At 43.0% G+C, this 71,822-nt stretch overlaps 1 protein-coding gene across 3 annotated transcripts; it reads left to right on the forward strand.

Moving 5' to 3' along the window:
• The first annotated feature begins 17,763 nt into the window (after positions 1–17,763).
• On the forward strand, positions 17,764–39,758 carry SPTSSA (serine palmitoyltransferase small subunit A). 3 transcript variants are annotated; one of them, XR_003515969.1, is made up of 3 exons: positions 18,149–18,299; positions 35,479–35,551; positions 38,609–39,758. XR_003515969.1 is itself a non-coding variant. In XM_027572174.1 (2 exons), the coding sequence occupies exons 1-2, from the start codon at positions 17,877–17,879 to the stop codon at positions 38,710–38,712; spliced, it is 207 nt and encodes a 68-aa protein (XP_027427975.1). In that variant the 5' UTR covers positions 17,764–17,876; the 3' UTR covers positions 38,713–39,758. The 3 variants fall into 3 exon arrangements, 1 of the variants encoding a protein (XP_027427975.1); XM_027572174.1 differs by lacking the exons at positions 18,149–18,299; positions 35,479–35,551 and adding an exon at positions 17,764–17,979; XR_003515970.1 differs by lacking the exon at positions 35,479–35,551.
• Positions 39,759–71,822: the final 32,064 nt, after the last annotated feature.

Here is a 71,822-nt window from a genome sequence, read left to right on the forward strand (position 1 = left end):
CCTGCGCAGGAGGAAGGAAAAAGCTGACAGAGAAGGCGAAAATCTTCCAGTTTGTTGGTTTGGGGCATAGCCAATTAAGCACTTAGAATGATATCAGTAAATCAGACACTTACTTTTTTTTCTTCCAAACAGCTCCTTGCTAGTCATCAGATTTTCATAACTTCTGATCTCTATCTTTATCCCAGGCTGGAACAGAAAGAAGAAGGTGATAATTTCTGGCTTAATTAGTCATGACTATTAGGTGTTTAAGTATGACACATTTTTAATATTTTTTGAGTCAGGGGATGGTATCACACAACCTTTGTATTAAAAAAAAATGACTTTTCCCTTGCAAGATCCAGTGTAAGTAAAATATGCCACTATTTTTATTTTTACTTTTTTAAAAAAGATTTATTTATTTATTTATTTGTCAGAGAGAGAGAGCACATGAGTAGGGGGAGTTGGCAGGCAGAGGGAGAAGCAGGCTCCCCACTGAGCAAGGACCCTGATGCGGGGCTCGATCCCAGGACCCTGGGATCACGACCTGAGCTGAAGGCAGACGCTTAGCTGACTGAGCCACCCAGGCGTCCCAATATGCCACTATTTTTAAAAATTAATTTTATTCTTTAAAAAAATTTTTTTAAAATATTTTATTTTATTTATTTGACAGAGAGAGAGACAGTGAGAGAGGGAACACAAGCAGGGGGAGTGGGAGAGGGAGAAGCAGGCTTCCCGCAGAGCGGGGAGCCCCATGCAGGGCTCAATCCCAGGACCCTGGGATCATGACCTGAGCCGAAGGCAGACGCTTAACGACTGAGCCACCCAGGCGCCCCTAATTTTATTCTTAATTGCAGTGGCTTTGTGAAACTGTGTGCTTATTTTCCTGATGCTGTTGTTGGTAAAATATTTTAAGGGCTCTTCATTCTTTTGTTTATTCCTTCAACAAACATTTGTTGAGAATGTGTTTTGTCCCAGGCATTGCAGGGGACATAAAGATGAAAAAGCCTACGGGGGAGCGCCTGGGTGGCTCAGTGGGTTAAGCATCTGCCTTTGGCTCAGGTCATGATATCAGGGTCTTGGGATCAAGCCCCGCATCCAGGAAGCCTACCTCTCCCTCTTTGCCTGCCCCTTTCCCCCAACCTGTGCCCTCTTGCTCTCTCAAATAGGTAAATAAAATCTTAAAAAAAAAAAAAAGATGAAAAGGTCTAGGGCTGATCCTTCAGGAGCTCACCGAATGGTGGGGCGACCATGACAGTGCAGCGACAGTGACAATGTAGATAGGTGCTCCAGGGGAGGGGTGAGCTAGGTGCTGTGTCATTGTGGTGGGTGTGAGGGGGGAGGGCTGCTTGGGGTCTGAAGGAGATAGAGAGGCAACATGAAGGAGGAGGCTGTGGAGCTGACCCTTGAAAGGTGAACTGGAGTTCAGCAGGATGCAAGGGAGTGGGGACTCACATGCTTCCTGGCAGAAGGAGTAACAGTGCTTTTATGTAGGCACAAGGGAATGAGAGGGTGTGTTCCACAAAGAGCTGTAATCCTTCAGTATGTGGGGGAGAGACAGGGCAGAGCAGAACCTTGCCCGTCACACTGAGATAATGAAGAATCATGGAAAGATTCTTAGAAAGCTTACTCCTGCAGTAGTGAGGAGGAAGGACTGGGTTCGGGGACAAGATAGGGAGATGAGGTATGGAGGCTACTGCTGCTCACCTGCACGAAGTTGGGTGACACTGTGGGAGGTGCCTGAGGGAATATGCTATGCACTGCCTCCCCAGATTCCTAGGGGGAGGTGAAATACTTTTGTGACTCTGACAGGCGTGTTAGAACTCTCCAGTATGTGAACTGTTTATGTGCATGGTAAAATGTAGCCTGCGGTTCCATGTGTCCTGCAAGAACGTAACAATTAAATATTATTTATTTGTTTTTAAGATTTTATTTATTTATTTGACAGAGAGAGAGGGAAAGACAGCGAGAGAGGGAACACAAGCAGAGGGAGTGGGAGAGGGAGAAGCAGGCTTCCCGCTGAGCAGGGAGCCTGATGTAGGGCTCCATCCCAGGACCCTGGGACCATGACCTGAGCCGAAGGCAGACGCTTAATGACTGAGCCACCCAGGCACCCCTAAACATTATTTTTTAAGATTTATTTATTTGAGAGAGAGAGGGACAGAAAGTACAAGTGGGAGGAACAGAGGGAGAAGGAGAGAGAATCTCAAGCAGACCCATGCTGAGCTCGATGCGGAGCTCGATCTCACAACCCTGAGATTACCACCTGAGCCAAAATCAAGTCAGTCACTTAAACATCTGCACCACCCAGCACCCCTACACATTAAAAAAAATTAAAAAAATTTTTTTGAAAAGTAATCTCTAAACCCAGCATGGGGCTTGAACTCACAACCCTGAGATCAAGAGTCTCATACTCTGGGCGCCTGGGTGGCTCAGTTGGTTAAGTGCCTTTGGCTCAGGTCATGATCCCAGCGTCCTGGGATCGAGTCCCACATCGGGTTTCTTGCTCAGCAGAGAGTCTGCTTCTCCCTCTGCCCTTCCCCCTGCTCGTGCTCACACGTGTTCTCTCTCTCTCTCTCGCAAAAATAAATAAAATCTTAAAAAAAAAAAAAAGAGTCTCATGCTCCACTGACTGACCCAGCCAGGTGCCCCAACATTTTTCAATATAGAAAATGATGACCTGACTTCCCCCACCTTCTACCCAACCAGAAAACATGTTAGTCATGTTGCACCTTTGGTTTATCCAGGAGAGAATCAATGGCTAGCCTAAGTTAGGGACTCGAAGGAAAGGAATGAGGTAGCCAGGACAACGGAATCTTTCAGTGGTCAGGAAAAAGATTACAGATTTCGGCTTGGTCAGTAATTTAAGGTGAAGGTAGAAGCAGAGGGAATACCTAGGAAAATTCCTGTATTTCTTGCTTTGTCACTAACTTTTAAAAATTGCCTTCTGAGGGGTGCCTGCGTGGCACAGTAGACTAAGTGTCATGATCTCGGGGTCTTTGGAGCCCTGCGTCATTGGCTCTGCGCTCAGTGGAGAGTCTGCTTGAGATTCTCTCTCTCCCTCTCTCCCCACCCCTTCCTCTCATGTGCACACGCGCTCTCTCTCTAAAACAAATCTTTAAAAGAATTGCCTTCTGAGACCTTTCATGGGCCAAGATCAGTGTCCTTCCTTTTTTACTCAGTCTATAGAGCATAAAGATGACACATTTAGTCTACCTTTTTACTCATTCCATAGTGCATGAACCAGTTTGGTAACCCACATGAATCATTAGGTTATCTTTTAATTGACTTTGGGATATTTAGAACAAACGGTCTACTTTCAAAGGATAAGGTTTACCCCCCCGTAAGGATTTGCAAGAGAACATGCCCAAGCTCTGCCTTATTCTTTAAAATGTTTTCTTTTATCTGGAACTGGGAAAACATATCATAACTGGAAAGATTTAGTGAAAACTCAGTCTTGAACTGAGCTAGTATGTTTGGTATTTCGAAGAGGCTTGGGCCTTTATGTTTTCAATGCCTCTGGCTCAGGCAGGTTCTTCTATCTGGACTGTCCCCACATGTTCCCTCCAGCCCCCCATTTTCCAACTTCAGGCTGGGGAATCATAACGCACCCTTTGAGGCCCAGGTCAAGTATTGCCCCTTCTGCTTTACTGACACTCTCACATGGCAGGCAGGAAAAATCACTGCCTCTTCTGGACTGTTTTCTCCAGTACACTGTGTGCTCTTTTAACAGAGGCTCCACAGGCCCATCTTTGAGTTGCCGTAATTCACGTATCTGGAAACAGCATAAGTTTAATTCGTTTGGTTGAGGTGTCCAGGAATCAGAAATGTAGTAACCAGTGTTCTATCTGCCTGGGAAGGTTGGAACCCAGAGCCGACCACAAAGAGGCTACGTGAGGGTGTCCCACCAGGGGGCAGGACCCCCTGGCCCCGGGCAGCAGCAATAGGTAGGCATCAGGGAGGACCGACATGAAAGCAGGATGGGGCTGGGGTTCAGGGCCAGGATCATTGGGAGGCCTAGAGGGACAAGGTAGACAGGGACGAGGACAGGCACTTGGCAGGGCGTTGGGGGTGTGGGAGAAGGAAACGCAACACTGGGATGGTTTCAGAGGGGGCTTAGGGACCAGAGCTAAGGCATGACCCAAAACCAAGAAGAAAATCAAGCGACCAGCCAAATTGTTAGTTAGCATAGACTGCAGCTGTCACCTCATTCTTGAAGAGCAGGGAATCATTACATTTGAGAAGGGAAACTTAAGCTGGGTCTGGAAGAACATGAGTTGGACGTTTAGAGGTGAGTGGGAAAGAAATTCCAGGCGTAAAGGTGGGAGCAAGCAGGTAGTGTTTATACATGGAGAGGCCATTTGTGAATATGGGACCACCAGCAGGTGTGGGCACTACAGGAACCAGGAGGGTGCAGTCCAGCTATGGAGATTCAGGAAAACATGACAAAGGAGTTTGTGCCAAATGCAGAAGGAAATAAGAGGACCCCTATGATTTCTGAGTAGAAAGAGGAGTGATAAGGACAGCCATGTGTTGGGGGGATGGTGTGCGTGGTTGACTGAAGCCTGGGAATTCTGGAGTGCTGGAATGGCCTGGAGACTTTGATAATCAAGTCTGAGCTGAAGGTGAGGTAGGACAGGCTGCCGTTAGGTTTTCAACTCAAATCTCAGTTGGTGTGTGTGTGCTGGGGATACTTGAAACCACCATCTACGCAGGTTTCATCTTCCCAGAACAGAGGATTTATTTGGGAGATTTTGGGGGAAAATACTTGTATACTTTTATATTGAAGCAAATGCAGGGGTGCCTGGGTGGCTCAGTCAAGTGTCTACCTGCTGCCTTGGCTCAGGTCGTGATCTCGGGGTCCTGGGATTGAGCCCCATATCAGGTTCCCTGCTCAGCGGGGAGTCTGCTTCTCCCTCTGCCTCTGCCCCTCTCCCTTGTACTTTCTCTCAAATAAGTAAATAAAATCTAAAAGAAAAGAAAAGAAACAAATGCAGATATACGGTTTTGAGGAGAATGCAAATTTAGAATGGGGTTTCAAATAAATGTTGTGCCAATGTGTTCTGGCTGGCCCCTCTCCCGCCTCAGGGATGAACTTGCCTCCCCCCACCTCCGCGGCACCTCAGTGGTACCGGGTGGAGAGGGCCGGTGAGATAGTCTCCGTGGGGTGCTGGGAGAGTTAAGGAAACTCACAGACTTGTGATGGGGATGCCCCAAGGTCCATGGCTCCCCCCGACTGGGGCAAGCGGGGCCAGGAATCACTCTCTCTTTCGTGTCAACTTTTCTCCCGCTGTCATTGGGTCAGCAGCACTCCACTGAAAGTAAAAAAAGGACACTCTCCACTTTGCACCTCACCCATGAGTGTCGTTTTCATACCATCCCTGGATATTAATTTATGCCACATTAAAAGCTTTAGCTACTTTATGTGTTGGAGGAATGGGAGTTTTTAGGTATCCAAAATTCCTGTTACTCAAGACTTACACTTGTGGACCTAGAAATAGATGTGGAAAGGATTGTTCATGTAAACAGGCATAGTCAAGGAGTCATACAGTTACTAACTCTAAGTTTGTCCTGGATCACTTGGAGACAGAACAAAATGGCTAGAGTGAAGTAATTAAAATGAGAATAATTTGAAGGATAACAGATTGTAGGACATACACTTATTTTACCCAGGTTTTTCTTTTTTTTTAATTTAAATTCAGTTAATCAACATATAGTGTATTATTAGTTTCAGAGGTAGAGAGGTCAGTGATTCAACAGTCTTGTATCATACCCAGTGCTCATTACATCACACGCCCTCCTTAATGCTCATCACCCAGTTACCCCAACCCTCCTCCCCGCCCCCGCAACCCTCAGTTTGTTTCCTATGATTAAGAGTCTCTATGGTTTGTCTCCCTCTCTGATTTCATCTTGTTTTATTTTTCCCTCCCTACCCCTATGATCCTCTGTTTTGTTTCTTAAATTCCAGATATGAGTGAGATCATATGATACTTGTCTTTCTCTGATTGACTTATTTCACTCAGCATAACACCCTACAGTTCCATCCACGTCATTGCAAATGGCAAGATCTCATTCCTTTTGATGGCTGCATAATATTCCATCGTATATATATATACCACATCTTCTTTATCCATTCATCTGTCGTTGGACATCTGGGCTCTTTCCACAGTTTGGCTATTGTTTACCCATATTTTTCTAAAAACTTCAAGCTTTCTGTCCTCTCCCTCTACTATATAAATGATCACCATTGTGTTATGTGCTTGTCAGAAAAGCTAAAGAATATAGGAACATGTAAAGTAAAAAGTGGCCTCTTTTCCTTCTTCCTGCAGTCTTCCTCTTCTCAGGGTTAGCTGCTGTAACTGTTGTGTGTTTTTTAAAGACATACTATGGGATTACCGGGCTCCCAGGTAATTTTCCAGCTTCTAGAAGACTACAAGGGAACATGGTAGACAAGATTGTAGACCTTCTAGATTTTTCTCTTTACAAACATGCATCCATTCAGCAGATAATCGAGCACCTCCTTTGTTTGAGACATTGGTTCAGGCATTGGGGTACCTCCGTGTACAAGCAGGCAGGTATCCTGTTCTACAAGTCTTTTGTCTTTAGTTGTATCTCTTAGACATCATTCTATTTTAGTCTGAAATGGATCCTACTCATTCCTTTCAAAAGCTAGTCCATTGGATGACTGTATCATAATTTGTCTAATCCCCTATATGAACACATTTATACTTGTGGCCTAGGTTTTCACTGTTACAAACGTAAAACCGGGGACGTGTTCAGGTTCTTAGTAGCTATTGCAAGCAATCCTGCCTCCTAGGTAGAGGTGGTCTGGTAAGCTGTGACTGTAGGGGGAGTGCCAGCCCCTGGGCCTGGCTTTTTAAGAAGGGCCGCCAGATTTCCTGAATAATAGTGACTTGGGAAGAGCCACAGGGTTGGCTAGAGGCCCAAGTGAAGAGGCAGATCTTTGGAGGATTTTTCAGTGAAATGCCACTGGGAGATGTGACACCTCACCTGTGTTCTTACCCAGCCCAGAGCAGCTGCAGAAATCCCTGTGGTCTCTTTGTGCCTGGATTCCTGGTGGGAGCTGCTGAAGGGGCAGGTAATGTGTGCTAGTTGGCACCTGGGAAACTTGAGTCAGTCTTCATGGCAGCCATATCCTGGGTCCTGTAAACAATGCTCGTGGACATTTGCTCCTGCTTGTGGCTTTATTTCCTTAGGGCAAATTCCCACAAGTGAAATTTCTAGTTCTCACATAGATGGCCAAAATCACCCTCTTTTGGAGGTTGTAACAATTTACACCCTCATTGAGAGGGATTTAAGTCTTCTCCCATCCCCAGTCCCCACCTATGATAACACTGGCTATCAGTGTTTATAGGTTGTATTTCTTTTGTGGAACACTTTTTCATTTCTTTTCTCCCTTTAAAAATATGGTTTATCTTTTTTCTTTTTTTTTAAGGATGTAAAGTGGATTTTACTGAAGATTCTGTAGAGAGAAGGATTTATATCACTAGTTTATCTTTTTTATTGTTGACTTGTAAGAATTCTTTGTGTATTATTAGGCAAATTGGTTCTTTGTCATATATACGGCAAATATTATGAAGGAAAAATTATAATTGGTAACTAAACCAGATTATTTTAATGACTATCCTTCAGTTTCTTTTCCTTTTCTATAACTTTCTCCTGTTTCTTCTGTAGTGTAATCGTGTTTAATGTATTTCTCATTGTATTTGAAATAGAGCATTAGAAGATATTAAGTCATACTTAATATGCCAAGTTTGAAACAATGAAATTCCTCCAAAATTAAAAAATAATCAAGAATCATATATTCTAAAAGAAGCTGGCTTAGTTAAATGCCATTTACGTATTGCTACATGACATTTCTTCTTTAGAAGATAAGCAAAAATACAGGCCACCCTTTGTCAGGCTCTGTCTGGAATTAATGTTTTAAATTATATAAAGTCTTCGGGAACACATCCCCTGCATAAAATCCAACAGCCCTGTATCCTAAATCACATTTTATTTCTTTAAAAAAGGAATAGCTTATGAATCTCTTAAGCTTCTTTTATTTTTGAATTTTGGGAGAAAGATTTATTTTTCCTTCCTCCGCTTATCCAAAGACTTTGAGACGACTCTGACATGTCTTCAGAATGTGTTGATACTGGTTGAATTTCAGTATTAATAGTCAACTAGCATAAGGATTTATTTTGGTAGCACATCAGAGACACCGAAAATTCCTAGAACTTCTTAGGGCAATGTCAGATAATCCAGCTTTTATTGTACAAATAATTTATAAAATTATAATGAAATGACATAATAATTCAAGGCAGCTGCTCCTAAATCCCTGGCCTGTGTAATATATCCTCCAAATGGGACTGAAGTTCAGCAGTAGGAAGCTCAGCATTCTAGCATAAATGACAGAAAACACCAATTAGCTTTTATGAGCAGATGTGCATTTTTAGCAAATAGTTGGAAACCACCTCCACCTTAAGTTTTGGACAAGCTCTTCCAGGACCTTAAGTTAATTATGTCTGGATTAAATAGCACAGTCCAAAGCCTATTTGATATAATTTCCAGAGTCATAAAGGGGAAGTTATTTTACTTTATCAAATGATTATTTTGTAGAATCCTGTCTTATAGGTGAACTACTAATCAGTTCAAATATCTTCCTGAGTAGTCAAATCCCCTGCATATGAATTTTAGACTTTAAAAGTACAGCATCGTAGGGGCACCTGGGTGGCTCAGTCGGTTAAGCGTCTGCCTTTGGCTCAGGTCATGATCTAAGGGTCCTGGTGATGAGGGAGCAGAAGGCAAGCTGAGGACAAAGCAGAAGCTGATACCCCACAACCCTCCCCCTCCATGGGATATTTGTGACATTCCTCAGGCACTCCTGGCTCCCCTAAAGGGAAAACAAGTAGTTAGTTAACTTGTAGAGATCACAATCCTGCAAGACCTGAGTCTCCCTCACTTTACAAATGTCTTAGTGATTTACAAGGAAGAAGCTTTCTTATAACTCAGTTTCCCGAAGCCCTAACATCACCCTCCCCTCCATAAAATTGAGGGAGGCTGAGGCAGAAGGAAATGCAAATAAAATTGAATTTCTTTTAAACCTATAGCCCATTGATAAGGATGTGTTATAGGAGGAATGTAACATTCCTCCAGGAAGCTCCCAGCTATCTTACTGCTAATGCCTTACTAGAAGGAACCTTTTTTTTTTGAAGATTTTATTTATTTATTTGACAGAGAGAGACAGCGAGAGAGGGAACACAAACAGGGGGAGTGGGAGATGGAGAAGCAGCCTTCCTGTTAGCAGGGAGCCTGATGTGGGGCTTGATCCCAGGACCCTGGGATCATGACCTGAGCCGAAGGCAGATGCTTATCAACTGAGCCAGCTGGGTACCCCACTTTATTTTTTAAAAAAATATTTATTTGAGAGAGAGAAAAGCTGGGGGAGTGCAGGAGGGAGAAGCAGGCTCCCCATTGAGCAGGGAGCCCGGTGCGGGACTCAATCCCAGGACTCTGAGATCATGAGCTGAGCCGAAGGCAGACGCTTAACGACTGAGCCACTCAGGTGCCCCAGGAAAAACAACCTTAACTGGACAAATAGCAAAGCCTCCGGTATCCTGTGTCTTCTTTAATACATGAAAGTTCTTTCTTTTTTTTTTTTTTTTAAAGATTTTATTTATCTATTTGAGACAGAGAGAATGAGAGAGAGGGAAAGCACATGAGAGGGGGGAGGGTCCGAGGGAGAAGCAGACTCCCCGCCGAGCAGGGAGCCCGATGCGGGACTCGATCCCGGGACTCCAGGATCATGACCTGAGCTGAAGGCAGTCGCTTAGCCAACTGAGCCACCCAGGCGCCCGACATGAAAGTTCTTTCAAAACCTCCCTTTTTCCTTACCTCCCCCAACCCCATAGTATAGAATCAGCCACCCCTCACAACCCCGGGGCAGCAGCTTTTCCTGCCCACGGGTCCCGTCCCCCTGCTTTAATAAACCACCATTTTGCACCAAAGACATCTCAAGAATTCTTTCTTGATCATCGGCTCCAGATTCCACCCCACCGAACCTCACCTATATTCCAAAACCACATCACTGGGATCAAGCCCCGTGTTGGGCTCCCTGCTCAGCGGGGAGTTGGCTTTGCCCTCTCCCTCTGCCCGTCTCCCCCCTGCTCTCTCCCTCTCTCCCCCTCTCTGTCTCAAACAAATAAATAATATCTTTTTAAAAAAAGTACAGCATCCTAAAACTGTTGATCACCTATCAAAATGATTCACTGAACAGCAAAATTGTAAGGTAAATTATTTTATATTCTATATTTGCTCCATCAGAGGTTATTTTAAAGGCTACAAGAATGCCACAATAGGAATGGCCTGCTATTTATTTGTTTGTTTATTTATTTATTTTTAAATTTCAAGATGCTTTTTACTTTTTTAAATTTTTATTTATTTTTTATTATTAACATATAATGTATTATTTGTTTCAAGGGTGTAGGTCTGTGATTAATCAGCCTTACACAACACATAGCGCTCACCACAACACATACCCTCCCCAATGTCCATCACCCAGTTACCCCATCCCTCCACCCCCCACCCCTCCAGTAACCCTCAGTTTGTTTCCTAGGATTAAGAGTCCCTTATGGTTTGTCTCCCTCTCTGGTTTCGTTTTGTTTCATTTTTTTCCTCTCTTCCTTTATGATCTTCTGCCTTGTTTCTTTTTTTTTCTTAAAGGTTTTATTTATTTATTTGAGAGAGCGAGAATGAGAGAGAGAGAGAGCACATGAGAGGGGGAGGGTCAGAGGGAGAAGCAGACTCCCTGCTCAGCAGGGAGCCCGATGTGGGACTCGATCCCGGGACTCCAGAATCATGACCTGAGCCGAAGGCAGTCGCTTAACCAACTGAGCCACCCAGGCGCCCTATGATCTTCTGCCTTGTTTCTTAAATTCCACATATCAGTGAGATCATATGATAATTGTGTTTCTCTGATTGACTTATTTCGCTTAGCATAATACCTTCTAGTTCCATCCATATTGTTGCAAATGGCTAGATTTCATTTTTTGATGGGTGAGTAGTATTCCCAGTAGATCTCCCAGGAAATCACCTAGATCATTGGTATCTGGACTACATGTCAGCCAATAACAGGGTTCCTGATCTACCAGTGCCACCTCATTTGCTCCTTGGCATTTCCCAGAAGTTTCCAGTAGTCAGTCAACTGGTGCCAAACACAGTGGGAGTATTACAAATCAGGCCTTGGTGCCTAGCACTTAGTAACCATTCAGTAAGGATTTGTTAAATACACGTCTGGATATAGTGGTTAGATCAACTTTCCTGTAGCTCCTTTATGTTCAATCAAATCACTTGCCATAATTAGCCATATTTTAATCAATTGATAAGGCTTATTTACCTTGGGAAACTGAATAAAAGAAACCTCATTTAAAATGGAGTTGGGAGGCCAGAAGGGGAGCCCTCGGGTCCTACCACTGAGAGCAGCCCTTTGTAGACCCATCAGGAAGAGATGTACCTTGTGTTCTCAACAGGAGGAAGCCTACTTTACTACCCTAGCAAGGGAAAGAAAGGTTGTCTCCTTGTCCAGCAATGGCCCCCACAACGCAAGACTGTCACAGCTGGGCCAATGAAAAGCCACTACACTTCCAACTCGAAGTTTACGTTAGTGGACTTTTTGTTTATAACAGCCCTTCCCAACTCCCCCCTTCCCTATATAAAAGAGCATTACTGTCCTTTGTTCTCCGAACTTGCCTGTGGCCTTTGCTATATCTTGCTTGTCCTGAATTGTAATTCCTGTTATTCCCAAATAAACCCATTTTGCTGATAAAATTTGCTTCTAAGGTTGGCAACTTTTACACATAACATTGCTGAAGGAAACTCCAAAATTCATTCTACCCCATTTGGAAGCACATCCATTTGCTGAACTCTCTTATTCCACAGAAACCATCCATTTGAATAAATTATGTATGGCGGAAATGTTGATAGTCATTCTATCATAAATAAATGTTTACTTTCTTTGTGCCTTTCTGTATTTTCTATAATAAAAAATGCACAAAGGTTTTACCGGGCATTTACTGTGTTTTGAGACACTTGAGCGACATGTTTGGAGGGTTTTCCTTCGTTTACGTACTCAAATTGACTAGCCTTAGTTGGACCCTTTCCTCCCATACCAGCCCACCATACCAGTACTTTCTCTAACCTGGGGACCAGCTCTCACCCCTGCTGTCTCCAGAGCCCATCTGCTTTTCACCTTCTTTTCTTTCTCCTTTACCCACACATGTTTCCCTCATTGTTCCTGGAGTAGCTCAGCCTGCAGAGGCTCTGCCCGGCCCCTGCAGGAGAGACTTGGGCCAAGAACCCCGAGGTTACTGTGGCTGCTGGTCCTGGAATATCATGAAAACCTAGTGGGCAGGACGGATCCCATGTTTCACTACCATTATGTGTCTTCCTGTCTCTTTGGCTGGGCCATGAACTCCTTAAATGCTGGCTCTGTGTGACCTGCCCTGCCACTCCCGTGGCCCCTGGCAAAGGGAGGTACTCACTACGGTTAGGCTTAATTATTAACATTCTTTCTGAAGGATATGTGGACAGGTTTCTTATTAGACAATAAACTCTGAGGGCAGAGGCTGTGTCATGTTCGTCATTCTGTGACCCCGCACATTGTGGGCATATAGCAGTGGGAGGTGAGTGAATGGGTTGGTAAATGACTGGCTCATTAAAAATTTTTTTTATCTTTTTAAAGCTTTTTATTTATTTATTTGTCAGAGAGAGATGCAGAGAGAAAGGGAACACAAGCAGGGGGAGTGGGAGAGGGAGAAGCAGGCTTCCCACCGAGCAGGGAGGCTCGATCCCGGGACCCTGGGACCATGACCCAAGCCGAAGGCAGACACTTAACGACTGAGCCACCCAGGCACCCCATGACTGGCTCATTTTAACTGAAGGGATGATTTAAGTGAAAACGTTCAGGAGGTAAAAAACATGGGATAGTTTCTTGAAAACCTGTCATTCTTGGGATGCCTGGGTGGCTCAGTCGGTTAAGCGTCTGCCTTCAGCTCAGGTCATGATCCCAGGGTCCTGGGACTGAGTCCCGCATCGGGGTCCTTGCTCGGCGAGGAGCCTGCTTCTCCCTCTGCTGCTTTTCCTGCTTGTGCTCTCTCTTGCTATGTCAAATAAATAAATAAATCTTAAAAAAAAAACTGTCATTCTTTTCTCATAAATTAAAAAGGATTTTCAGGATGAAAGTTTTCTTGGAAATCAAGTACGTGGTTAGCAAGCAGGAATTGCCAGTGGTAGCTGGTAAGCCAAGTTGGGATGACAGTAGTCGGTTTGTTATCTTGTTAGAGTGAAGTTGTGTGTGGATGTCTAAAATGGCAGATCTGACCAAAGAAGGCAAACCTGAGATACTTGGGAGAATGACTCCATATTACTTAGGGACAGAAATCAGGGGTGGGGAGAAGAGAGGGGAATTAAAACTGGTACAAGGTTTCTGCCCTGGAGATTGAGATACTTTTTGCCATTAACAGAGATTAAGAAAGTGAGGTAAGAAAGAAGGTGCAGATTAGTTTGGACTTGAATTGGTCTCTGAACTCCAGCGTCTATAATTATTAAATAGGGGTTGTGCTTGCTCTTTCTGAGGAAATGAGATGATGTGAAAGCACTTTGAAATTTGAAAAGGGAAGGACTAGACAATTATGTTAATGATAACCTTTATTATTATTTTAATTATATTTAGATATATTCTGCCAGCAGTTAGAATAAAGACTTGAAGTGACATTTGGGATCTAAGTGGGATGAGACAACTGGGGAAGCAGGCATCAGTGGAGAGAGCTAGAGGGGTCAGCAAGTCTTTAGGGATGGGAGAGAAAACAGGGTTTATCAACGAGTACTCTGTGAGAACTCCCCCAGAGAAGGTTGGATAAGGCAGGGTGGTAGAAACCAAGACTGTGGAGGAGTTTCTGAAGCTGGAAACGTTCAGCAGTGTCAAATGCTACACAGAGAGAGGCTGAGTAAGAAGAGGAATGATTAATTTGCATTGGATTTGGTAAACTTGAGTAACCCGTCTTAGTGGAGGGCAGGGGGTGGAGGTAGAGCCCAGACTCTATACTTTGGAGGGGTGGGTGAGAATAGGTGTTGACATACTGGAAGAGAGGAAGTGATGGCCCAGGGTATCACCACAACTTAAGAGCAAAGGGAAGATAGCTTGATAGAGTTTTTTATACTATTATTCCGAAAAGGATTTGAGGGGAAAAATAGGGGAAGAATGATTGCCTGAGAATGTAATGGAGGGTGCAGGGAAGAAGGGGGTGTGGGGAGAGAGGAGACTCTTGAGGAGCTGTGACAAAGAGTGACATTCAAAGTCTAAGTGGACAGAGTAGCTTTACAGATTAGGTATGACTCTGTTACACTTGATTTTAGCCAAAAGGCCGAGAAGCGATTGAAGCCAAAAGGAACTCTGACCCAATTCTCACAGCCTCTATTAGGATTATTCCCTCCCCACCAACCGTCTTGCTTCTTTGTTTCTCTCTTGTACTCAGCCAGCAAGACTCCACCTTGGAGCAAGTCTCCTAATTCATCCTCTCCAGTTCTTTATCGGGGTCCTTGTGGATCGCTGGGGAAAATTATACGATTTTTTTTTGCTTGCCAATCCCTAAGAAGCTTTAGAGAGCTTCTCCCACTCCCCTTTTTCTTTTTCAAACCCTCCACCTCAGTATCTTGCTCACTCTCAACAGAGGACCTTACTTTAGAAAAGGCCTTTCTTTTTCTCTAAGAAAACTGAGGCTGCAAAGTAGGGAGTTCCTTAACGTACTCTTTTGTGTTTATGTCCCTCTGACTTTCAGCTTTCCCTCCTTCCCCTCTCAGGAAAAGAGCCATTGGCTCCAGTTTCTTAAAGCTTTAGATCTGATCCCCCAGCTCACCATCTTCACCTGTATCTTTAAGCCCATAAACTTGCTCACACCTCTCCCATCTGAAAATCAAACCAAACAAAAACCCTGGCTACCATCCTATCTTTTTCTCTTCACAGGCAAGCTTCCTGCAAAGATAAATCTGATTAGCTCACTTCTCTTCTGACTTCCCCCGCTCGCTCTCTAATCCGGTTTTTGCCCTTATCGTTCCACAATGAATGAGTCATCAGTTGAGCCCCAAGTGGACAAAACAAATTGGTCCTTCCCTTCCCCCTTTCTCTTGCCCTCCCTGAGCCACTTGATCTCCTGGCTGTCCCTTCTTTTCTTGGCTTCTCCTATAGGTCCCTCCTCTTTGCTACCAAATCTCAGCTCCTCTTGAGTGCCATTTATTGGCTCTCTTTGGACTCTCATCCCCTAAAAGCCTGAGTGGCTGGGTTTATTCTGTACTCTGTTCTTCTCATGCTGTGTGCTTTCCCTGGGTGCACTTATCTGCAATCACAGCTGCAATTACTAGGGACTTGTTGAAAACTCACAAGATTCTAGCTCCTGTTTGGGCTTCTCTTCTGAGTTCTAGGGGCATATGCCTAACTGCCCACTGGACACCTCCACTTAAATGTCCCTCAGGTCCCTCAGACTCAGCGTCATCCTAACAGAATTCATGTCTTTTCAGCCAAGCTTCTTCCCCTGGATTCTTTGTGAATACTGTCAGCATCCGGGATCCTAGTCTCTTTTCCCCATTTCTAGTCAGTTGTCAGTAATAGTAAGATGAAGGAATTTTTGTGCCCTAGATTCCCAGGGAAGTTGAGGGATGCAGAGTGGCTTGGTAGGGCTGTACTCCCAAAGAGATGCCGTGGATTGAGGAGCTACATACCCTGGGGAGAACCATGTGGTAGGAATGGCAATTAGGGAGCTGGCCCAGTGAGGGAAGGGTAGCTATGGATGATGCTTCCAATCCTGGGTAAACTTAATTGAGCATCACTAAGTGCTGAGGTATTTGGAGTTCTTGAAGAAAAAGGACCAAAGCTTGCATATACCCAAACAGATCTGAAAAGAAATACTTCAGAGAGGAATGGGGACAGAGAGAAGCCCAGCACAGTAAGATTCGGAAATGGGAAGGCCCAATGTACGTAGATCTCTCAAGGGTAAGGAGACCCGGAGTGAGTATGGGTTACAGTTGCTCCATTTACAGGTTCTGCCTCTGTAATGTCTCCAACCCGATCCTCTTTTTCTTAGTATCTTCTAGGCTTCTGCCCACCCCCAGGTCTTGTTTAATCTTATTAAGCCATTGGCTCTTTTAACTTTTGTATATCCAGGCAAAAATTCCTTTGCTTCTTACACAAGGTCCTTCAGGATATGGTCCCTGTTTACTATCCAGCTCCATCTCCTGCTACTGACTGCAAATTCTTTTTGCCTCAACCACATGAAAGTTCTTCCAGCTCTTTAAAAGCATCACACCTTCCTATAGTGGTTCCATGTGCCTGTGTTTGGAATATCCGTCTCACCCTCTCCTCTCCAAACTCATTCATTCTGCCATTTCTACTTTTCCTTCAATACTAAGCTCAAGTACCATTTCCCAGAAGCCTTTTACACCCTCAATCTGATTTTCTCTGGGCTTTCATGGCAGCCTACACATAACATAAAAATACCCTTTACTACATCTCACTGTCATCAGTTAACTTGCTTCTCATCCTTAGTAGACTGGGTACTTTATGAAGGCAGATCTCAGTCTAGCCGGCTATCCCCAATATTTAGCTCATAAACAGCAGCTGATACTTCTAAATGAATAAATAAAAAGTTATCAACCATGAAAGTTTTGAAGTGTAAGCTGTAGGATATTTAAAAGAAACTTTTTAACATTTAAACAGCAGGCCATTTAACTGTCATTTCACATGTTGTTTATCTTGTTCCTGAAGGTGAGTGCAGTAGTGCTGGCCCATTTGTCTGTGGGAAGATCTGGACATTTAAAAGTGCTTCTCCAGGAGGTATCATCGGCCTAGAGACGGATCTCAAGCAGGCTGTCATCTACAGAACCCACCAGATCCGCGGCCTTTTCCTGGCCTTCAGCTACAGGGTGCCTATGGCCACTGAAAGAGGTATGCGGATAGACATACTTAAGGTAATCTCTCCTTGTCTTTAGGTTAAGGAGTGCATGGGGTGGGTATGTCGGTCGATGTGGGTGTGTTCATGTGGGTGTGTGTGTGCGTGTGTGTGTGTGTGTGTGTGTGTGCGCGCGCCCCTGTGGATGGGGCAGGGAGGAAGGAGGCAATGTGTGCCTCACTTCTTCAGAGACGACTTCCCTGACCTCCCTGACTAGCTGACGTTCGCCTCGCCACCCTCAGAGCACCTTATTCTCCGTCTCTGCACCGATCACAGCTTGACTTGCATTCGTGTGGTTAGTGCCCGTCTCCCCCGCTAGATCATACACTGCGCTAGGTAAGGAACCTCCTACGTTCCTGTTCACCCCTGCAATCCCCCTGCCCAGCAGGATGCCAGATACTCCACAAATATGTCTTCGACGAGCGTTTCTGGGCCCGACTGCAGGTACCTACCACCCCGGGGCGGCCTCGGCCGGCTCCCGCGCCGCGACCCCACCGGGGATTAAATCCCCGCCCACCAACGGCCTGGCGAGGCGAGGTGGGGCGGCCGAGGCGAGGCGGGGCGGGCAAGGCGCGGCGGGCAGGGCGCGGCGGGGCGCTCTCGCGCGGACGGTTCTCCCGCTCCCGTGGGCGCGGCCCCGAGAGGGGGAAACCGGGGAGCGGGCGGGTGCGACGCGTGGCCGCGGATGGGCCAATGAGCGCCGGCCGGGCGGGGCTCGCAGCCGGCTGCCCGGGAGCGCGCGGGGCTGGGCGTGCCCACGGGTGACGCGCCGGGCTGGACTCGCCAATAGGCGCACGGTGGCGGGCGGGCGGGCCTCGCGGCCGGGGGCTGGAGGACGCTACCCGGAGGCCGGCCGGACAGACTGACGCTCGGCCTCAACGACGGAGGCGCGCGGCGGGGATGGCGCTGGCGCGGGCCTGGAAACAAATGTCCTGGTTCTACTACCAGTATCTGCTGGTCACGGCGCTCTACATGCTGGAGCCCTGGGAGCGGACTGTGTTCAGTATCCTGCCCAGGCCGCGGGGCCCGGGGTGGGGGAGCGGGAGCCCGGGCCGCATCTTCCCGGGCCCAGGCGCCAGGGGGTGGAGGGGTGGAGGCTGGGGGGCGGAGGGCGGCCCTACAGGGACGGCGCGCGCGCGCGCTGACTCTCCTCTTCGCTGCGGGCACGCGGGGCGGAGGTCTCGGGCCGAGGGCGGCGCTCCCGCGGTTGGGGAGAATGGGGGTCTAGAACTCTTGAGATCCGAGGGGGCCTGTGAGTCGCTGGAGCGGAGGTGGAAGCGGCTTTAGTATTGGAGGAAATCCCCTAGGGCGATGTCTAACCAGGTTTGTCCTCACTTGCACTTCGGCCGCGCCTGCCTTTGGTTCAGTCCCCTGGTCTTTGGGAGGCAGGGACCGTGTTAAGTGGAGCAGATCGTTCCCGGCTGGGACGCCTTTGACCTTTAACTGTCCCTGAGTTAGCTGACTTTGGTCCTAATGAGAATGCTAACCAGTTTACCAGACTTTTAATCATATGAACTTGTGTTTGTGACACCCCAGTATAGTTTTTGAAAACAGTTTGTTGTACCTTTTTGGTTTTCGGGATGGGGAGTTTAAAGACTGTGTTTTATTCATTAAGTTGCTGTTTTCACAGTCCATAGAAGTCGAGCCCAGAAAGGAATTTGTGGTTCATTATAGACAGGGTTTGAAACTGTGTTTTCATAGATAGCTGATAGATACTTGTTAATGATACTGAAGGTTCACTATGAGCCAAGCAACTGTGCTAGCGTTTTGCCTGTACCTGAACTCATCTAACTTCATAACAACCTCACTTAATATGCAAGGTTGTGAAAATAGGCTTTCTGAAGTCTGTGATGTTTGTGTCATTTGTCTGTGTTGACATCCCTTGATATTATTCTTGCAGAATACATACTAATAATGAGCTGTAACTTTCTTCTTCTTCTTCTTTTTTTTTTTTTTTAATTTGGGGGCCAGTATGGAACATTTCACATAACATGGAACATTTCACATAACATGCTTACTTCATACAGGCTCCCCCCTTTTCTTTAAATTGAAGTGTAGTTAACACAATGTTGCTTTAGCTTTTTTTTTTTTAAGATTTTATTTATTTATTGACAGAGAGAGAGACAGCGAGAGAGGGAACACAAGGGGGGAGGGAGTGAGAGAGAGAAGCAGGCTTCCCACGGAGCAGGGAGCCCAATGCGGGGCGGGGGCGGGGGGGGGGGTCTCGATGCCCGGGGGCTCGATGCGGGCCTCGATCTGAGGACCCTGAGCCTGAGCCGAAGGCAGACACTTAACGACTGAGCCACCCAGACTCCCCAACGTCACTTTAGTTTTAGGTATACAACAGTGATTTGACAACAGGGAATGTTACACGGCCTCCTTTTCAATGTGGTTTAGTTTGGAGTAGCTTCAGAACAGCTTTGCAAATGCATTGTTGCATTCAGGTGGAGTGACTGAGATGATTTCATTCCAAGCATTAATAAGTGTTTATTTGTATTGAACTAGCATAAGATTGTACTCAAAGCTGTTTTTTGTTTCAACATTTTGGAGGAATCTTAAGCTGCTTACAAGGAAATTTATTTATTTTTATTGTTTGTTTCCAAAGCTTTCCAGAACTTAAGAACCATAATTCGTATTTTGGATTTAAAGTCTGAATGTAAAGTATGTTCTGAATTCCTGCACCATTTATTTGTAGTTGCAGTTCTATAGGTTAGAGCTCATGAAGTTATCTTTCTAAAATATACTAAAATACAGAAGCACATAGTGCTCAGTTAAAATCATCTTTTTTTAAAGGGGGGAGGGGCAGAGGGAGAGGGAGAATTTTTTCTTTTTTAAAGATTTTACTTATTTATTTGAGAGAGAGAGTGAGCACACAAAGGGAGAGTGAGAGGGACAAACAGACTCCCCTTTGAGCAGAGAGCTTGATGTGGTACTTGATCCCAGGACCCTGAGATCACGACCTGAGCTGAAGGCGGACACTTTAAGCGTTAGAGCCACCCAGGCGCCTGAGAGAGAGAGTCTTTTTTTTTTTTTTTAAGATTTTATTTATTTATTTGACAGAGAGAGACACGGCGAGAGAGGGAACACAAGCAGGGGGAATGGGAGAGGGAGAAACAGGCTTCCCGCCGAGCAGGGAGCCCGACGTGGGGCTCGATCCCAGGACCCTGGGATCATGACCTGAGCCAAAGGCAGACGCTTAATGACTGAGCCACCCAGGCACCCCTGAGAGAGAGAGTCTTAAGGGGGCTCTGCGCTGGTCATGGAGCCCAAGTCAGGGCTCAGTCTCAGAAACGTGAGATCATGACCTGAACTGAAATCAGAAGTTGGATGCTTAACTGACTGAGCAACCCAGGTGCCCCATCTTTATTTATTTATTTATTTTTAAAGATTTTTTAAAAAAAAGATTTATTTATTTATTTGAGAGAGAGAGAGCACGCACACAGGTAGGGTGAGCGGCAGGCAGAGAGAGAAGCAGACTCCCCGCTGAGCAGGGAGCCTGATGTGGGGCTCGATCCCAGGACCCCGGGATCATGACCTGAGCTGAAGGCAGATGCACAACCGACTGAGCCACCCAGGCGTCCCAAAGATTTTATTTGTCAGAGAGAGAGAGAGAGCTTGAGCATAAGCAGGGGGAATGGCAGATGGAGGGAGAAGCAGGCTCCCTGATGTGGGACTCTATCCTAGAACCCTGGGATTGTGACCCAAGCTGAAGGCAGATGCTTAACCAACTGAGCCACTCAGGTGTCCCCTTTTTTCTTTTTAAAAACATTTGTGTATTTATTTACTTAAGTAATCTCTACACCCAACGTGGGGCTCAAACAACCCTGAAATCAAGAGCTACCTCCTCTTCCAACTGAGTCAGCCAGGTGTCCCTAAGTTAAAATCATCTTAAAAGTGAATTTAAACAATGTTGCACTAAATTGACACTCTTTATGTCAGAAGTTGAATGTAGAGCCCACTGACGGTCTATTAAATCTTCTACACTGAAAAGCTTTTGTTTGCATGTGGATACATGCTACAGTGTCGATGGTATTAAGGTTTTTCTGTATTACATAGTAATAGTAACAGTGTCCTATAAGTAACCTAGATGATGGCTTTTTTGGGGGGAAGGAGGAATAAATTATGTACTGAAATGTAGTGCTTCTATAGATTTTTCCTTTTGAAGCTTTTTTTTTTTTAAGATTTTGTTTATTTTTTTGACAGAGAGCACCAGTAGGCAGAGAGGCAGGCAGAGGGAGAAGGAGACTCCCTGCTCAGCAGGGAGCCCGATATGGGGCTCGATCCCAGGACCCCGGGATCACGACCTGAGCCGAAGGCAGACACCCAACTGACTGAGCCATCCAGGCACCCCTCCTTTTGAAGCTTTTGACTTGTCATTGGTTTATGTGACCAGTGATTTCAGTTTTTTTTTAAAACATTTTATTTATTTAATTGACAGAGAGCGCGTGAGGGGCAACACAAGTAGGGGGAGTGGGAGAGGGAGAAGCAGGCTTCCGGCCGAGCAGGGAGCCTGATGCGGGGCTCGATCCCAGGGCCCAGGGATCATGACCTGAGCTGAAGGCAGTGGCTTAACCATCTGAGCCACCCGGGTACCCCGTGATTTCAGTTTTTAAAAAACTAGTGAGAACAGCAGCCAACTAGCATTGGGTCCTGTAGAATCCTATGGTTTTAAACCTAAGATTAAAAAAAAAAAAAAAATTTCAAAGATCACATGACTGAATTAACCCAAGGTAGGAACGTAATCCTTTTGACATAAGCCAATCTTAAATTACTATCAGCTGTTATATTATTCTAACTCAACTTCTAGAGTTAAAGTCAGGCATTTAATTATTGTATAGTTTGAAACATCTATTTGAGATGAATCTGTATTCTAGCTTGGAGGAAGGAACTGAATGAGAAAGCTGGATTCCCCCCCACTCATTAGGAGCTTTAATTACTGAGAAGTAGTTTGAATTTCATAAATTTAATAATTAGTAAGCTTCACATAGAACAATTTTGTGGCTAGTTACATGGTTTTAGGAAAGAGACATACTTTCTTAAAAATAACATTGAATATGGTTATCACTGCTAGCAACCTTAAATTTCATGTAAGAAAAATTTGTCTGGCTATCTGAGAAATGGTCTCTGAGTTAGAAGGTGCTAAGAGAAAGACTCTAGAAGAAGGTAATCACTGCTATAACTCCTTTAACAAATTGAAGCCCCTGTTTTAGCGAACACTGATAGCTCGCTATTAACTACTTCTGCACATTTTCTAGGGGCATCCTTGAACATCCTAATTTGCTTCTCTTGTTTCTCCAGATCAAATAGCTAGAAGTTAATTATCAGTTGTAAATTGAAAGGTCAATCCCAGTTGAATATGAGGGTTTTTGAAATTATATAAGTAAGGAAATTGTGAGTCACAAAAAATAATTTTCAGTATGTTTTTAAGGAGATGCATCTGTGTCAAGTCAGGCACACTGTAAATGGTTCTTGAAACAGCAAGATTTAAAAATCCGTTTTGTAAATCCTTCCATGCTAGGGCCCGTATCCTAATTTTTTCTCTTATCATCTGCTTTCTGTTACCACATTTGAAATGATATGTTAGCTTTTTTTTTTTAAGATTTATTTATTTATTTGACACAGAGAGAGATAGAGCAGGAACACAAGCAGGCTTCCCACCGAGCAGGGAGCCCAATGCAGGGCTCCATCCCAGGACCCTGGAATCATGACCTGAGCTGAAGGCAGTCGCTTAATGACTGAGCCACCCAGGCGCCCTGATACATTAGCTTTTGCTTTGCAGCCAGTATTTGAACTTTTTCCATGTGCAGACATGGTTTCTATAGTGCAGGAAAAGGGGATGTAACACCTGATTAAAACAGAAGATAACAATAAAGTGAAATCAAATACGTGCAGAGTAGTATTACAATGAGTACTGCGTCGGACCTGTGCAGACTGAAATCCATTGAGCTCTTGCTCCAGAGTAGAAGTTGTAACACGTTTCTAAAGCCCCCTTTCCCTACTGGCAGCCATCAGTGGGAAAGGAGAAGACCAGGTTTTGTAACCAAGACAGGTTTTGTAACCAGTGAGACACTCCCTGTAGTGCCTCACTGAATAACATTGTAACCATGCTATTGAGGAGAGGTGTGGAAAAATGAAAAATACCTTGTTAAGATTATTTGAAGCAGGGGCACCTGGGTGGCTCAGTTCGTTAAGTGTCTGCCTTTGGCTCAGGTCATGGTCCTAGGGTCCTGGGATCGAGCCATGCATCGGGCTCCCTGCTCCGCGGGAAGCCTGCTTCTCCCTCTCCCACTTCCCCTGCTTGTGTTCCCTCTCTCGCTGTGTCTCTCTGTCAAATAGATAAATAAAATCTTAAAAAAAAAAGATTATTTGAAGCATAAGAGTTATTTAGCCTTCTTTAAAAATTAAATTTATTCTGCAGTCACTGAGCTATATTTGCTATCTTTCTGTGGCTTCTTATGTTTCCATGGCATTTTATACTTCTATTTATTTTAAGCAAAATGTGGGCAGTTTTTTGGTTTTTGTTAGGAATTAGATTCTCCCTGAAAGACAATCTATGTTTATTTGTTTCTTCAAGGAAATAAAAAAAATTATTTTTTTGAGAGAGAGAGAGAGCATGTGTGTGCACACACACACCAGTGGGGGGTGGGGGTAGGGCAGAGGCTGAGGGAGAGGGAGAGAGAAAATCTCAAGCTCAGTGTGGAGCCCCATGCAGGGCTTGATCCCAGGACCCCGGGATCATGACCTGAGGTGAAGTCAGATGCTTAACCAACTGAGCCACCCAGGTGTCCCAGGAAAGAATTTTTTTAAGACCACAGATAGTGCTTGAGAAACATTTGTTTGTGTATTGATTGGTCATTTCAAAGGAACTGCAGAAGTAATGGGGAATGGTAAAAGAGACCTGATCTTAAACCACTTTTAGGGTAGCTTTGGAACTTGGCCGTTTCTGATGAACAGAATTCAGTTCTTAGAGGGAATTCAGATTTTAAGTAGTAGAAAATGCTCGGGCGCCTGGGTGGCTCAGTTGGTTAAGTGACTGCCTTTGGCTCAGGTCATGATCCCGGAGTCCTGGGATCAAGTCCCACATCGGGCTCCCTGCTCAGCAAGGGAGCCTGCTTCTCCCTCTGACCCTCCCCCCTCTCATGTACTCTCTCTCTCTCTCATTCTCTCTCTCTCAATTAAATAAATCTTTAAAAAAAAGTAGAAAATGCTATAGATTGAAAGAACTTCTTTGATTTATTTTAACAGATGTTAACAAAATTGGCATTTTTATGTCTACTCATTTGTAAAATATGTATGCTTGCTGAATTCTGCATTTCACAGATATTAGGTACTTCCTAATTGCCAGATACTATTCTAGGTAGTAGGGGTATGACTGAACAAAACAGATAAAAATATTTATTCGAATGCCTCTAGATAGATAGGTAAAAATTATAGACTATTAGATTGTTATAGCTGTTACGGAGAAAAATAAAACAGAAGAGGATAGGAAGTAAGGAAGAACGAGTGTTTTTCAATTTTAGCTAGAGTGGTCAGGAAGGGCATTTAGAAAGATTTCAGCAGGGAGAGAATTCCGGAGGAATGAGCATTGTAGGCCGAAGGGACAGTAAGTATGAATGCCCGAAAGCATGTCTGACCAGCATGTCTGTCCTGTTCCACAGAGAGCCCACAGGCCAGTGCGGCTGGGGCAGAGTGAAGGAGGGTATCTGTAGTAGGAGAGAAGGTCAGATCCTGTAGGAGCTCCTAGGCATTGGATTCAGAGTTCAGGAGATAGGGGAGGTACTCATACCTTTTGAGTAGAGTCACTCAAATCCAGTAAGAATTTTCTCATTGATATTTTAATATTTAATAAACTAGGAAAATAAGCCACAAAAACATACATTTCTCCATGAGACTTGAAGTTCTTTTCATTTTGAATGGGAAAAAAAAATTACAACCTGGAAGTGTTTTGTTTTGTTTTTTTTTTCATTTTTAACGTGCTGAGCTCTAGAACAAGTTTTCAAGAAGATGGACTTCAAGGAAATTAGAGCCAGGTTTTAGGGAAAACTGGGATTTATACATGTTCTCAGATGGATCCACCCTGGGGTTATTGCAGTAGAGTGAGCTGGAAGTGTTCTTCTTCAGGAAGAACGCGGGGACTGGGAGTGCTCAGAGAACTTTAGGGAGGTATGTGAGTGTTTTGGTGTTTTTGTTTTGTTTTTGTTCCCCCCAGTGGGAGGAAGGTGTGGACTGGGGTGCAGAGGTGTGCTGGGATGATGAGGATGCCAGGCTGACTGCCTGGAACAGGGATTCTTCAAGGCAGATTGGGTGTGAAATAAAGTTGAAAAAGCTGGTTAGGGCCATTTATTAATTCACCAGATACTTCTGTGTGCATACCTGGTACCAGATGCTGGCTTCGGTGCTTGCAATACATCTGAGCAAATGAGACAAAGATCCTTGTCCTTGTGGAACTTTTATAATTGAATTACATAGTATGCTAGGCGGTAAGCATTATGGAAAACAGAAAAGTAGGTCAGTGCATATTTCTTATCCCACTAACCTACTTTTCTGTTTTCCATAATGCTGTTTTTAAAGAGGATATTGGGAGAGGCTCGTTGAGAAGGGATATTTGAGTAAAACATAAAGGAAGTGATGGAGTTAGCCGGGTAGAAATCTGAGGGAAGAGCACAGCCGGCAGAGGGAACAGCCAGTGCAAAGTTCCTGAGTCCAGAGCCTGCCTGGCATGTGTGAAGGCCACCACTGAGGCAAGTATGACTGGAGCGGTAGGTGATGAGGTCAGAGTCAGTGAGATCCTGGAAGATTTTTTTTTTTTTTTAAGATTTTATTTGAGGGAGAGAGGGCATGCGCGAGCGCATGGGGGCGAGGGGCTGAGGGAGAGGGAAGAAGACTCTTCGCTGAGCTGTGAGTCCGATTTGGGGCTTGATCCCAGGACCCTGAGATAATGACCTGAGCTGAAGGCAGACACTTAATGACTGAGCCACCCAGGCGCCCCTTGGCCTTTAATCTTAGTTGAAAAGGATACCCTTAGAAGGTTTTTGAGAGAGGAGTGATCTGATTTGGTTTTAAGTTTGAAAAGGTTTACTTTGGCTGCAGATTTGGGATAGTTTAAGGGTGGTGAGCGGAGGCAAGGGTAGAAGCAAAGGTAGTTATTTTGGTTTGAGGTAGGCTTTGCATGATAATTGAAAACAAGAGCATTACAAAATTCATGGTGTATGCTATTTCAGTAGCAGCTAAATTAATTTATTTTCTTAGATTTTTGCTGTATCCTCAAGTGCTTACAGCTAGAATTGAGAATTTTTCTTTGCATCTCAATATACTAAAATATTTAAGAGTGAGTTCTTAAGTAAAAATAGATTATACATCCTCATGGTTCAAAACTCAAAAGGCACCAGAAAGGTAGCTGGTCAGAGTCTTCTTTCCACCCCAGCCATGCCAGGACAACCAGTGTCACCAGTTTCCTGCGCCTCTCTCCTGAAATATCTGTGAACACCTGGAAAATGCTCTTAATCCATGGTTAGTAGTGCCTGGTTTGGCGAAACCAGAGTTTTTATAAGGCAATAGAGAGGTGTTTGAGGAATATATTTTGCTATGCCACTTCTGGAGGTATTAATAATTAAGTTAGTATCTCTTTCTGTGTATTTCCTATGTAACATATTTTTGTAAATAAACACAACAAACAAAACAAAATTGACTAATAACCCTACATTTTGGCCCTGGGGGTGTGGGGGAGTCGGGAGAGGGCGGTGGGGACCTTTAGATCACTTTCTCTATCTTTGGCAGAGCTTCCTCTGAGCTATTCAGTAGAAGGATTACCATAAAAACCCCAATTCACCAGTCTTCTACTAGAACTTTCTTCTTAATGAGTGCCTCTTGAAGAAAATGTACATACAGAATTCTTTGACACTTTAGAGTTCTAGTAAAAATCAGCATGTGGTTTGATGATTAGGCAAAATTCTTAACATCAGAGAAAGTTACTTCTAGGAAAATATTCTTAGCAAATCAGCTTAACAAATAATGATTTCAGAATAATGTTGAAATAACCTGAACATTGCCTTCAAACTTAAAAAAAAATAATTTCTTCTCAATAATCTTCAGTCTTCTATATTTTATGCCATTTCCTTTTGAACTTCCTTTTGTAGAAATGATGCAGTCTCTGTTACAAGGAAGGGCTGAAGGTGAAGGTGGGGGGGGAAGCAGAGGTAGGAATAATTGTAACTGAGAAATTAAAACTTGCAAGCCCCCACCCCAGAGGTATTCAGACTTTGTTTGTATAGCCCCTACAAGAACAAAAAGCATGTTATATTGGCTATCATCTTGTTCATTTAAGCTAACATCAGAAATATTTCATAGTAAATTTAGACAGTTAAAAGGATTTCATTCCTTGCTTATGTGTATTTTATTATTGCATATTTTTGTTAGAACCTTAAAACTTTTTTCTTGTACAATTCATAGAAGATGTTCATCACATAACCTAATTGGCAAAGCCAGTCCTCATCGTGAAGCCAACTAGGCAAAGCCAACCTTAATTTCTGTCAGAAAAAGCTCAGTGCCATTTTTCTGCTCAAAAACATTGTTACATAAACACTTTTACTCCAGTCTCCCCCCACACTTTTTTTTTTTTAAATTTATGGCTTGATTTGACAATCATTGGTTAGTTCTCATTCATATTGACTGTGGATTTTGTAAGTGGATTTTGTAAGTGGTAACAGGTACGTAGATAACCAGTGTATTAAGCTTGTTGGTGAATCTTCACCCTCATTGTTTCCTGGACAGCCACACGTGGGTATGCTATGGGACCTTTCTCACTCCTTTGACTCAGACAGCTTTGTTGAGCCTGATCTCAATCTGCACATCTGGAGTTCCCGTCTTGTTCATGGCTAATTTCCAGATTTTTTTTTTTTGAGTGCCTGAACGGCATGCTTCCTGAAGCCCACTCCATGAGTGCACTTGTAACTGTTGACAGTGTATTCTCTGGTCACTACCTCACTGATGGCAAAAGGCCCTTCTTGCCATCCTTCTTTGTAGGAGTCATTCGGTCAGACCCAGGCTGGAAAGGTGTCTCACTTCTGAATTTAAGTTATTAGATGAGTAGATAGGTGAGGCTTGTAGCTGTGCCAGGAGTTTATTACCTGAATGCAATAAAGTACAACTCAAGTTAGTTATTACTCCTTTGTTTGCTGTCCCAGAAGTTATTTTATACCCTGGGGAAATGCATATTTGTAAGATTCAGGAAGTAAAGTGGGAGAAATGAAATTGTACAGGGTATGGGAAGGGAAACTAACAGATCACCATAATTGTCAGATCAGTTTTAGGAGAGGGTACATTGGTAGCTGAAGGTCTGTAAACCCTTCCCCTGACCCCATCCGAACCTTCTGGAAAGTCTTCTTTGTCTATCTGAGGCTCATGGGCTTAAGTTCAAAGACAGCTGCTCTAGCCTGTTTTACCCTGTCTTGATGTTTGGTGGGCTAAGTGAAAATGTTAGAATGTCCCTTACCGATACTCCTTAGGATATTGTAATTTCTTCTTTAGTAGCTTTCAGGAAAGGTGGAAGATGAAGAAAACTGCTACACAAGAACTGAGTGGTCTGTAAAAGGATGGGCAGGGGAAGTCGCACAAGGTTGGCAGTGGGGACGGAACACACAGAGATATTCTGCAGTGTTTCAGCATGTGGTACCAGTGATTTGTCAGTAGAGGTGACTGTGGCTCATTATATATATATATATATATATATATATATTTAATTAATTAATTTATTTTTAAGTAAGCTCTGTGCCCAGTGTGGTGCTTGAATTTGTGACTCTGATAAAGTCACATGCTCTACGGGAGGAGCCAGCCAGGCGCCCCTTCCACTACTTCACATTCTTAAAGACTTTGTGACCCACTCCACCCCCTAGGCTTTGAGTGTTGTAACATCTATGGTCCTTAGGAGCAAAGATAAGATAGATTCTTTTGCTTAAAAAAAAAAAACAACTCCAGTGTTCAAATTTAATAATTAAAACTATATGTTCTAGAAGATCTACTTAATATATTGAGTATATATTCTTTTCATAAATCAAAATGCTTAAACAATAGTTAAGAAATGACAGATATTATTTATGATCAATAGCTATGAAAAGTAGAATTACTGCTAAAACAAGACTTCTGGCCATCATGTGTTCCTGAAAAATCCCCAAATAATAGGATTTATGGGAAAAGAGCACTAGAGCAGACCACTCCAAATCAGTGCAACTTAGTCATCAAGCACTAACCAAAACAGTAATTGGCATCTTGGGGGCTAACTTGGATAGCCCAGGCAGGCTGGAGGCTGCCTCAGGGGACATTAAAAAATGCCTGGACAGAATTGACTGGAAATGCTTCAGTACGGCAGATGGTGTGGGCTGCCACTGAGGAGGTGCAGGAGGGCTGTGCTGGCCGGGAGGTGTGCCTTTCTGGAGAGGGAGTCTGGGTGCAGACGCTGACTTAATTTTCTTAAGATAGAGCTCAAAGGATTCCTGTCTGTGCAGCAACTGAGCTAAAAGATGTTTCTTGAAGAAGGTTATAATTCTCCCACTAATCCGGCTTCCCTCATTTATGAAAAATCCCATAGGAAACAATGCAGCTCTTATGCTATACTAGTCAGGTGTGAGCTAGCTGATGTTGCAGAAATGTATTACAGCAGAACAGATTATATTTCAGAACAGACTGGGATTCTCTCCCCCCCCCCCCTTGACCCTGGGACTTCAAATCTGCATGAAATTAATAGACACTTTAATTATAAAGGTGCACAGTGAAACCTAGCCTTGGTGTCTCTGGGCTCAGAGCTGCAAACCGTTTCTAGGACTGGTTCAGAGTTGAACATGATCATTGCTGGTTTCAGCAGCATGCTTTTTTGTTTGTTTAGTTTTTAAAGAGTTTGTCATCACGTTGTAGTTTCTAAAATGAATTTCTATACTTTGGTATAATCAACACACTACAGAAAGGTTGGAGAATGTGTTTTGCTTGCTAAACACTAACTTCTGATGCTGAGGTGATGTCCTTTAATATGACCCACAAATGCCAAATTAGTTAATAAATACAGACTGTAACAGTATCCATATCTTCTACTTGCTTTCATTTTAAGGCAATTAGAAAAGTATCAAGAGATAGTTGATACGTTTGGTAACAATGTACTTTCTTAATACTTCTCTTGGTGATGATTTTTTTTTTTTTACTAAGTTTTTAATTTTGATTTGAGTATAGTTAACATACAGTGTTACATTAGTTTCTGGCCTACAATATAGTGATTCAATAATTCTACACAGTACTCAGTGCTCATCATGATAAATGTACTCATTTTAAGATTCTGTTTATTTATTGAGAGAGAGTGAGAGAGAGCGTGTGTGAGTGGGGGTGGGGGGGAGAGAGAGAGAATCCCAAGCAGATTCTGCTCTGAGTATGGAGCCCGACGTGGGGCTTGATCCCATGACCCTGAGACCACGACCTGAGCTGAAACCAAGAGTTGGCCAACTGACTGAGCCGCCCAGGTGCCCCAATAAATGTACTCATTAATCCCCATCACCTATTTCACCCATCCCCCACCCACCTCCTCTCTGGTAACCATCAGTTTGCTTTCTGTAGTTAAGAGTCTATTTCTTGGTTTGTCTCTCTCTCCCCTTGGTTTGTTACTCTCCTTTGCTCGTTTGGTTTCTTAAATTCCACCAATGAGTGAAATCATACAGTATTTGTCTTTCTCTGATTGGCTTATTTCACTTAGCATTATACTCTCTAGCTCTACCCATGTTGCAAATGGCAAGATTTCATTTTTTTTATGGCTGAATAATATTCCATTATATGTGTGTGTGTGTGTGTATACATACATACATATATACATACATGTACACACACACACACATGCACATACCCCACATCTTCTTTATCTGTTCATCTGTCAATGGACACTTGGGCTGCTTCCAGAATTTGGCGATTGTAAATAATGCTGCAGTAAATGTAGGGGTGCATATATCCCTGTGAATTAGTGTTTTTATATTTTTTGGGTAAATTCCCAGTAGTGCAATTACTGTATCATAGGGTACTTTCATTTTTAACTTTTTGAGGAATCTCCATACTGTTTTCCACAGTGGCTGTACCAGTTTGCATTCCCACCAACAGTGCATAAGTATTCCTGTTTCTCCACATCCTCGCCAATACTTGTTGTTTCTCGTGTTTTTGATTTTAGCCATTTTGACAGGTGTGAAGTGATATCTCATTGTAGTTTTGATTTGTGTTTCCCCGATCATGAATGATTTTGAGCATCTTTTCATGTGTCTGTTGGCCATCTGTATGTCTTCGGAGAAATGTCTGTTCATGTCTTCTGCCCGTTTTTTAATTGGATTATTTGTTTTTTGGGTGTTGGATTGTCTAAGATGATCCCCAGTTTTTTGAGGTCAAGGGAAAAAAAAATCACAGTAGTAAGGAAGATTTCCTTTTTAGAGCTTTATTCAGTAGTTGACAGTTGTTTTCACTTAGGGTTTTGATTGCTTTTCACAAAACAACCTATAATAATACTTTATCAAATGATTTTCCTTTTTTTTATTGATGGTTCCTTAAATTAGATTTATCAGAACTTTTGAGTATTTCTAAGTTTATGATAAAGGTAACATTCAGAATTGACTTTACAAAAGAAATTTGACTAATAGAAGATTGGATTATTTTAAGTGATGTTTTAGCTTTGTTTTTTGAGTGAATAGTGCAATCAGAGACTTAAAGCTTGAAATTATTTATTTATTTATTTATTTATTTATTTTTAAAAATTTATTTGACAGAGATACAGCAAGAAAGGGAACACAAGCAGGGGGAGCGGGAGAGGGAGAAGCAGGCTTCCTGCTGAGCAGAGAGCCCGAAGCGGGGCTCGATCCCAGGATCCTGGGATCATGACCTGAGCTGAAGGCAGACGCTCAACCGTCTGAGCCACCCAGGTGTCCCAGCATTGAAAGTATTTAGATTAGTGAAGAGGTGTAAGTCGTACCTGCTGGAACAAAGGTCCCTGGCCTTTTTCCAATGAGAAACTACTTTTGATTTCTCCAAAGTCTTGCGAATAGGTTACTAAGGTAGGCGGTGATAGTGCAGTTACTGGTTGGGACAGAAAGTGTTAGTTACTGTGGTCTTGCTTCTGATGTACTGTACTTATCTTTAAAGCATTTCCTCTCTTTGTTGTCTGGACTTTTTTTTTTTTTTTAAGTTTCTGGGAAAAGGGTTGGGGATGGCCCTTGTATGGGCAAAAAAAAATCTTTTTATTTTTTCCTATCTAGCTGGAAACTTATCAGCTCATGATTAGTTGGGGATCCCTGTTAAAGAAACAGCAAACCGACAGATATATGGTTTCACATTTGCTTTTAAATTCATTTGCTTTTAAATCCAGGGAACCCATAAAATATTTATGTTATATCCAGGTTATAAATAACATCTGATTGTTCATTCAGTCCTTGAACAAACATTTATCTTCAGTGCCTGCACATATCCTGGCACATTATCTGCTCAGTTCTTGAATGATTTATGAAGTACCCGCTCTATCTAGCAACACACCACAGCTGGAAGCAAAGGAGCAGCTGAGCCAAGGCACTCTCACTCTTCAGCACTTAAAATTCAGTGGTAGAGGGGCTCCTGGATGGCTCAGTCGGTTAAGCATCTGCCTTTGGCTCAGGTCATGATCCCAGGGTCCTGGGATTGAGCCCCGCATCGGGCTCCCTGATCGGCTGGGAAGCCTGCTTCTCCCTCTCTCACTCCCCCTGCTCATGTTGTGTCTCTCTCTGTCAAAAAAATGAATAAAATCTTTAAAAAAAAATTCAGTGGTAGAGATAGTTATAAACACACAAAACAATGTTTTTTTTTTTTTTTTAGTTTTTGAGGTTTTTTGTTTGTTTGTTCTAGATTTCACTAACTTTATTCTATACTTCTCAAATCATGTAGCCCCCTCTAGAATGTCATCCTGGTTAATTTGTGTGCAGCTTCTGATATGTATATTATTACAGACAACCGTAAGAGTTTGGTAGATAGAAAGATTATTATTTTGTGTATTACCTTCCAACGTATGTGTGTTATAAAACATTGATTGTTTACATTTTTTTCTCTGTGTGTGTGAAACAGGAGATTACATTAAGGGTGACTGCGAGGTGGTGCCTAAGTGCCCTCTCCATGCAGGTGGGATCCGAAAATGTTAATGCAGGAAGTGGCCTCATTTTGTGGAGAAGAAACTTGGTTCCAGAGGGGTTGTGATGTCCCAGAATTGTACTATAAATTAATAACAAATTAATAGTAGGGTGACCTTGAGCAATTCCCAGGCAGTTGTCTAAGTCGTGATGTGAAATGCCTGAGCCCTCAAACAATAGTTTTAATAAGGATTATATTGCCTTTTGTTGCTGAATGGATTTGATTCATAATTCTCACGTCAGCCCTGAAGGGTAGGTGATGTGTGTCCTTATTTTATAGACAAGGAGACTGGTGATCTGAGAGTTTTCACACAATCAGGGATTGGCAGAGTCACAACTCAAACCAGGGCTGTGGTGTTTCCAGTACCCATTTCTTGTACTTCCCAGTGTGTGAAACTTTGAGAGGTGTGTTCAAGAATGCAGTGGATTGAGAAATCCACTCAAGTACCAGAGAAAATTATAGGTAGTATATACTCTAAATGGTATATGTTTAGCTCTGGTTGTGAGAACACTTCTAAGGAGATAAACCTTGCAAATGTCACAATAAAACCAGTGCCTAAGAGTGTCAATAAAACTATTTTAAGTGGTGCCAAGCATAAACTCAGGGAATATTCAACTGAATTACATGGGAGCTATTTCAACTACATTGCTTAAATTGCATTTGTAGAAAGCTACTTATAAAAGGTGCTTTCTTTTTGCATTTTTTGGAAAGGTGATTATTAAGGCTAGTAGAAGTTCCTCATGGTCCCAGTGTCTACTTACTCACCTACTGTATAGTTAAGTTGGTTTCAGAGCTTTAAGATAATTTTTGGAAGTAATTTTGCCATTTAATTGTACAGAAAACTTACTGTTAGAGGCTTACTTAATTATTGTGATTCTGGAAATAATTTGGAGAAATGGGATCAGAATATAGAAACATTTTTTTGGAGAGACAGGTAAAGTTAAATTTAGTAAGTGGCTATGAGTAAAAGGTTAGGTTAAGTTTTTTTATTAAATATTTTTTTTGAGCAGCTTATAAATTGGCATTTTTGCATCTAGGTTCAAGTGACTTTCAATAATTTTCTCTTTATCTTGGCCAGAATCAGGAATTCTTTATTCTGTTTCTGAGAGCTGAGACTTTCTGTTTGTTTCTTAGTAACAAATTAGACCCAATGATGTCCAAGTCATATTTTGTAAAGGGGGAGAATCCTTCACACAAAACAGTTTTTAGTCTAGTACTGTATGTGGTTTAATTTTCCTTTACAGTTCTTATTAAAAAAAAAAGTTACTGAATATTCAGGCATACAAACACTCCATAAAGAATAATATAGCGAATGTGCATATACTACCAACTAGGTGAAGAAAAGCATTACTAATACATTTGAAGCTTCATTTATGCCCCTTCTCAGTTAGTTCTCCTTTCTTCCTCTCCCCATTTCACCTCACCAACTAACCATCCTGAATTTAGCATATATTATTATCATTTATTTCCTACTGCTTTTATTCCACATATATATGCATCACAGCATAATGCCATATAAAGTCATGAACTCTAGTACCTTATGATTTTTTTATAAAGATTTTATTTATTGGGCGCCTGGGTGGCTCAGTTGGTTAAGTGACTGCCTTCGGCTCAGGTCATGATCCTGGAGTCCCGGGATCGAGTCCCGCATCGGGCTCCCTGCTCAGCAGGGAGTCTGCTTCTCCCTCTGACCCTTTTCCCTCTCGTGCTCTCTCTCATTCTCTCTCTCTCTCAAATAAATAAATAAAAAAAATCTTTAAAAAAAAAGATTTTATTTATTTATCAGAGAGAGAGAGAGCGAGCGCGAGCATGCGCAGGGGGAGGGGCAAAGGGAGAGGGAGAAGCAGCCTCCCTGCTGAGCAGGGAGACTGATTCAGGGCTCCATCCTAAGGACCCCAAGGTCATGACCTGAATGGAAGGCAGAATTATAGTGTTTACTTATTTATTTAGTAGAGAGAGGGGGAGGGGCAGAGGGGGAGGGAGAAAGAGAATCTCCAGCAGGCTCCCTGCTGAGCACAGAGCAGACTCTGGCTCGATCCCATGACCCAGACATCATGACCTGAGCCAAAATCAAGAGTCAGATGCTCAACTGACTGAACCACCCAGACGCCCCAGTGTGTACATTTATAAGACTTAAATAAAAGTGTAAAAAACCTTAAAAACATTCTGAAAATACAATATTGCCTAGAAATGGATTTTGTTTTTCTTTCTGTAGTCACTATAAAGTTTTTCATCACCGTAATGTGAAATGTGTAGAAAGTGCCACAACGAATCTAGAGTCAAATGTTTCTTGAGGAATTTCATCATTCATTAAATATTTATTAAGCATGTGTTATTTTAGATGTTGGAGATACAAAAAAGAGAAGACATTGTTCCTATGCTCAAGAAGTTGATAATCTGGATGAGATTATGAGGTACAAAAAAAAAAAATAGGTAATGTCAAGTAATAAGGGCCAAATTATATGAATAAAGAGCTTTGTGAGCAGTAGGGCCAGGAGGCTGGGTAGGAATGGGAAAAATATGAAAGCTAGGGAAGGCCTCATATGAGAGAGGATAGCTAACCAAGCTCTAAGAATGGGTTTTATTGAAAGGAATAGGATTCTTCACATATAGGAAGGTATTATGCATAGTGGTTAAGAACACAGATTTTTGGTTTGAGTGATTTGGTTTGGAATTGGCTTTATTGCTTACTCTGATTTCCAGATTCAGGATTACTTGAACTTGCTGAAGGATTTAACACAGCGCTGGGCACGCACTGCACATTCTCAGAATGAAAGCTACGGTTACTACTCTTATTCTTACTCATATTATTATTAAACCGTAAGCAAAAGCAGAGCAGTATGGAAACGTAAAGCATTGTCTCCTGAGACTCACGTAATATGGCTCTGAGTAGGTTGTGTTTGTCAGGGGAGTTATTTGCAGTGTTGAAAGTTAACAGTGGGAAAGTAGTGTAGTAGGTGATACACGTGGTCTCTTCCTCAGCCCCCTCTACTAGCGGATGTATCTCTCCCCTGCTCTCTGTTGTCTGCTCATCTCATCGCAGCTGCCCTCTTCTTCAGAGTACTGGCCTTGCCCAAGGCAGCTGTCTTCCCCAGGGGGGCTTTTCTCACTCAGTTCAGCCAGTGATTGACAGATAAAGGGATACAGAAAGCCAGACCTCTCGCCTCAAAGCAAAATCAACATGTGGTATAATTCAGGCTGCAGAGCATCCTGTGGGAGCTGAGCCCCTGAACCTACTTACCTTTTTCTCCCTGCTCTGTTCTGCTCTACTTATTCCTCTTCTGCTAAAACTCCCTTGTACAAGAATCCCTGTCCCGATCTCTCAATTTCTGCCTACTTTTATGGTCTCCAACCTAAGGTACTTTGGACTAGATTGGGAAAATTCTTGGATGTTTGGCTTAGAATTCCAGGCGCTGTCCTATTGCATTGGGAAGCCTAATGTATTTTAAAAGGATCACTTTAGTAAAAAAGAGTGGCATGGAAAGTGGCGAGAGGCCTAAGATGGGAAGCTTGGACATAATTAAGGAATGATAACTACCTCACTCATTTATCATTGATTAGGGTAGGGGAACATGAGATAGGAAAGTCATTTGCCAGGGTTGGGAAGAACTGAGAAGTCTTAGATAATTTGAATCTATGGAGGAGGAATCAAAGACGTTTCTAGATTGAGTGACAAGGCAAATAGTGGATCAGTAGTTACATCAACTATTTCAGATAGTTGAAAAAATAAGACTCCTAGAAAGAGGTAGTTTTGGAGAAAGTTAATGAGTTCAGTTTTGACTCTTGAATTTAAAGGACCTCAGGAATGTCATAGGTGAAAATGTTGAGGAAGTTGTAGGAAATACTAGTCTGCAGTACAGAAGGTGGGTTCAGGTCAACGACGTTAAGGTCATTGTTTAGGCTACAAGAGTTTGTAGGGCCCAAGACAAAACATTGGGGATTCCATTTTGTCATTTAGAATGCTTTCGGCTACAAGCATAACAAAATTTAAAACTGGTTTACGAGTAAAGGTGGTTTATTGGCTTCTGTATCTGAAAACCCAGTGGTGAGGTGGGTTTCAGGTGTTTGGGTGAGGTTTCTGGCTCCGTTTTTCTGTGATGACTTTTGTTCTACCACCTTCATGTGTCAGTTTTGTTCTAAGTTTTGTTTTTTTCAATGAAGGCAAAGTGACTCTGGTGATTCCAGGATTTCATCAGCAAGCTGCATATTCAGAAGGAGAGGGAGAGAATCTGTGTTCCTTAATTCCTGGTAGAAGTACTAAACTTGGAGCTGGTTGATCGGTTTTGGGGGGGGGGGGGCATTGTTAAAAAGAGAAGGGTTTTCTGATTGGTTACAATCAGTCAGGGCTGGAGACGGGATAGGTTAGGCCCATCTAAAGAGTGTGACTGTCATACTGGGTGGAGGGGTGGAGTGAGTGTTTGGGACAAAAGCACAAAATTCACTCTAATTATCTTACATATGAGGGACAGATAGGGAAAAAGAGCCAGTGACACAGGAAAATGGTGAGAGAGATGGGAGGAGAGTCCTAGAGAAAAGTACCTTCTCAGCTCAGAGCGGGAAGGGTTTTGAAGAGGAAGGACTAAAACTGTCAATTCACATAGCCATTGGATTTGATAGGTGGCCATTGGTGACCCGAGAACAGTGTCTCTAGCCCGCAGGGGTAGAATTTAGATGGTTGTGTGATGGGCAGTGATATGGAAGCAGTAAGTGTGTGTGTGTGTGTGTGTGTGTGTGTGTGTGTTTAAAGAAATTAAGGGGTAAATAGAAGGTGGTAATTTTAGAAAGACCTGGATTAAGGGAGGCTAAAAAGTAAATGTAAAAAATGATTATGGGAGACTTTCATCCATGTTTGGGGGTTTAAGTCAGATGGCTTCAGTTTGTGCTCTGGCTGTAGAGACAACTTCCTGTAGGTCCCCGGACTTAGTGTTTGGTCAGGCTCTGATGAGTAATGGTCATGATAAAACATTTCACAGGAAAGCTGATAGGGTCAAGCGAGATAATATATAAAAGAGGTTTGTCAACTGAACTGTTATACAAATATTAGTTGGTAGTAAGCACATTGTTTATTTAAACCCTGTCTTCTTGTGAAAGAATGTCACGCATTGCGGAACTACCAGTATGTAGAGTCGAAAGGTCTGGAAGATAGGAGCGGGGACAGGGGAGAGAGAGAGAGAGAGAGGATGTGAAGGAATGGATTAATAAAATGTGGTCCCAGTCCAGAAGCGGTTATTCCTTTGAACGTGGCTACATGACGGCAAAGCCAGAAAGCCCTTAAGAGTTTACATAATTTTTTGTGGCTACAGAACTTAGAATGGTGTCAGGCATAGTTAATGTTAGTGGACATGATATTAGTTTTTGACACATGAGAAAGCATTAAGTGAACGGGTACTTCAACATGAAACAGTTGAAAAAATCGGGGGATTTACTTTTGAATCAAGAGAAAGTAAATTGTTTGCTTAACTACAACTCAGATTCCATGCTGGTTTCCGTTGTGGGGATGGCCCTGTACACAGGCTATGTCTTCATGCCTCAGCACATCATGGCGATACTGCACTACTTCGAGATTGTGCAGTGACCAAGATGTGACCAGAACTGAGCGGCTCCTTGGGGAAGAACCACCCTCTGCAGTTGGAATGAAACCTCATCAGCTGTCATAAGAAACTCTACTAGATGTCAACATAAACCAACCCTATGAATATAAAGACTAAAATTCATGAGTAGAACAGGAACATAATCCTGACTCATGTGTTGTGTTCTTTATTTTTAATTTTAAAAGAGGCTCTTGTATAGTAGTTTTTGTCTATTTTAACATTGTAGTCATTTGTACTTTGATATCAGTATTTTCTTAACCTTTGTGACTGTTTCAATATTACCCTGTGAAAGCTTTTCTTAATGTAACTTTGAGTACATTTTAATTGCCTTCTATTTCTAAAACCCAAAGTCATTAGTTGGGCTAGTTCTTGCTATTGTATGGCACATACATCTGCCTGGATCTATTTCTACTCTTGACCAAAGTTTTGTAAGAAACAATACAGGATTTGGGGCAGGGGGGCTGGGGAGGGAGGATATTTTATTGAGAACTATTTACAAAAGACTTACCTGTAAGTTTGAACTCAGGAGTACAGTTTTAGCTCTCTAGGCTCTACTCTTAACAGCTTTTGCTTTAAAACTATTTAAGTATTTCTTAACAATGAAAAAGAAAGATCTTGCTAAAGTTCAAATAAGGAACATTTCACCTTTTAAATATTTAATTCTTATGTGGACTCATTTCCAGAAAACTTTGGTGATGGTTCTTATGACAAAAGGTGGTTAAATAGCATTATTATGTAATGCTTGTATACCATAGAGTTTTTAGAAGAAAGTAAATCAGTTTCCTCTGAGGCTTATTAAGTAACAATGTACTTCCTTAAATTTAATTTTCATGATTGTAATGGGTGCTGCACATGCATTTGCACATTGCAATAAGATGAGATGAATTGTTAAAAACTATAGCAAAAAGAAATGTAAACTTGGTTAAAATCCTTTCACTCTTTGTATTTTTTTTTAAAGATTTTTATTCCTTAAATGTAAAATGACTACCTAATTTTTTGATGTAAACTCATTAAATTCAAAGAAAAATCAGCTGATGTAGTGGTATTTTGTTTTCCTCGATTGCTAAATATTGATCTAGTATTTAAGTTTCTGAATTGATTGCTATGGACAAGTAAGCAGTAAGTATATTTTAACATGTCTCTCAACATAAAAGTATTGCTAATTTAAAAAACTAGACCTATTTTAACGTGCCTCCTGTAATAAGTCTTGCTATTTTAAAAAAATGTAAGTATTTTTGGCTCTAACTTTTAAGGACTAGCCTTTTGAAGTGTTTTCTAGTCTAGAGGTGTGAAGTAATATATAAAAGTTTGGTATTTTCAAAGAGTCAATTTATATCATCACTATTAAATAGGGATGGTGAGGATAATTTGTGATTATTTAGTTTTAGTATTCAAGCAAATTAATGAATATGAGGAATTAACTTTGAATTTGTTCAACTAGTGTTCAAATTTGGCTTTGCCCCAGGAACGTTCCCCCCCCCCCCCCGCCCCCGCCGTAGAGAACCACTGATAAGTGGATGTCTAATATCTGAATCTCTGGTGAGTTGCAGGCAGGAAAAGTTGAGAATCACTAGTTTAGAGGGGTATACAGATGCCCTATCCTAGCCCTCTCCTCGGAAATCTTTAATTCATCCCCACTCTTCTCTGAAATCCATTAAATTGCTGTTGGATAGACTGGCCTGCGAGATAGACGGAAGAGAAGTTTAGCTGTACAGAGAATCTTGAGAGTCAGAACTAGGAACAGGTCTATTAAATAGAAGGCCATTTAGTAAGAGAGTGTCTCCTTCTGGAGCAAAGGACATTATAAAAGATTTGGGTTCCCTCTGCTCAGGCTTCCTCCCTGAAATGCCACCCTCTGCATGTATACATATCAGCTGGCCTTTCCTTGGATTGTCCTATTGGAACTGGGGCTTGGGAACCAGAACAAGACAGTGATACTTTGGCTGTTGCTGTGAGTAATAAAGTCCTTTGTGTCCAACCCTAGAATCTCCAGTCTTCTGCCAGCACCCACAGAACTTGGCCAGACTAACTTGTTAGCTTGCAAGTAGGGTGAAGTCTCAGACCCTTCACAGTTCTTGACAGTTTGGCAGATGAGGATGGGATGCTGACAGAGACATGGTCTCTGGAAGAGGAAGGGTAATGGCCCCACAGGCCAGACTTGAGGGTGGAGACTACTCCTTGTGATCCTGTAGTAAATGCTGTTTCCCAAGTATTGGGTGGGTTATGGGAATCAGGGTCCCCCACTCTCCTACCTGTTAATTAATGAGTAGAGGCTGAGTAGTGAGAAGTAGGATTGAAACAAGCTGCCTAAAAGGTGCCTTCGTTGTCGGGCAGGTGGAAGAAGGGATCTTAGGGTAATGGGACAACTCTAAAGACAATGTAGCTGTGGTTGCTCGGCAAAAGAATCTCAAAAACGGAAATAAATGGCCTCAGCAGTGAGGGACATTTTGCTTAGTAAAGACCTGAAAGCATTAGAAGTTCATTCAGGTGAGCCATGGACGAGTGCCCCTGAAATTGAACGCAAAGCCTTGCTTATTGGCTTAGAGCTGCTTGCTCTCTCCGTGACCCTCTTCTCCCTTCTCTGCTACCCTGACTTCAGTTTCATTAAGGAGAAAGATGATGAAGGCTGGTTGGCCAGGTTCTTCACAAGACCCATCTGTTTTCTTCTGTCCTCAATGAGAGAAGGCTAGATTAGTAGTCGGCGAGAAAAATAGGATAACTTGGCCGAGGGTGGAGGTAGGAACCGCAGGATACGGCGACTAATTAGATATAGAAGGTGAAGGGAAGGAGAGAGGCCAGTCTTCTGTCTTGAGCCACTTGGTAAATGGTGACATTCACTAATACAGTGACTGGGGGAAGGGATCAGAGACAGGGTGATCATGCAAGAATTAAGTGGGTTGCAGTTGGTAAAGGGCTTTGTAAGCCATATTAAGGAGTATGGACACTATCCCTAGAGCAGTGGGGAGTCACTGAAGAGTTTTAAGTGAACGAGTGTTACCAGATTTGCATTTTAGAAAAGTGGCGAGGTTGAACACGGATTGGAGGGGATAAAAACTCTGGCAGGAGGGCTATTTAGGAGGCTGTAGGCAATGCATGGATAGAAGTGGATAAAACTGAGAGATACCAATTTGAGAAGAGAGAAAATTAAAGGTAGAGCAGAGATGGATGTCATGGTTGCTGGCCAGATTTTTGGCTGACTCAGTTGAATGGTTAGTGGTCCCATTCATTAAAAATTAAAGAAACGAATGAGTTTGGCATAGGAGGAAATGATTTTAGTTTTTGATATGTTGAGTTCGATGTTAGTGAAATACTTGAGTGGAGATATTAGTAGTCTGATGAATATGGAGATATGATAATCAGGAAATGGATCTGGGCTGAAGCTATATATAGGTATAGATGTGTAAATAGATAGAGATGTGGATGTGCGTCATATATGTATTTGCCTGTCTTGGATAGATGATGATTGAAAAGGATCATCCCTTGGAAAGGATGAAAGTTCCTAGAAGAGCAGAGAAAGCAGAGGTTCATAATCTGGTGCCTAAGCCTATTAAAGCTCTTGAAAGTATATGCAAAATTATATGTAAATTTTCTGAGGAACTTTCCCATTACTTTAATCAGATTTTCAAAGTCTTTACTGACTTGAAAGGATTAAGACCCATTGTCATAATCTGTTTGCTTTTTTTTTTTCCCCAATGGACATGAATTAATTAGTAATTAAAAAACCGATGGTACTATAAGCTAGACTGGAACATGACAAAAAAGGGGAAAACTGGCAAAATCTATGAAAAAGGGTTTATTTTCCTAATCTACAAAAATGTTTTAGAAATCAATAAGGAATAGAGTTCCATAACCCCTTATCGAAAACCCCTGGGAATAGAAATATTTCATTTTTGGAGTATTTAGGAAGGTAAATGGTATATATTATTTAATATTCCCAGGGCAGTATTTGGCTTATCAAATACATTTTTAAAAAAGATTTTATTTATTTGAGAGAGAGAGAGAGAGAGAGAGAGAGAGATCACAAGTAGGGGGAGGGGCAAGGGAGAGGGAGAACAGCAGGGAGCCGGATAAGGGGCTTGATCCCAGGGATCATGACCTGAGCTGAAAGTAGATGCTTCACTGACTGAGCCCCCCAGGAGCCCCCCCCTTTTTTAAATTAAAGATTTTCTTTTCTTTTTTTTTAAAAGATTTTATTTATTTATTCATGAGAGACAGAGCAAGAGAGAGGCAGAGGGAGAAGCAGGCTCCCAAGGAGCAGGGAGCCCGATGCGGGACTCGATCCCAGGACTCTGGGATCACGACCTGAGCCGAAGGCAGACGCCTAACCATCTCAGCCACCCAGGCGCCCAAAGATTTTATTTTCAAGTAATTTCCACACCCAGCGTGGGGCTTGAACTCACAATCCTAAGATCAAGAGTCACATGCCCCACCAACTGAGCCAGCCAGATGCCCCCATAAGCCTTTTCTTCTGACTCTCACCCAACTCCACCTCCCTTCCCCAGCCTTCTTTCCACCTCGGGGCTCAGGGTGTTTACCTAGGCTCTTTCCTCTGCCTGGAGGGTGCCTCCCCATCCTCCTTCTGGAATTTCTCTTGTCTACCCAGTACAGACATCTCTTCCTCAGGAAAGCTCTATGACACTCCAGACACTCCAGGAAGGGCCCCTGGGACGCAGGGTCACTTAGCACACTTCAGTGATTTCTGTTATAAGTTGTCTCTTTCCTACTAGTCTATAAAAAGTGTGAGAGTAGGTCTTGTGTCTGTCTTGTTCTTTTCTATTTCAGTATCTGTGAATATAACTGGGATGAAGAAACTTCCGTTTTAAAGATAGGAAAATTTCTTTTTCCCCCTTGTTCCTATTCTATGAAGTGGAACCACATTCCCTCTCCTCTTTAAAATTTTAGTAGCAGATTCTATAATGGATACTTAAAGACTATGCTTTTGAAAAAGCAAGACCCATTAAAAATAGAAGTACCTTTATTTTTTCCCCTAACTATAATAATGAGAGAAATTTGCTGGACAGAATTTCAGTAAAATTGGATGGCACTTATCACATTTTGTTAAAATCATCATGCTATTATCATCAGTACTTATTGTTGAGAATCTATTATGTGCAAGTGCTTTACACGCAGAATCCTTAAACTCATACTGTGTGGTAGGCATCATCTCTATCTTACAGATAAGGAAAGCGAGGTCACACACTAATAAGTGATGGGTGTGTGTGTGTTTGTGTGTGTGTGTTTCTGCTAGGGCTATTAGGCTAGAAACTCTGTGTGCCTCCCCCGTCAAGGGGTCCCGCACCAGGATGATCATCCTTGATGGTTCTGATTCAGATCTGGCACGGAGCCTGAAAATCCCTACTCGTCAGTTATGCGGTTCTGTAGTTAATAGCTCTATAATACCAGACAGTCTTTGTTTCTTTTCTTTTTTCTTTTTTAAGATTTTATTTATTTATGTGACAGAGAGAGACACGGCGAGAGAAGGAACACAGCAGGGGGAGTGGGAGAGGGAGAAGCAGGCTTCCTGCGGAGCAGGGAGCCCGATGTGGGACTCGATCCCAGGACCCCAGGACCATGACCTGAGCTGAAGGCAGATGCTTAATGACTGAGCCACCCAGGCGCCCTGACAGTCTTCTTTTATTAATTAGGAGAAAAGTACAAGCAAGCCTGACTTAATATCTGACCATTTCACTTACGGTGCCAAGTTGTTTGTGATCCTGTTATTGATTCCTGCCAGCAAATAAGCACTGAACTTGGGAGCCCTCCTCCCTAGATCTGCTTGCTACAGCTCCTGGGTGTGTCCTTCTGTGGTTAAGGTCTCATTTTATCTCTGGGATTCGTTCCTTCTCTGCTGCCTACCTTTTGATCCTGGGGCATCTTGCCTGTGGACTGTGACCTCTTGGGATCCTTAGGTTGTGGGCTCAAGTTGAAGAGCAAGGAAGGAGAGATCAGAACTAAGCTGAGCAATATTGGGAAATAAAAGGGAGAGAGAAGGAAGAGCAAAGGGTTGGAAGAAAGAGAAGGAGGTGTAGAGAGAGAGGAATCTGACAAATAGTATTTTGTGATTATAGAGTAATAAATCTCATTTTTCTTGTATGGCTGATAATCCATCTCTGAAGACAGTTTTATTAGGGGAGTTCCAAACATATTTTTAAACAGGTTAGATTGTCACATAAAAGGAAAGGGGACTGTGATGATGCTCTAGAGGAGAAAGGTTGGGCTAGTGCCAGGATGGAAAGATTTTTTAAAAATTCTGTGGAATCGCCTGACGTCGTGAGAGGTCCGAGGAGCGCGTCTCAGAGGTACTTGGACCCCGGGCGCCCTGGTAAATGGACTCTTAACGGGTGACCCTTCTGTTATTTAAAGATGTAAAAAATGCTGGAGACTTGAGAAAAAAGGCCATGGAAGGTGCTATTGAGGGTTCATTAATAAACCCTAAGGTGATTGTTGATCCATTTCAGATACTGGTGGCAGCAAACAAAGCAGTTCATCTCTACAAACTGGGAAAAATGAAGACAAGAACTCTATCAACTGAAATTATTTTCAACCTTTCCCCAAATAACAGTATTTCAGAAGCTTTGAAAAAATTTGGTATCTCAGCAAATGACACTTCAATTCTCCCTGAAGAGGGAGAAAAACAAATAAATGAAGAAGACCTAATATCTCAGGTTGAAGGTCATCAAGTTTCTCTGAAAAAACCTTCCTGACATAACAAATATTACAGAAGTTAAAAAGATATATAAACTATCTTCACAAGAAGAAAGTATTGGAACATTATTGGATGGTATCATTTGTAGAATGTCAACAAGAGATGTTTTGTGAAATGACAGAAGTATTAAAAATTTTCAGCATTTATAAAAAAAATTCTGTGGAATCAAGGTCATCATCGGCTTTGAGGTTTTTGCATTTGGCCACCACTCAAGCTAACACTTGACAGCATGAACAGCCCTGAAATGAAGTGTCCAAGTCTAAAATGTTCAGTCCGGGGGCGCCTGGGTGGCTCAGTCGGTTAAGTGTCTGCATTTGGCTCAGATCATGATCACAGGGTCCTGGGATTGAGCCCCACGTCAGGCTCCTTGCTCAGCGGGGAGTCTGCTGCTTCCTCTGCCTCTGCCCCCCGCTTGTGCTCTCTCTCAAATAAATAAATACAAATCTTTAACAAAAAAATAAAATGGGGCGCCGGGGTGGCTCAGTTGGTTAAGCGACTGCCTTTGGCTCAGGTCATGATCCTGGAGTCCCGGGATCGAGTCCCACATCGGGTTCCCTGCTCGGCAGGGAGTCTGCTTCTCCCTCTGATCCTCTTCCCTCTCGTGCTCTCTATCTCTCATTCTCTCTCTCTCAAATAAATAAATAAATAAAATCTTTAAAAAAAAACAAAAAAATAAAATGTTCAGTCCCAATGAAGGTTGGTGTATGCACTATCAAGGGAAGGCTCTTTCAGATTTTATGTAGCTCAGGGTGAATTGCTGGTGTAGAGCCACGGACACCCTGGGATGCAGGCGCCCCATCCCTTTCAGAAGCACCGGAAGGACCAACAACCTGATTGTTAGTGCCTATGTATGCTGAAAGAGAGCTTGTCCTGAATGGAATATAATTTGTAATTTCTTGAAATAGTCATTGAGTGATTCTAACTCTTCCAATATCTTCTTACACCTAACTGTCAAAAATGTCTTAAAATTGAAGTGTTGCTAAGTAATTAGAGAAATGGGAGTTTTCTTTCATTGTTACTGGTCTGAGTGAGAATTAGTATAAACATGTGGAAAGTAATTGTATTAAATATTTTAATGTTTGCATCATTTGATCCAGTAGTTACACTTTTTTTATTTTTATTTTTGATTATTAATTTTTTTTGAGAGAGAGAAGGCAGGGTAGAGGGAGAGGGAAAGAGAGAATCTTAAACAGGCTCCATGCTGAGTGCAGAGCTGACTCGGGGCTTGATCTCATGACCCTGAGATCATGACCTGAGCCGAAATCAAGAGTTGGACGCCTAACCGACTGAGCCACCCAGGCGCCCCCAATAGTTATTACACTTCTATAAATCTATCCTTCCAAAAGACTTGCTCAAGTTTATAATGATACATGTACAGGAATATGCAGTCAGTATTTTTAAAACTTTTTTTTTGATAAAACGCATTCAAAAAAGTTCACAAAATTCACATATATGATTTAATAAATTATTATAGTGCAAATACATAATCAACACTTCTCTCAAGGAAGATAACAATATCAGTTTCCCAAAATTTCCCACACGTCCTTCCCAGTTACAGCCTTACTTTTCTCCTGTAGAGCTAACCTCCTTCCTGACTCTCATGTCTGCTAGAATTGGGCTGTCCAATGTGGTAGCCTCTGGCCACATAGGGCAAATAAGCACTTGAAATGTGGCTAGTTGGAATTCAGATGTGCTGTAAGTGTAAAATTCACTCTGGATTATGAAGACTTAGTATAAGAAAAAGAATGTAAAGCACTTCATTAATGATTTTCAATATTGATTACATATTGAAATGACTATTTTGAATATATCGGGTTAAATAAAATATATATTAATTTTACCTGCTTCCCCCCCCTTCATTTCATATGACTACTAGAAAATTTAAAATTACATGTATGGTTTATTTTTGTGGCTCATGTTATAGTTATATTGGACAGCATAGCTCTATAAGTAACCACGATCTTGACTTTTGGATAATAATTTTCTTCCTTTTCTTTAGATTTTTACCATCTGTGCTCACATCCATAAAATAATATAATTTCACCTATTTTTAAAATTTATATAAATGGAAAATGCTTATGTATTCTTTTGTATATTGCTTCTTCTATGTTTGTATAATTAATCCTGTTCTTACATGTAATTCATTCATTTTCATTGCTGTGTGTAGTATTCCATTTTGTGAGTAAACACAATTTGTTTATTCATTCTACTATGCTAATGTATACTCCTAATAGCAGTGTATAAGAATTACAGCACTGTTTTTAGTCGTGAAAAATTGGAAATATCACAAATGTTCATTAGTAGGGGTTGGTAGGTAAATTATGGTACATCTATGCAATGAAATGCCACACAATTATTGGAAAGAATGAGCTAACTTTCTCTGAAAGGACTTGAAAAGATGTCCATAATATATTGTGAAATAGAAAAAAAACACATAAGAAGTTGCAAAATAGATTTATAGAACCATCCCATTAAAAAAAAAAAAAAACCCTGCATCTGGACATTAGAGCAAAAGTCTAGACGTGCAAAAGAAGTTTCTGCAGCACAACGGTAGGGCTTGAGAGCCTTGGATCGTAGAGAGAGAAGGGTAGAGAATGAAGTGGTTCAGAGGCTTTGACCTGGAGTTATGTTAGATCGAAGGCGGGGGGCTCTGGGAGAAGACCACCTCTCAGGCTGTGCATTGCCAACTAGGGACATGGTCACCGCAAAGGATACTTGGTGATGAGCTGCAGAGGGAGGCCTTGAGTTTGAGTCTCCCTGGGCTGCTCTAGTTCTCTTGGGGTTTAGATGGGACCCAGAAACTGCCGAGAGACAGACTGGGGAGTCAGAGGGGACCTCCTAAGGCAGGGGGAGTTATGTCTGTATGTTAGGGAGGGGGCTATGGAATGGCCCCTCCAAGCTGGGACCTCGTGGGGGTCACAGTGAGAAATTGGAGGGGCCTACTGAGACAGCAGAAGCTGAGAGGAGGTCGAATCAACAAGGAGTTGGCCAATAATCCTTGATAACATTGAGTGAGCCAGAAGAACAGACCATGGATGGAGTCTTCAGGGGGGCCAGCAGACGAGTTACATTGGGCCATCCAGCAGACACAGAGATTCACCCCGGAGCTCAGGGCACATGAGGCTTGTAAACCCAAGGATCAGCTCAAGGCCGCGACTCCCTTTGCTCCAATACTCCCCGAGGATGATTAGCGTATTTCAGAGGGAGGAAGCCTTCTGAGATTCTGAGCATCCTTATCCAGTCAGAAGACTGAAAAGACTGCTTAAAATACTGGATCTGACTGAGTTTAAGCTGCAGTAGATGTTCAGTAAAATATTTGTTTAATCTACTAGTGTGTAGGCAGTTAAGGCCTAAGAAGAGAACTGTAACACAAATGCATTTTCTCTGCAAATATACACTGTAGCAAATTAAACTTTGCAACCTCATTATATATGTATGTTAGTATATATGTGGAAGAAAACAACAGGAGGAAGAAGTGCCAAGTGGTGGGCAGTGGTCAGTCTCTGAGGGTGAGGTTCTCGGTGATTTTCCCTTTCTATACTGCGTATCTGTAACGTTTGCTTTTCTCCCCCCTCCAGTTTTATTGAGATATAATTGACATATACCATTGTATTAGTTTCAGATGTACAAAATAGTGATTGGATAGCTCTTCTTGCTTTACAGATCAGCTGCCTACCTTTTTGGGTTGCTGGGGACTTGCCTTTTGCTCTCCATTCCTGCTGTCTGTCTCTCATACTAATTTTTAAAAGAGTCTTTCCTGAAACATCAGTCTTTTAGTTAGGAGCCTGGAAAGTAAAAGCTCACTGTGTTATTTACCATTAAAGTTTAGCTGGTAGGGAAGCCTGGGTGGCTCAGTCAATTAAGCGTCTGCCTTCGGCTCAGGTCTTGATCCCAGGGTCCTGGGATCGAGTCCCGCCTCAGGCTCCCTGCTCAGTGGGGAGCCTGCTTCTCCCTCTGCCTGCAGCTTCCCCTGCTTGTGTGCTCTCTCTGATAAATAAGTAAGTAAATAGATAAATAAAATCTTAAAAAAAAAGTTTAGCTGGCAGAAGAAACATTTCCAGGACAATTTCCCTTATATTTATGTGTTTTCACTAAACCCTCAGCATAAATAATGTAAAAATATAATTAAATCTAGGAAGCTTTTATACTTTCCCCAAATCTTCTAGAACTTATTACAATTAGTAGTGCAACCAGAGTTCTGTTTTATTTTAAATTTGACATGGGGTGGAGGATCACAGTATTTTTTAATACAAGATCCTGGTTAAAAAAATATATATATATACTTACAACTGAAAGATTACTAGAGCAAACATAAATTGTCACTGAGTAATTAGGAATATATGTAGGCTAGTGAGACTTGGAGACGTAATAACATGATAAAGCTAGCATTTGGGGAAAAAACAGTGTCCAACAAGAGTGGGAGAAAGCAGTGGGAGATTGCAAAGTCATAAATTTTGGACCTTTGAAAGTTTTCATGGACATCTGTTTCTGAAGCTTTCTGCTTCGAAATCTATAGAAAATTTCAGTTTTGATTTAAGAAAAACTTGATTTGCTGTCAAGGTTTGTTCAACTAGCTAGGAATCCAGAGACCATTTTGGACTTACATTTTCTTGTGTCCCTTTCTAGGCTTGGAGAATTTATCAGATTCATTTTCATTGCCCATTAATTTTTAAGAACAATCTCTAATTTATGACATTTGTGAATAAGACTCATTTGAGAAATATTTGTCATTTCTCATGGATTTAATAAAACTTTATGCTTTGTAAAGCTTAGAAAATGGATTCATTTTTTTCCTCAATTCACCTATGTTAAAGACCATTATCAGAGATAACATTATTTTTTGCCTTTTTGTCTTCTTCAGAGTTTTTTGAAGTTGCCAAACCAAGGACGTGGGTAGGTTCATTGATTATTTGTTGTGATCGGTATGAAAATGCTGACTTTACAGATTGTTTCTAGTTGGTACAATGCTAGGTATAAAAACTTTAGTACACATAAAAATAGATACATTTATGATGACAGTAAAAATGCAAGTAACTATAAGAAAAACAGAAAGATGAGTACCCAAAGTTATTTTTATGAGTTAAACCATGGCTACTTTTACTTTAGTACCAACTATGACAAGATCTTTTTCCAGCTTCTTAATTGGAATATTTTGAGCCAAGAAAGTTGAAAGAATGGCACAAGTAACACTATATGCCCCTTACCTTAGGTTTATGAGTTGGTAATATTTCCTGACAATTCTAAAAAAGTTACAACACATTTTTTATTTGGGCAGCTGATAGTTGCATTTTGTTTCTGTTTAATTTTTTTTTTTTTTTTGCTTCTTGGTGATTAGTTATAGAGACAAAAAGACACTATAACAGAACTATCCGCTCACTTTGGTCAGTGTCAGCCTCATGGTATCTGCCATTCATTCAGGGTATGGGTTCTCTTGGGTCAGAGCAAGAGAAGAAGAGGAGAAATAAGAGTATCTTTCCTCCATAAAATGTCTTTTCACCCCTTTTGCTGAGTACTTGCTGGTCTGAAGAATTAGCCATGTGCATCAAGGCAGGGTGAATTCAATTTTCTTCTTCCTCTTTTTTAATCAAGTGAAGCAAGTTCAATCTAGGTTTTTCTGATATACTATATTATCCATCAGAAAGTTTGCTATGATTCTGGATTCTGTTATATTTCCCACCAACCTGTCTTCGGAGTTAATAGTTTGTAGCACTCTCGTTCAGATAAGAAGGATTGGCGCTGGAAGATTTATGATATCTAACCGAATTTCCATCACCATACCTTGACCTTGGCCTTATAAGTTGTAGCCCATACAAAGCAATCGATTGCTATCTGATAGAAGCAAATGACCCTCTTTAACTCTAGGGCAATAGCTAATAAGGTCTTGATAATTGTGATTTATCCACTGTCAGCTGTGATCGTGTCTGCCCCTCTGAAGCTGCCCTGAAATGATGAATGGAACTTCGATGACAGCAAGCCAGAGGCTTTCTCCTTTTATCCTTAGCCTCGCCAGGGCTCCCAGAATGGGATTGATGAAGTCATTTTTCTTTCATTGTGGCCTTCTATCATGAAATATGGTAAAAATTCATCTTCTCTTGAGCATGCCATATTTTCCTTGTCAGATCTACAGTCTTTCCTTGACTGAACCAATTTGTTATCTACAAAAGCCATGGCCTTGCACTTCCCTTTGATTCAAGGAGCTCTGGATTGGCCAAGAGGAGTTTTCTTCTATAAATTTAGGAAAGGGTCAGCTCTTGCCTTAGCCAAGACATTTGGTTTCCCTTTTAATGACTTTGAGAGAAAAAAGAAATGACTGTTATTGGTGACCCTCTGGAATACTTCAGACTCTTTCCTCCTTCAAGCATAACTGACCGAAACTCTGGGCAAGGAGAAACCAACACTTACTTTTCTATAGGTTCCAGGATCGAAGGATATCTTAGTCATCAGTAGAAATGAGGATGCAATAGTCTGGATGCCCTCATTTAAAGAAGTTATCACTTAGGAGTTTGAGGAACCCTTAGAGCTAAGCTCTTTGTGCTTGTGGCTTGTCCAAAGTGGAAACTTCCTGACATGCCCTCCAAAGTACTGAATCATGGATAATACCAGATTTAATATTAACACGTGAAAGTAGCTGGGGCAGGAAGTGATCTTTTATCCCAATACCCAGCCCTGCCATGATGATACCTTTTTATATATTTTTTCCACTGACTTTTGCTTGGTAGTACTTGATTTCAACTCATGTGCATCTGAAGTTCAAATCGCACCTGAACTCCTACTTGTTTTTGTGTTTTGCACAGATTTATTGCCTAAATAAAACTACTGTGTGATAAACATTTCGTGGGCCCAGGAAAATGAAGATTCCTTATATGTAAATGAGGCAGCATGTTTTGGCTGTCATATTAAATGTGAGGCCTCTTATCATCAAAGATAATGTTGATTGCTGCAGCATGATTATGATTGGTCCTTAGGCAACATCTCACACGTGACCCAAGATACCTGCCTATTAGTATAAATGGGATCACATCCATCACAGTGACCCAGATGACATTGGTTCTTCTCCCACCCACTCTAGCAGGGCTTCACCCTGTAAAACATTTTTGGAAGTCTCCAGGAGGTTTCTCCTAAATGCACACAAATGAACCCTCTCCAGCCTGGTGTTGCTGCCGCCTCGCCACCTCCACAGGGTACCTGCCTTTTGGGTCCTGCTGTCTCCTGCTGGGTCCCAGTGCGGCGGCTGAGTCCTGAGTCCTGATACTGTCTGTGATGCCTTAGGCTTTTCACAGACCGGAGCTGTGCGGCATCCATGAGGATGCCCTCTGAACTTGGAGCTTGATGTTGCTCTCAGCTAGAGGGGTTGCAGAGCACGACTAGCCCCAACATACCACCAGAGCTTTTTCCTTTTTATGCTACTTGTATCCCTTAGGACCCAGGTGTGCATCCACGGGGGGTGGGCTTGGGAGTGTCGAAATTGTTGTTATAGTTAACAGTTATTGAGCATTTAATATATGCTTCGCTGTGCGATAAGCCCTTTAATAATTATTCCTTTTAATTCTAGATTCTATTATTATTTACATTTTGCAGAGGAGGAAATCAAGGCTTCAGAAGTTAATTTCCTTGCCCAAGTTTACCTAGTTAGTTAGTACTGCCAGTCTGACCCCCGGTCCACTATCTTTTTTTTTTTTTTTAAAGATTTTATTTATTTATTTTGACAGAAAGAGAGAGAGAGAAAGAGAGAGAGCACAAGCAGGGGGAGCTGCAGGCAGAGGGAGAAGCAGGCTCCCCACTGAGCAAGGAGCCCGATGTGGGACTCCATCCCAGGACCCTGGGATCATGACCTGAGCCGAAAGCAGACATTTAACTGACTGAGCCACCCAAGCATCCCTCCAGTCCACTATCTTAATCACTAAATCCAAACTGCTGACCCTACTGTCTTCAGCATCATCCCAGCCTCTAATAACCAAAACTTCTTTATTGTATTAGCTCATGGTGCCAGGTTCCATGGAGGAAGATCCTCAGGCTCCTACCACATAAATTTCAGTTTGGTTCTTCCACCAGCTCATCAGACATATATGGATTTATGCAAAGTTTAGCAAAAACACAGCATGATTTTTTCCCCTCAGAAGGTACTTCAGTGTTTTAGGCAAATCGGCTACATTTCTGGCAATTCCCCAATAGATTCAAACTGGACCACCTACCACTGTCCCCTCTTATGCACAATGTTTATGATTGATGTTGTTACTTTCAGAGATAGGCATTGTTTGTAACTCAGCTTTCTAGACTCAGGGTAAACCTGGTTTTTTTTTTTTTTTTTTTTTTTTTTAATCTATCAATAGCATAGTTTTACTTAGGTGTCTCACTTTAACCTCATGTAATATATAGAAAGGGACCTACCTCATCCCAACATTTTATTTTTGTGGGTAGGACTTTCATTCGACCTTTTCCCAAGAATGAAAATTCAGAAAGGTCTTTGACTCTTTCCTTACCTCTATGATGTCTGGTCAACTCCCCAGCCTCCCACGCGATCTTTCTTTCCCCCCAAACGCATAGCATTATTCCAGTGAGGTTCGAAACCCAAGTCAGCAATCACTCAACATCCTACCCTGAAAATCTTTGACTGTCTCAGGTCTAATTATTCCTTTTACTACTCTAGTCACTCACCCTGTGCCACATCTGGACCTTGTCAGCACGTGGCAATGCTCCATCTTAGAACTCTTAAGCTCTGGGACATGTTCTTCCTATCCCTTCAGACTTGCCCAGGACTGCTCCTTACCATACCCACCTTCACAAGAACCATCTGCCACACTATTATAGTTGTCTGACATGGTCCAGACTGCTAGTTCCCCTCCATGTCGTTTTCTCTTTCTTCTGTAAAGATAGACTTTCTAAGTTTGAGCTGGGCACATGGTTGCCCTGAGAACAAAGGCTCTATTTCTCCGCATCCTTTGCAGCTGGCTGTGACCATGTGACTCATTCTGGCCAGTGGGATGTAAAGGAAAGTGACACGTGTGGCTTCTGGGGAGAGGGCACGCCCTTTCTTTTCCCCTTCTTTTACTCTACTGAGTACAGTGTGAACTTTACAGCCAGTCATCTTAGATCTTGTGGACAATGGCCACCCTCAAGGGATGGTGGTGTAATAAGAAAGCCTCGGTCTCTGGGTTACCTCATAGACTAGAGCAGCCCTGCCAACCCCCCACCTATATCTGCCCTGGTTCATGAGAGAGAAAGAAGCTTATTCTATTCGACTCACTGCGGTTTTGGGTCTCTGCTTCATGCAGCTGAACTTGTATCCTAATTACAACCTGTTGTCTGCTTTCCTCAAGCATACTCAAGCTCCTTTGAAGATGGGCACCATGTCTTAGTCACCAGTTGTGTTGGTCTAGGTCAGGACAAACTGGTTGGTCCCAGAGGTGGAAGGGGAAACAGATTAGTTTTTGTGCTCCAAATAAGAGGACCTTTTTGATAAGACACGAATACGGAGGGTATATGGCTAAACACAAAAACAAATTTTACACTGCCTCTTTTTTTAAAGTTTTGATTTAAATTCCAGTTAAACCTACAGTGTCATATTAGTTTCAGGTGTACAATAGAGTGATTCAACACTTCCAAACAACACCTGTGCTCATCACAAGTGCCCTCCTTAATCCCCATCACCTATTTCACCCTTCCCCCCCACCCACCTCCCCTCTGGTTACCATCAGTTGGTTCTCTAGAGTTAGGAGTCTGTTTCTTGGTTTCTCTCTCTCTCTCTCTCTCTCTCTCTCTTTTACTCTTTGCTCGTTTGTTTTGTTTCTTAAATTCCACCTCTGAGTGAGATCATATGGTATTTGTCTTTCTATGCTGCTCCTTGCCTTCCTAGACTCAGTGGGGAAGGAAGGAGAAGGTCCCCAGGCAGAAAGGCAAGGGCTCAGAGGGCAAAGTTCCACCCACACTGACAGTAGAGAGGGAGGATGGTGATGTCTCAGTGGGCCACAAATACTGGACAAAGCCTGGTATGTCTTATCCTGCCTGGGGAGAGAGAGGCCCTGTCAGCACATTGCAGCCGGCACCAGGAGTGTGGTCCGTTGCCTAAGGCTAGTCCACGGGCTCTCCTTGAATGGGGTCACTTGGTGGGGTCCAGACTCTGGAAAGAATCCATGCAGGTGGGCTGGGCAGCCTGATTCTATCAAGGTGGTCAGGCGTTTAGGGGCTGGGCTACACTGTCACACTAGGGGTGGCCAGATACTCAGGACCTGGGGCTCCCGAGGCTGAGATGACTCATTAATCTTAAAAAATAATGGATCTAAGCCAATTATATGCTTATATTAAAAACACCTGGTACTGTCATTGTCCAGTCAAGAGTCAGAAGCCATAACAATTGTTTGAACAAAGAGAATTTAATGTATAAACTGTTAACTAGAATAAAGTTGTTAACTGGGTAGCCAAAAAGGCAGTAAAAGAGCATCAAGTTATCAGAGAGAGAGAGCAATTGCAGGAAGCAGTCACTACTCACAAAGAGTGGGATTATTAACATTTAGAAACTTGGAGGAGGGGCCGAATGGAATGGAGCTTAGACCTCTGAGGGGGTGGCACAGGTCTGCCGGGAACAGTGTCGTAGCTCAGAAGAGGGGCGCTGCGGGCTTGAGCATCAGACCTCTGAGAAGGAGAAAGCAGCTGGGATGCGGCTACTAGCACAAGAAGAGGAAAACCTGCAAACTGGATCCAACTGCTGCTATTGGAGCAGAAGCATTCCTGGTGCGATGCTCATAGGACTTGTGAACAGAGAGGAAGGACTCCCTTCTCCTTCCTGCAGCATCCCAGGCCCCCTCTAGCAGAGCTGAGCCTAACTGGGAGACTGCTGGCCAAGCAGAAATGTGGTTTGCAGGGGCCCAGTCCCAGTGCCACGGGGCCCCGCATAGAAGCTGGGTTTGGAGCCAAGAGGCTGTATAGCTTAGTAATTGGCACACACCTCGACGGTGTCTAAATTCAGATTGTTTCAGGTTGCATTAGTCAGCCTAATAGGTAAGGCCTACAGATTTCAGTTACTTAAGGGACAGTCTGGTGACTAAAGAAAGAATGATTTATTGCAACATGACATTTGAATTGTTCCAGATGGATAAGGCAGATAAAACATCACAGGGCTGGTGATAGGAGGTGAGTCTGGAAGGATGAAAAGGAGTTCCTTGGGCAGTGGGAGAGCCCGTGGAAGAACTAACCACTAACCAGTCTAAGAAGGGTGTTCCAGTCAGAAGGAACCATAGGTGCAAAGGCCCAAACCCTTAAGTAGGCTGGGTTGCCCAAAAACCCTCAGGGCAAAGCTACGTAAGTCTTTGGGCTTCCCCGAGGCTAAGGCAGGAGTTGAGCATGGGTGACTGGGGAGAACAGAATGCTCCCCAGGACCAGTGACCTCCTAGGGATCTCACCCTCAGAGTAATCAGGACTCTCTACCAGTTCTTTCTGTTTAGGAACAATGTTTTATGCTGGTTGGACTTGGACAAGTTAATTAAAATCCCTGATTAGAGAATATTATTCCCATTTGAGCACTGTATGTTAACCAAGTAAAATTTAAATAAAAAAAAATTATTCCCATTTGAAAAAAAGAGACTGAGGCTCTACGAAGTTAAGTAACCTGCCCATGATCACAGAATCAGTGGCTCAAATCACCTAATTTCCTACTGGACATCTTCACTTGGCTATCCTCATGAATGCTCCAGCTGAGCACGTTCCAACATGCACTCCTTCCTTCTTCCATGGCCAGCTTCTGACCCCCTTTTTGGATCCCTGAAGTCATGTCCTGGGTTCTTTCCTTCTTCCTGCCTCCATGTCCCCCACCTCACCCCATGCAATCAATCACCACGCCTTGTAGATTTGACCTTCTAAATGTACATTCTCTCTTCTCTGTCATTGTTGGTTTGTCTTCGTTCAAGGACTCACTTGGTTGTTTCTCAAACTTTCCACTGGTCCCCCAGCCTCCAGCTTTGTCCTCCTCCAACTCAGGCATCATTCTAGGCCAGAGAAAGCTTCCCAAAAAATGCAAAAATCATGTCATTTCGCTCCTTAAAATTTTCAGTGGTTCCCATGGCTTATTTTAGAAAATTCAAGCTCTTTTATTTTACAGTGAGGCCCCTGTCATATGGTCTTTATTAACTTCTCCAGCTTTGCCGGCCGTGGTCTCTCTATCCTGAAGCGAGAGCAGGGGACAACTCTGGCCTGGGAAATAAGATCAGGGTTCACCTTCCTACCTCCACTGACTAAGCTGCAGGCCAGAAATTGCAGGGATGCCACAGTGTTTTCTGTGACTTGCCACAGGTCGCTCTGCCACTTTATCTGCTGCTCACGTCCGTGTAGCAATCATGTGCGCCCGCTGGCTTCCACTTCCGCTTCCGGGCCTGGAATCAGTGTGTGAGGACGCCTCTGGGTATTGTTTCTGCTCTTTTTTCTTTCTTTCTTTCTTTCTTTCTTTCTTTCTTTCTTTCTTTCTTTCTTTCTTTCTTTCTTTCTCTCTCTCTCTCTTTCTTTCTTTCTTTCTTTCTTTCTTTCTTTCTCTCTCTCTCTCTCTCTTTCTTTCTTTCTCTTCCTTCCTTCCTTCCTTCCTTCCTTCCTTCCTTCCTTCCTTCCTTTCATAAAAAGTATATTTATATTAGACAGGAACCTTTTAATACAAAGGGCAGAAGCTCAGTTCAAATTAGCTAAAGCCTAAAAGGGGAATTTATTGACTTATTTAACTGGTAAATCTAGGGGTAGAGCTGAATCCAGGGATGTAAATATTATTTTCTCTCTCTTTCCTCCTGTTTTGCTAGTCTCTGTGTTGGCCACATTGTCTCCTATTTCAAGATGTGTTCCCTGTGTTTAGGAGGTAAAAGGCATCAGGGTTGTAGCCTCATGTCTTCCTGTAGGAATGGGAAGCTTCTCTCAGGATCTCTCCATAAAATCCTGAGGAAAGACTCCGGGGGCGCCTGGGTGGCTCAGTTGGTTAAGCGTCTGAAATCTTGATCTCAGCTCAGGTCTTGAGGGTCATGAGTTCAAGCCTGGAGTTGAACTCTGCATTGGGCTCCATGCTTGAGGGTCATGACTCAGGGTCATGAGTTCAAGCCTCGAGTTGGACTATGAACTGGGGTCCATGCAGGGCGTGAAGCCTACTTAAGAAAAAAAAAAAGAAAGAGTCTGATTGGTTCTGCTTTACTAATTTGTCCTTGCTTCATTTCACCCCCTTGCCTCTAATTCCTGGGGCCAGGAGGAAGGAGAACATTGATTACAAAGGCCTGGATCAGAAGCTCATCCCTATGGTTAAGGGTGTGGGACAATGTGATTGGCATTCATCCAGAAGCACAAAGAATTGGAGGGGCAGTTACCCAAAGAAAATGGGGGTGTTACAACTAGAATATGGAGAAAAATCATATTGGGCAGATAGGAAAAAAAAAAAAAAAAGGACAACCGGAGTGTTGTCTATACTACAATCCATCACCATCACTCTACTACCACCACCACCGTTATCGAGCAACTACAGTGTCCTAGGCCCAGGGCAGATCCTTTACGTACACAGGCTCTTTCTGACTATTACACATGACACTCACCATTTTAGAGAAGAGGAAACCGACACTTTGACAATTTAACATTCTTGCTTGAAGTCACGGAGCTAGCCCGTCTGACTCCTGGTCTGTGCACTTTATATCACTTGCCTGCTCTTGGATGGGAGTCTTCTGTCTCACCATTGCATGTTAACTACAGCTCACAAATGACCCCATGGAGGAGGAACTGGACGAGTGCATGACTTATTAAATTGACCTTCAGTTACATTGGCCGACTTACGTTCTTATAATGTTGAAGGTGCATTTTTATGATCCAGTCTGTGGAATAAGGTTAATGAACCGGTGCTGTCCTCACATGGGCTGAATGTGACCGGTGAGCTGAAGATGAGGAGGGTCGAGGTGTTTAATAGGAACAGGGCTGCATGTGCCAGAAGACCAAAGCCCACCTACGGACATATTGAGTTCAGTGTTGCAAATCAGCACTTAAGAAAATAGAAGCTTACAAAACATTTTTGCATCTAGCCTTTTACTTTGGATTGTTTAAATTAAAAAATCATTGACTATTGGTTTGCCACTAGCTGTTAAAGACTTTAAGCATATGGGTAAATAGTAATCACAAACACAGAAATATAATTTAGCCTTGATATATGAGCTATATAGTGGGTTAAGGGAAGGAGTCAATGTTATATACTTAAATATATATACTATATATACTTAAAATATGCTATATATCCTATATAGTACTTAAATATGCCACACACATACACACACACACACACACACGCACACACATTGAAAATGTCTATACTTAAAATATGGCTCACCTATTCAGTGAAGAAACTTGGAGGTGTTAATATGGACCCTGGTCTCATTTTGATTATGGTATACTTCACTAGCTTGGGGGGACTATCAAGGCACTTGAAAAACATTTGTTTAAGTCTCCTGGTTATACCCCTTCAATATGGTTGGCTGTCACAAAGGGGTTAGAGAGACCGGGATTCTTTATAGACTGTCCCCTTCACCATCTCCTACTAAGAGTGGGAGGTCATATTTCTAGTCTCCTGGTCAGGGGTGAGTACCCAAGCCAAGGTGAGTCAGGCTGCAGGCTGGTCAGTCAAAGATCCCTTCCAATCATTGTGAGGGCAGGGTACAGCTGCCCTTGGGCTGCCGTAATTCTTCAGTATTTCTTACTTCTGTGAGCATTCTCATCTCCAGCCTCCACTAATTAAGATGAATTGAGCGAGTCTTTTTTTTTTTTTTGTAGCTGAGAGTCTGACTAATGTAATAGGATGTTAGAGTGACTTTTTAGTTGTCTCCCCAGATACTATGACAGGTGACAAATGCCCCTACTTCCTCATGAAATGTTGGACCACCTGTGGAGGACATGCTGAGAAACGGCGGAGCTGGTGTTGCCAACATTCTCCCCTCAAATGCTTTAGGAGAGGGTGAAGAGGGTGAAGAGGGTGAAGAATCCTCACGGGGGTGGGCAGTGAGAATTCTTGGGGACAGTTGTTCATATGGCTAGCCCGGGGAGGAGAGAGAACTTCCCTGGGGCCGTCAGGCAAATAAGGGAAGCTTCCGAGATTCAGGTGAAGGGACTGGTACATGTTTCTTTCTTGCCAGAGCCGGCAGGGTAAGGCAAGAAGGTGAAGATGGAAGACATGTGCCTCCAGTGGTGGAGGAGCTAAGGTGTGAACAGGTGAGCCCCAGGGAAGAGGAGTTGGGACTTGGGTCGTCTTAAAAAGGTTGCTTTCCTGGAGGGCAAGGCGAGCCCAGAATTAAGAGGCTGGAGGTGGGTGGCAGGGACTCTAGAGCTGATGGACAGCACTGGTGGCCAGTTGGAGGAGCTCCCACCTATACTGGGGACGACATCAAAGTCCTCAGTGGGGAGGAGAGGCCTGGGAGGATGAAGAGGCAGTAATTGCGCATCCCCTGCACTGAGGCCTGCTTTCAGATTACACCCCACAGTGTTGGAGGACTTGGACGTCCCTGCCTGTTTTCCCTCGCAGCCCTAGGAGGAACCAGAAGCAGCAGAGGGCAGGGGGTGGGGGGCGGGGGTAGGCATAGAAGGAGTGGACCAGGCCCCCGCACCCCATCTTCAGCAGAGTTTCCTATTGGAAAATAAGTTAGCTTTAATTGAATGAGAGTTTGTAGATGAGCTGTTTGAGCAGACAAGAATTTTTGCCTAAAAGTGACTGAAGGATTTTTATTTTCTGAGTGACTGGAGAATCTATGAACCTTCAGCTGGGAAGGAGCAGGTCTATACAGTGGGTTTTGCAGAGGTAGGCATGCCTTCGGCTCATTCAGTTCTGCACTCTACACCCTGGGAATTGGAAAATACTAATCAGTTTAAAAGGTTTATAAGTGTTTATACTGCCTCTTAAGTAACTATGGTTGACCTAAATGAAGAGGTAAACTGAGGCAAGCTCCACAAAATGAGTTTATTCAGGAAGGGCAAAGGGATTGCAGTGCAGGGGAAGCAAACTGTAGCAAGCTGCAGACGGGTCTGCTGAGGGTTGGGGTGGGCTGCATTTTTGGGCAGGGATCATAAGGAGAGGGGAGGTCAGTTAGAGTCCGTTAAAGCAAAAAGCAAACAGAGACCAGCCTTGAAAAATTGCCCAAGCAGATAGAATCAGTCTAGTTACACACACAAAGCTCAATTCTGTGGAGTTTGTGGGACCAATCTGACCTGGGTCATCTCCAGTTCATGCCTCTGGCAAAATTTCCCAAGTCTGGTCAGAGACAACCTCTGATCAACCTCCGATCAGCTAAGAAAATTCCAACCCTATCAGTTTTCTGTAAATCAGGCCGATTATGGGGAATCACTCTTAGTTTTGTCTTCTTGAGGGCACATGCGTGAGATTCCCCATTTTATATCCTCTGGTTGTATTTAATTATCTATCTATCTATTTATTATTTTTTTTAGAGAGAGAGAGAGAGTGGTGGGAGCAGCAGAGGGAGAAGGAAAGAAAGAATCTTAAGCAGTCCCCCACGCCCAGCATGGAGCCCGATGCAGGTTTTGATCCCATGACCCATGAGATCATGACCTGAGTCGAAATTAAGAGTCCGTCGCTTAACCAACTGAGCCACACATGCGCCCCTCCTCTGGTTGTATTTTATTTTATTTTTGCAAGATTTTTATTTATTCATTTGAGAGAGAGAGAGAACAATTGGAGGGGCAGAGGGAACCCTATGCGGAACTTGATCCCAGGACTCTGGGATCATGACCTGAGCTGAAGGCAGACGCTTAACCAACAGAGCCACCCAGATGCCCTCTGGTTGTATTTTAGATTGAAATTCTTTCACGCTATGCATGAACTAATTCTAACATAAAAGACTTTGGCCACAAACCAATCCATATGCAGTCCATCCTGGAGCATTATGAAGCACCTCAGCTGGACACTGGAACTGTAAGGGTGAGTAAGAGCTGCTTCCTGGCCTCGAGAAGAGGGCAGTCTGAGAAGTCCCAGGTGAGCCGAAGTAAGAATCACTGAAGTACCTCTGATTTGGTAGGTATGGGTTCGGACCTATGAATCTGCATTTTAACAAGCCCCTTGTTCTAAGGCCACTGCTGGAGAAATAATGATCAGCAACACACACCAGAGCAGTTTTAATACCTTAGTCCGTGCGTTATGAGTCCTGGATGATATCACTTACCCATTTGGATAAAACAAAATTTCTGCCTATTCTTTATTTTTTATTTTATTATTATTATTTTTAAAGATTTTATTTATTTATTTATTTGACAGAGAGAGACAGCGAGAGAGGGAACACAAGCAGGGGGATGGGAGAGGGAGAAGCAGGCTCCCTGTTCAGCAGGGAGCCCGATGTGGGACCCAATCCCAGGAGGCTGGATCATGACCTGAGCCGAAGGCAGACGCTTAATGACTGAGCCACCCAGGAGTCCCCAGGCACTGAATTTTGACAATGCCATTCTCCCAAGACCAGGCTGGGCTCAGGGAGGAAGCAGCAGGAATTTACTGGTTTAATGGTGGCTAATGATTGATGTGAACAGCCCAGAAGAGGCCGGGTACCTGATAACAGAATTTTCAGAGAAAGTCTGCAGGAGAAAATGGACCAGAGGTGTGTGAACAGAGAATTCTAATCCCCATTTAGCTGTTTGTCATGGACATTTGGACAAGAGTCTTGCCTTTTCTGAAGTTGCCCTGATTATATGATTAGGACAGTCCCGACTTTTTTTCATAGGGTTGTTTTAAGTAATAACGAATGAAATCCCGTGTTTGCACTTGGATACTTGATGAAGATGAGACTTTTTTTTTTTTAAAGGTGGATTTTGGTTGTATGTTAAAAATTCAGAGTAAGTGGGATAAGATAGATTTTGTTGCAAGATGTGGGACTTAGTTTAATCTGGCTTTCCTTTATTGTGCATTGTTTATTTCCTTTAGTTTGTTTTGATGATTCAGTTTACAAGTGTGGTGTGATTTTAGTCACTCGTGATTAGATTTATTTTATTTTTAGTTTTTGTTTTATTTTATTTTTGAAGATATTATTTATCCATTTGAGAGAGACAGAGTGAGAGAGAGAGAGAGAATGAATGGGGAAGGGGGAGGTGAGGAGGGGTAGAGGGAGAGGGAGAAGCAGACGCCCCGCTGAGCAGAAAGCCTGATTCAGGGCTCAGTCCCAAGACTCTGAGATCATGATCTGAGCTGAAGGCAGATGCTTAATCGACTGATCCACCCAGGTGCCCCTGCTTGTAATTAGATTTAAAAGAAATTCTTTTTAAAGATTTTATTTATTTATTTGACAGAGAGAGAGAGCAGGAACACAAGCAGGGGAGTGGGAGAGGGAGAAGCAGGCTTCCAGTGGAGCAGGGAGCCCAATGCGGGGCTTGATCCCAGGACCCTGGAATCATGACCTGAGCCGAAGGCAGACACTTAACGACTGAGCCACCCAGGCGCCTGGTTTAAAAAAAATTCTAATGTGCAGGGCTCAGTTGGTGGAGCTTGCCACTCTTGATCTCAGGGTTGTGAGTTGGAGCCCCACGTTGGGTGTGGAGATTGCTTAAAATGAAAATCTTTAAAAAAAAATAAAAAAAATTAATGTGGGAAACAGTTCAATTAGAAAATAAGGTAGATATATTTTTAGAAAGCTGAATAGGTTTTTAGGGATAAAACAAATGTGCAGAAGTATGCTAGGCAACTGAGTACAGACTTACAAGCAGAGGAGTTTATACTCTTCTGGTTATTAATATGCTAAGGGGCCCTGAGCCATGAATATAGATGAAAATCTATGAAAAATTGACACGTGTACTTGAATTGGGGCAATATATCATCACCACACCCAAGATATGGTGCAATATGAACATCTTAAATAATTAACATAATGCTGTGCCATATAATTACATATATGGCATTATCTTTACTAGGAGCTGATTAATGAAGGTGACATCAAGCAAGGATGAATATTAGCTCTTCAGACATGGATGTTCAGATAGCCACCTGAAAAGTCATTTTTCTCCAAGTTCTATTCCTTAAAGATTATAGAAATGTCAATTGTTTTTGCAGAGTTTCCATTTCAAGAAGGAGTTATTCATACTCCCCAGAGACTCTTCCCTAACAGACTACAATAAAACTTAGAATTAATGGCCCTGACATTTGAGACCTAAATTACTGCCTTCGTGGCTTAAATAATTATCCTGCCATGTCTATGCAGGAGACTTTCAAATTTTTCACTTCATTCCTGGCTTATCTCTCATCTCCACTGCTTCTCTCTTACCGCTGAATACAGGAGGCTGAATTTCTAATTTTCCCCTGAAAATTCTCCTGCCTGTTAACAGTACTTTTCTGGTGATTCATCTAAAACAGTTTTTCAACAAACACCTCTCAAAGATCCTCTCTTGCTGTCCATTTCTTTCTTCATTTTGGCGTTGAAAAGCTGCTATGCATTGGTCTTTTCTGGCATTTGTATGTTTCTTCACCTCTATTTCTTTGTTAACTCTATTCCTCAAAGGTGACCCCCCAATATGTATATGTAATATATATAAAATTTATTTTTTAAAAAGATTTATTTATTTATTTTAGAGAGAGTGAGAGTGCATGGGGCAGAAGGAGAGGGAGAGAGAATCTTAAGTAGACTCCACTCCTAATGCACGGAGCTGGATGTGGGGCTTGATCTCACAACCCTGAGCTCATGGCCTGAGCCAAAACCAGGAGTCGGACGCTTAACTGACTGCATCACCCAGGCGCCCCATATGTAATTTATTTTAAGTTCACAGCAAAACTGAACAGAAGGTACAGCGATTCCTCCTATATCCTCCTATATCTGTCCCCACACATGCAGTCTCCTCCATTATCAGTGTCCCCCCACCAGAGTGGGACATTTGGTACAATCGATGAACCTACATTTATACATCATAATCACCCATAGTCCATAGCTTTCTTCACGCTTTCTTCAGCGTTCACTTTTTCTTTTTTTTAAGTCTAGTCAACAGACAATGTTACATTAGTTTTAGGGGTACAACTTAGTTATCATTTGGGTTAACTATTGTGTGGGTTTGGACAAGTATCTAATGACATGTACCCACCATGGTAATATTTTACAGAGTAATTTCACTGCCCTAGAATCCTCTGGGCTCCACCTGTTCATTCCTCTATCCCAACTGTCAATTTTTTTTTTAAAGATTTATTTATTTATTTGACAGAGAGACACAGCGAGAGAGGGAACACAAGCAGGGGGAGTGGGAGAGGGAGAGGGAGAAGCAGGCTTCCCGCGGAGCAGGGAGCCCAATGTGGGGCTCGATCCCAGGACCCTGGGATCATGACCTGAGCCGAAGGCAGACGCTTAACGACGGAGCCACCCAGGCGCCCCTCAATTTTTAAATAAACAATTGTTAAGTGCCTACCATCAACTGGGAATGGACTAGTCACTTCAAAAACAAAGTAAAAATCAAGTCAGGTATCATTAAGAATCGTACAGTCTGTTGGGAAGCCAGTTACATAAACAAATAACCTAATATAATGAGCTAAATTGCTTTAATGAGGTTGTGTGTCAGTGTTGACGGGGCCATAGGAGAAATGGAGCTCGTAAGTTGACCCAGGGAATCTGACAAAGGCTTCCCAACAGACATATCTCATCTAGTACGAGTGTGCTGGAATGCACTGTGGGGAGGGGTTGGTACAGAGGTGGCAGGGGATGGCATCTAAGCTGAGACAATGGCATGTGCAAAGGTCCAGCTGCTCTGGAGGACACGGCATGCTTGGAGTGACCACGGCAGTTTAGTATGTTTGAAGACCTGGCTGTGGGATGGGGTGCAGAAGGGAAGCAGGGACAAAGATCACGAAAGGCCTGGAGCATCACCGCGAAGGTGTTTACTAGATTTTACCTTGGAGACACGGGCGAGCCACTGAAGAATTTTGAGCAGTATGGTGATACGATCGGATTTTTATGTTAGCAAAATCCAGTGTGGTGGAAGGGTGGGAGATAGGCTAGAGGGCAGAAGACGGGAGGCAAAAAGGCCAGTGAGGGTGCTTTCATGATATTTAGTTTGGGAGCCGGCGAGGGAAAGAATAGGGCAGTGAGGAGGTGTCGAAGAGGAGACACTTATGAGGTACCCAGGGCTTGGTAGTTGATTAGATGGGGGGCAAGGAAGAGGAATGGTTCTGGCTTGGCCCATTTGACATTTATCAAGCTAGAGAAGACAGAGGGGCGCCTGGCTGGCTCAGTTGGTGGAGCATATGACTCTTGATCTCGGGGTTGTGAGTTCGAGCCCCACATTGGGTGTAGAGATTACTAAAAACAAACGAAGACAGAGAAGACAGAAAGAGGGGTGGGTTCTGTGGGGAGGGAGGGCAAGAGGAAAGATGTGTTTGGGTTTGAGCATGGTGAGTGTAAGGAGCTGCTGGAACATTCAGGTAGGAATGTCAAGTAGAACGGGGGCTCCACAGGTCTGGAGCTAAGAAGAAATTTCCAAGGTAGAGATACTGATTTGGGAGTTACGCTGTGGGATGGACAGAGAAAGGGTTGCCTGCTGAAAAAACCGAGGAGGAGGAGCCAGAGAGAGAGGAGGTGAACCAGGGGTGAGAGTACGTTTATATTAGTCAGAGCTCTTTTGGTGGTAAGTAACAGAAGCCAGAGTCTTCGAGAAGAGTGAGTCAGGAAGCAGGATTCAAGAGAGTAGGTGCTTCTGTGGGTGGATAGTCACTGGAGGTAATTTATAGTGAGTGACCTTTCTTTCTTTCTTTCTTTCTTTCTTTCTTTCTTTCTTTCTTTCTTTCTTTCTTTCTTTTTCTTCTTTCTTTCTTTCTATTTTTTTAAAAAGATTTTATTTATTTATTTGAGAGAGAGAGAAAGTGAAAGAAATCCCAGAGAGTGTTTCTTAAATGATCTTGAGCCAGAGGCAGGGAAAGGGTGGCCTCTGGGGCAGGGGCTCAGAATCTGGAATCTGAACTTCTCTTCTTATGGAATGATCTCAGCTCAGTCTTCAAGATTTCCCATGCCTTCATTTTACAGTCTGTACAGGCAAATCATATTATCCACTTATGTCATTGGGGGACTGTGTCTGATGACGGTTCTGAGTGTTGAATGCATTATTGTTGAAGGGCGAGTTGGACACCCTTATAAGCCACTCCTGTGATCTGAATGTTCTCTAAGCCCCAACTGTGGAAGAACCGGTTTCTGAGAGAAAAGCTTAGTGACATTCTTTAGAAAATCTTGCTCATGGACAACACTCATATACCAGAGTGCGTGTATTGATTTTTGATTTAAGGGCGTGTTTGACATAAGGGCATATATTTTCTTGCCTTTGATTTTCATAAACCCTTGTAGCTGGTAACCTTTTCTGTAATACTGAGACTCTGTTTAAAAATAATTTAATAATACTAAGTCAAGGATCACCAAACTGCCTGGGACTTAGCTGTACTTATTTATTTATTCATTTACTTATTTATTTATTAAAAGATTTTATTTAATTATTTGCAAGAGAGAGCATGAGAGAGGGGAGGTCAGAGGGAGAAGCAGACTCCCTGCTGAGCAGAGAACCCGATGCCGGACTCGATCCCAGGACTCCAGGATCATGACCTGAGCCGAAGGCAGTCGCTTAACCAACTGAGCCACCCAGATGCCCCTAGATGTACTTAAAAAAAAATGTTCCATTCAATTTATTCTTTTTTTTTTTTTTACTTTTTAAACATTGTGGTAGAATATACATCACATGAAACTTCCCAATGTTAACCACTTTTGAACATACAGCGCAGTGACATTAAGTACATTCACAGTGTTGTGCAACCAAGACAGCCATCCATCTCCAAAATCAGCTGTCCTTCTTTAGAAATGAAAGCAAATGACCTGTTTGTTGGCCTTGGTCATTCCTTCTGCTGGGGTTCTGCAAGGTGGTGGCAGGCTGAGGAACTCCTTGCTCCTGGGAAGCCTCTGACTCTTGCGGAATGTTTCTGAAACGAAATGAAAAGATAGGAAGATCCCCATTAAAGTCTGACCTTGCCAGGGTCCCCAGTAGTTAAGGATTTCTATCACAGCTTCGCCCGAAGGTTCTCACGGACTATTGTTTGCTGACGAGCTACAGCGAGTTTTATTTGGAGGGCAGAGAGTTCCCAGGTTTCCCTACTGTCTGGAGCTCCAGCAGGCTTCGAGCTGAGTGGCGTGTTGGCAGCACGGTCTAGGTCCCAAATCAGCTGGTTTCTGCTGCCCGTGTGGATGCTGCCCTGAAGTGGTAGGAGGAGCAGGAAGGTGGCTTGTGAGCGGATCAAGTGGGAGTGGGAAGGGCACTGTCCTAGCCTGCTGACTGGAGGGAAGAAAGGTCACACCCATGCGGCAGCCTCACACCCTGTGGGAAACTGCCCCTTTCTTCCCACATAATATGAGAACGCTGTGGGGTGGGAGTGGCATGGCCAGTAGTTTGGAAATCACAAGCATAGAATGCTGGTGGTCTTCAGCTCTTCGCCCAGGATTCAGTCTGTCTTTGGCATCACTCAAAAGAGAGATATCGCCTCCAAAATGATTCACTCAACACCTGTTCCCTAAGGAACTCCTCGTTCCAAATGTGACCGTATCCACACTCACGCTATTCTGTCAAAGTGCACTGATGACAGGTGTGCATGAGCTCACGGTTGACAGCCAGTGCCGTACTGAAGGCCAACCACAGCAAGGAGAGGCCCGAAGTGTCCTCCCAACCGGGTTAAATGTCTCCTTTGGAGGACTGGGTTGTTTTTCCCTTTGAAGTGGAAAGAAAAGTGGGCCCTTTCTATTTGTGGAGGAAAGTCCCTGGGGCGTTGTCAGGGTCGGCGTTGGGCGTCCTTCTCATTGGCTAAGCAGTCCTCTGCAAATGAGGTCGAGGTCATGGGGTCTGCCCAGCCAGGACTGGACGGAACAGGGTGCTACACTGTTCTCGAGGGATGCCTCCCAGAGCGCCAGGACGGCTTGCTCCCACTCCAGTGAGATGCCAGCCACGCACCACTCCGTGACACCATGTTGGATGTGGGCACCGAATCCCCCTATTGCTCAGCTATCCGCTGTAGCAGGGGAAGCCGGGTGGGGGGATCTGACCTCCTTGTTCATCATCTGTGTTGATTTATGAGAATCATGTAAGGAAATATACTGGACCCACAGTAGGACAGGAAAACGTAGACAGAGCAAGAGACTTGGTCAGTGGGTTGATTGGCGTGTCTGTCAGTTTGTGCATCTGTCTGCCTTTCTCTTCCTTCCTCCCTCATGTCTGTCTGTCTGTCTCTTGGTTTCTCTCTCTTCCTGTCTGGTGTCCTTCTAGGTGAGTCTCAGCATGTCTTTCTCTTTCTATCTTGTTTTTCCGAGCATGTGCTGAGCTCCAACGATGTGCCAAGTATGATGCTAGACTCTGAGTCTAAAAAGGCAAAGAAGAAACTCTGAAAAATAACAGTAATGATATAACTGGCTTTGTAGCTAGTTGCTTAGCATATACCAGACTCTGTGTGAGGAGCTTTAGATACATTACTGCGTTTAGTCCTCGCAATAGCTGTATGTGATGGTTATGTTACCTGTTTCACAGATGAGGAGACTGAGGTTCATGTAACTTTTAAGAGATTATATCTGACTCATGAATCCACATTTTTTTCTGCTTACCCTCCTTTGCCCTTTAGCAGTGAACTTGAATTCCTGGGGCCTTCAGGCTTCCTGTAGAAATGTTTTATGATATTGAATTGATTCTAGATTATTGGTGTCTTCCAGGTCTGGAAGCATTGTGTGGCTCTGAAATTTAACTGGGGGAAGGGGTGGGGAGATGGGAAGGAGAAGGAGAGAAAGAGACAGCTACGGAGAGACACAGCAGAGAGCCTGATAGTGATGGAGGGACGTAAAGGTAAAAAGAAATTGGGATGGAAATAGACATACTAAGTAAAATTTGCCCTGCAAAAAAGTCACATCATCTTGGTCCCATCTTGCCCCCCCAGCCCTTCCCAAACCAGGTGCCATTTCCTATGCACACTGGGCGCTTTCACATGTTGGCACATTTGATGATGGGTCCCTCTGCCCAGGACTCCCTTCCCTTCCCTTTCTTGACATTTCCAACTGTCGAAAGCCCAGGAACCGCTTCTGGTAGCTTTCTCCAAAACCCACAGATAGAACGAATGCTTCTCTCTTCTGCATACCCAACACCTCTTTGGAAACACTCTTACCATGGCCCTTATTGCAACCTGCCTGATTAGAAGCAGGTGTCTGTTCATCCCTGTAGACTGTGAGCTCTTTGCCGGTGGGCAGCACCTTAAATGCTTTGTGCTCTTTTCAGCTAGGCGGAGCCCCTGGATTCTGGGAGAGAAGCCTGAGGCAGCCTTTTGCCATTTGTCACGTACAGCAGCTTCTCTTCCTTTGCTAAGGTGTTACCATGAGAGCCCGACTGGCATGGGTTAGGCATCTCCATCCCACGAGAGACTGGCTAGGGCACGGTTGTAGATTAGTTTTATATTTTATATAGGGCTTGTATTACATCCTGGTAATATTTTCAGCCTTGTGACTTTGAAATGCCTCTGGCAGAGATTAGAGGACATAGGAGGTAGGAAACGTTGTGCATGGAAACTGTCACTAGGAGGATAGGGAGGCGGCTCACCTGGAGAGACAAGGGCATTCTGGGTGGCGTTCACTGTGCTGGACTGTGGACACAGCATGGTTGGGTCACCCTTTCTCACTTGGGGGATCTGGACTGTGTATTTGGACTTTAAAAATGTTGACTTTTTAAGGAGAGAACACTGAAGGTAGAATCTGATAAACTAATGTAACTCATACCTAAGTATTCCCTACTATTGGGTAGAAAAAAAAGACTTGATTGTAAAACCCTTCAGACCAATGTCTCAGGGTCCAGACCTTCTTGCAACTTAACTTGTAAGAAGAATGTGCTTGGGTTTCTGAGGTTTCTGGGAGAAGGAAGACTGCCATGATATTGGGACAAAACTGTCCCTGAAACACCAGGATATAGTACGGTCACCGTTCAGAGCAGGTGGTTGGGAAGTGCTTACTGAACAGCAGAAGTTTATGTTGCTTAAAAATGTTCCTATGATAGATTGCAACGTCTACCATTTTGGTAAGAGATGAGCCAAGCCTTGATGTAAGCCAAGGAACTAGTTTTGCATGGCCTGAAGTTGAACTTCTTTACATTTCCCCACCTCATTACTCCACAACTTCGTGTGTCTGAATCACAGGCTGATTCAGATCCTGGGAAGGAATTTAAATTCCTGGACCCACATGCTCTCTGGGCAGGTGGCTACCATGGGACTCCACTAGTTTGCCCTTGACTAACTGCAGCCCGAGAGCCTAGGGCTCTGGTGCAGGCTTAAGAGTTGCACAGAATGGTACGAGGTCTCTCTTCCCCCTGATCAATTGGAGAAATAATATGAGACCCTTCTCCCCTTGACCAGTGAAGCCGCCATACTAGATCTGAGATCTGCTG

This window comes from Zalophus californianus, chromosome 6 (genome assembly GCF_009762305.2).
Source record: "Zalophus californianus isolate mZalCal1 chromosome 6, mZalCal1.pri.v2, whole genome shotgun sequence".
Lineage (NCBI taxonomy): Eukaryota > Metazoa > Chordata > Mammalia > Carnivora > Otariidae > Zalophus > Zalophus californianus.

Bases quoted from the DNA above. Each gene is read 5' to 3' on its own strand.
- SPTSSA (XM_027572174.1), top strand. From the start codon at position 17,877: ATGGCGCTGGCGCGGGCCTGGAAACAAATGTCCTGGTTCTACTACCAG. The intron at 17,980-38,608 runs GTATCCTGCCCA...ACTACAACTCAG, and splicing joins CTGGGAGCGGACTGTGTTCA to ATTCCATGCTGGTTTCCGTT.